The sequence below is a fragment of the Amaranthus tricolor genome, chromosome 9 (genome assembly GCF_026212465.1).
Source record: "Amaranthus tricolor cultivar Red isolate AtriRed21 chromosome 9, ASM2621246v1, whole genome shotgun sequence".
Classification (NCBI taxonomy): Eukaryota; Viridiplantae; Streptophyta; class Magnoliopsida; order Caryophyllales; family Amaranthaceae; genus Amaranthus; species Amaranthus tricolor.
The window spans coordinates 28,195,676-28,266,818 of record NC_080055.1 but is presented as its reverse complement, the minus strand read 5'-3'; the positions used below and the strand labels follow the sequence as shown (position 1 = coordinate 28,266,818).

The 71,143-nt window shown below is 31.6% G+C and overlaps 8 protein-coding genes, 1 long non-coding RNA gene and 1 other non-coding gene across 12 annotated transcripts; 4 read left to right on the top strand and 6 right to left on the bottom strand.

The window, feature by feature from the left end:
* Positions 1-1,028: 1,028 nt before the first annotated feature.
* LOC130824063 (cardiolipin synthase (CMP-forming), mitochondrial) lies at positions 1,029-5,605 on the top strand. The gene is made up of 8 exons (XM_057688943.1): positions 1,029-1,697; positions 3,251-3,317; positions 3,389-3,463; positions 3,570-3,621; positions 4,132-4,217; positions 4,294-4,368; positions 4,801-4,895; positions 4,986-5,605. Exons 1-8 carry the CDS (start codon positions 1,282-1,284, stop codon positions 5,077-5,079), a joined length of 960 nt encoding a protein of 319 aa, XP_057544926.1. The 5' UTR covers positions 1,029-1,281; the 3' UTR covers positions 5,080-5,605.
* Positions 5,606-6,293: 688 nt separating this feature from the next.
* On the bottom strand, positions 6,294-10,119 carry LOC130824062 (pentatricopeptide repeat-containing protein At1g61870, mitochondrial). The gene is made up of 2 exons (XM_057688942.1): positions 9,642-10,119; positions 6,294-7,800 (listed from the first exon to the last, which is right to left on the bottom strand). Exons 1-2 carry the CDS (start codon positions 10,006-10,008, stop codon positions 6,962-6,964), a joined length of 1,206 nt encoding a protein of 401 aa, XP_057544925.1. The 5' UTR covers positions 10,009-10,119; the 3' UTR covers positions 6,294-6,961.
* A 52-nt stretch (positions 10,120-10,171) lies between these two features.
* On the bottom strand, positions 10,172-10,243 carry TRNAW-CCA (transfer RNA tryptophan (anticodon CCA)). Its single transcript has one exon. It is a non-coding gene; the product is annotated as a tRNA-Trp (tRNA).
* A 1,838-nt stretch (positions 10,244-12,081) lies between these two features.
* On the bottom strand, positions 12,082-17,436 carry LOC130824157 (derlin-2.2). Its single transcript, XM_057689048.1, has 6 exons — positions 17,149-17,436; positions 14,325-14,424; positions 13,932-14,146; positions 13,770-13,853; positions 13,266-13,319; positions 12,082-12,615 (listed from the first exon to the last, which is right to left on the bottom strand). The coding sequence occupies exons 1-6, from the start codon at positions 17,245-17,247 to the stop codon at positions 12,433-12,435; spliced, it is 735 nt and encodes a 244-aa protein (XP_057545031.1). The 5' UTR covers positions 17,248-17,436; the 3' UTR covers positions 12,082-12,432.
* Positions 17,437-19,845: 2,409 nt separating this feature from the next.
* LOC130823928 (polyadenylate-binding protein RBP45-like) lies at positions 19,846-24,510 on the top strand. The gene is made up of 7 exons (XM_057688756.1): positions 19,846-20,196; positions 20,826-21,288; positions 23,323-23,378; positions 23,455-23,585; positions 23,686-23,782; positions 23,873-24,049; positions 24,249-24,510. The coding sequence occupies exons 1-7, from the start codon at positions 19,957-19,959 to the stop codon at positions 24,249-24,251; spliced, it is 1,167 nt and encodes a 388-aa protein (XP_057544739.1). The 5' UTR covers positions 19,846-19,956; the 3' UTR covers positions 24,252-24,510.
* Positions 24,511-30,795: 6,285 nt separating this feature from the next.
* Positions 30,796-31,769, bottom strand: LOC130824117 (uncharacterized). The gene is made up of 3 exons (XR_009046678.1): positions 31,441-31,769; positions 31,225-31,323; positions 30,796-31,124 (listed from the first exon to the last, which is right to left on the bottom strand). It is a non-coding gene; the product is annotated as an uncharacterized LOC130824117 (long non-coding RNA).
* Positions 31,770-33,800: 2,031 nt separating this feature from the next.
* Positions 33,801-34,432, top strand: LOC130823669 (uncharacterized). The gene has a single exon (XM_057688395.1). It carries the CDS (start codon positions 33,930-33,932, stop codon positions 34,326-34,328), a length of 399 nt encoding a protein of 132 aa, XP_057544378.1. The 5' UTR covers positions 33,801-33,929; the 3' UTR covers positions 34,329-34,432.
* Positions 34,072-52,133, top strand: LOC130823668 (heat shock 70 kDa protein 16). Of its 3 annotated transcripts, none has more exons than XM_057688394.1 (10): positions 34,072-34,146; positions 40,284-41,508; positions 43,767-43,982; positions 47,893-47,988; positions 48,179-48,331; positions 49,439-49,630; positions 50,284-50,430; positions 50,507-50,635; positions 50,735-50,865; positions 51,584-52,133. In XM_057688394.1, the coding sequence occupies exons 2-10, from the start codon at positions 40,339-40,341 to the stop codon at positions 51,684-51,686; spliced, it is 2,337 nt and encodes a 778-aa protein (XP_057544377.1). In that variant the 5' UTR covers positions 34,072-34,146; positions 40,284-40,338; the 3' UTR covers positions 51,687-52,133. The 3 variants fall into 3 exon arrangements, with proteins under 3 accessions (XP_057544377.1, XP_057544376.1, XP_057544375.1); XM_057688393.1 differs by lacking the exon at positions 34,072-34,146 and adding an exon at positions 39,527-39,866 and having other exon boundaries at positions 40,288-41,508; XM_057688392.1 differs by lacking the exon at positions 34,072-34,146 and adding an exon at positions 39,528-39,866.
* Positions 52,134-53,110: 977 nt separating this feature from the next.
* Positions 53,111-59,300, bottom strand: LOC130824255 (NEP1-interacting protein-like 1). The gene is made up of 5 exons (XM_057689184.1): positions 59,011-59,300; positions 58,069-58,220; positions 55,429-55,512; positions 54,625-54,801; positions 53,111-53,606 (listed from the first exon to the last, which is right to left on the bottom strand). Exons 1-5 carry the CDS (start codon positions 59,189-59,191, stop codon positions 53,466-53,468), a joined length of 735 nt encoding a protein of 244 aa, XP_057545167.1. The 5' UTR covers positions 59,192-59,300; the 3' UTR covers positions 53,111-53,465.
* Positions 59,301-62,327: 3,027 nt separating this feature from the next.
* On the bottom strand, positions 62,328-63,036 carry LOC130824251 (transcriptional activator TAF-1-like). Its single transcript, XM_057689178.1, has one exon. It carries the CDS (start codon positions 63,034-63,036, stop codon positions 62,419-62,421), a length of 618 nt encoding a protein of 205 aa, XP_057545161.1. The 3' UTR covers positions 62,328-62,418.
* Between the last annotated feature and the right edge of the window lie 8,107 nt (positions 63,037-71,143).

The following is a 71,143-nucleotide window of genomic DNA, read 5'->3' as shown; positions in this document are numbered from 1 at the left end:
GATATTTCAAGTTTATTGGCTAATTTATAACAAATTCTATTCTACAATATGGTATGATGTTTATTTATGTTATAACTTATAAGCATACATAGAAAGGACTAAAGCTAATAAAAGTAACAAATACTAAATCCTATGTCCCATATAATTGTCAGATCGTATAGTATATGTCAATTAAGAAAATGTTAAAGACATTAAAATTGTGTGGATATATTGAATAAATAAGGAGATAAAGTAAGAGAAAATATGTCGATAAGAGTTAAAGAAAGTGGTTGAGACATTAATCAAAATAACAATATGAAGTACATAATAAAAGAAACGGACCAAAATAAATAAGGAGATTCAGATTAGAGATGTATTTTAGCAGAAGACTTAGATCGTCAGGTCAGAAAAACCAAGGTATGGATGCCTATAAATTCGGTCTAAATGTACTAATTTGGTAGAGTACAAGATAATTGTCATCTTCAATCGTAACTAGTATTTTATTGATTTCCTATTTTCAAGAATTTTACGAGCTTGCATGGACTATAATTTGGAAACTAAAAAAATGACTTTAGAGTGTTAAATTAAATTAACTTAATTATATTGTTATAAAAGTAGATAAAAATAATTATAAAGTAATAAAGAATCGAACAATTTTGAATATGAGGTAAACAAAAAAAATTGTACTTCGCATTGTACTTCCTCCCTCTATTCTCTAATATTCTTCTCATATAGAACGTTTCATTCTTAAGAGTGAGAAATTCAATTAATATTTTTGAGACATATTTAAAAGATAAAATATATTCATATAAGATCTTGTTAGATTCATCTCAATATATACTTTTTTATTATAAATTTTTTATAATTTTTTTATTATACGTATTTAAATATATTAAAATTTAAAATTTAATTTAAAAACTATAAAAACAATAACAACAAATAAACAATGGAGTGAGTACCAACTATCATGATATTGACTATTAAGCTACTAGCATTGCAAGAAATAGAATTGAAAGGTCAACGACACGTGTCATATAGTGTGGGATCCACCTCATCAAAGTTACCATCCCCCTTCATGTTATTCCTCTTCCAATCTGAAAACCCCTTCTTAAACCTCTACAGTGTTTCTTACTTCCTCCATTAATCTGCACCAGAAGCTTCTCAATCTCAACCATTTCCTTCAAATCTTAGGGCTAACATTGTATCCACTCAACGATATTTTTTTTAATCACCTTCACAATCAAAGCAAACCCAATTTAATTTTCAATATTCATATTCAATTGATCTCTTAAACCATCATTAATGGCGATCTTAAGATCCCTGAAAAAGATCATCAAAAACCCTAATTTCAATTTCATTGCAATCACAAAAACTCAACCACTCTCGAGAAATCCTTTACTCTCTTCCGATGCAGCTCTTTCTTTTCCATCATTACATGGGCCTCTTTTCCTTTCTTCTCCTCCTTGGATGCTTTCTCTCTTTGCCACCCCGCTTCTTGTTCGTAGCGACGTCGTTTTCCCTCGTAGTTTGAGGCTCATTCAGCATCCCCAATTAGGGTTTCCGTTTAAATTAGGGTTTGTTAAGCAATTGGGTCATAAAAGTGAGAAACTTAATGCAGATGTTGATGAAACTAAAAATGCTGGACTTGTTGATAGTTTTGTTAATTTACCCAATTTGGTCTCTTTTTCCCGAATGATTTCAGGCCCTTTTCTCGGTTGGTAAGTCTCTTTGTTTTTCAGATTTCTTAATGTTAGTTTTATAGTTTTCAAAGTTGATTCTTGTTGTATATTGCATTAAAAATAATCAAAGCTAGCAAATAATATTACTGCTGATTGGTATGGTATGCTGGAAAACAATTATGTATTACCCCTTCCGGTTTTGATCACCTGAAAATCTTGATCAATGTACTTTCTTGAATCCTTTGATTTGCTAATATAGCAAAATCAATATTTTAATTTGTAGTGGGAATCCAAGAAAGGAAAAAAAAATAAAAAAAAGAGGCGAATGGAAGAAATATATGGTCTAAATGATGGCAGAGAACGAGTTCTTGGATGAGGGGGAGGAGAGTGAATGTGGAACCATAACTGAAATTAGAAATGTAGCAAAATGTGAAGGACGGCCCAAAAGAGTGTTGCAAAATCAAAGGCGTACAGCCTATAGGGAGTAATAGTATGTGAGAATCTTGATGACCAAACGGGTATAATGTAGAGGAAGTATTTCCTGTGTTAATTGACTATGAATTGTGAAATGAGAAAAGTGAACTCTTTTAAGGTTCTAAACTAGCCCTTTTCGGAGGATGGTCTTTATTCTTTTTCAAAAATTCGATGAGTTATCACATTTGGTGCAATGTAGTGTGAAGTAATCGATATAGATGACCTACTCACTGAAATATATGTTGTGTACGAAGTGTGGAAAGAGACTGGCTGCTTTGCATTTTCTAAAAGTTGTTGGTTGCGAAACATTTGAGTTGTACATGAATGTGTTGGGTGCCTTGAATCATCCTTTTAGATCTAGTTTTAACAAGACATGAGTTTTTTCGGCCAAAATGAAGTTTAGAAGCTGTTATTTTCTGCCAAAATGAAGTTTTGGGTAATGCGTTGGGTGCTTTATATTTTCTGCCAAAATGAAGTTTTGGGTTTTTTCGGCCTCATAAGTCATAACAAGACTTGGGGAAAATAGAGGGTTTTCAGTATTGATTCTACACTGAATTTTTGAGGCTATGTTTCCTTGATGCTGTTGATTCTTGCCATGATGACCCCCTAGTAGAATAATGAGATCAGCAGGTTTTCTGCGACGAATTTTGAGCTTATATTTAGAATCATTGTGCCTGTTGGCTTGTGTTGTGTTGCTTTGGTTTGGTTAGGTTTCAAGATGAGAAACCGAGAGGTGCAGAAAGTTGGAACATATATGTTATATATGATGGGCAGTTAACTTTTGCGCAAATGACTTGTTCACATTTAGAACCTGTAATTGTATATCGTTCTGCTAAGAAAAACAATAACAGAGGGAGAAAAATATCAAGAATGAAAGAGGCGAAGGGAAATAGGGAAGTGCGAAGGAGTATTATGATTAGTTGCAATCTTGATGATAACATATGAATGTGTTTCATCTATGACTTCTTTCTACATCATGTTGTATCTGAGTATCTGATGGAAAGCATCTATTTTTAACTGTTTATTTCCATTTTCCTTGACACGTAGACCAATAGATTTCATTTATATGGATAATTTCATGAGGGGCGAGTTATTAAGGTTTAAATTAATTTGTGCAGGATGATTATTAATGAATGGTATCTTCCCGCATTTGCGGGATTGGCCATTTCTGGCGCTACTGACTGGGTGAGATAATCTTTTTAACTTGTCATGTCAAGTACTTTCACGATCATTGTCTAAGTCTTTTGTTGATGTAGCTGGATGGATTTCTGGCCAGGAGGATGGGCATCAATTCCGTGGTTGGCTCGTACCTAGATCCTCTTGCAGATAAGGTAAAGGGGAAATTCACCCCGTTCAAGCTATAAAAACTGTGAAGTTACTAGTTTAAGATTCTTCGACGTAGTTATCTTTCCCTAATGATGGATTCTGCTATCCCAGGTTCTCGTTGGAAGTGTTGCTCTAGCAATGGTAAAGCAAAGTCTCTTGCACCGTAAGTAGCTTATTGAATTCACTTGAGGCTTTGTTCTTTATGTAGATAGTAGACATGCATCTGTTTTGCTTGTACAGTAGTTATATGTGTGATTTCCCATACTCATTTCAGCATCGTTCTGAAATATCAAGCTGTCTGTATAGAAAATTTAAGCTTCCTTCATACTTTTCAAACAAGAAGGTTTAATTGTGGAGAGGAAGAGAGTTTAGGTCAAGGTTTAGGTAATCAATTTTAAGTGCTAAAAACTAAAAAGCAGGATCAGCGTCACATGATTCATCTCTTGGCGAATCGCGAATCAGAAAAAGAGAATTATGGTCGGTCTTGGGCTATTCTTGGGCAAAATTGAGCGATTCATGAATTCAAAAGCGAATTAGCTAGCGAATTATGTTATACTGAGCAGGATACGACAAAATAAAAGGGCGGATGGTGAATAGTCAGTTTAATTTACGCTTGCACAAATTTGTTGTTTGTACATGTTTAGAGAAATAAATTTTTGATTTTGCTTTGAAGCTGGACTCGTCAGTCTAGTGGTGCTACGAGATGTGATGCTAGTTGGCGGTGCTGTATACAAAAGAGGCAGTAGCTTAAGGTGGCAGGTGAGTGTAGTTGGTTGCTCATCATAGATTAGTTGGCTTTTTTTTTGCTGCCTTTTGACGAAATAGCTTTCTACAGTGGAAGAGCTGGTATGATTTCTTCAACCTTGATGGAACTCTTCCAGAAAAGGTTGAGCCTTTATTCATCAGTAAGGTCAGTTATTTTACTTTATTGAATTCAGTCCCATTTCCTAGTTGTCTCAAATTACAATGTGTGTCGTCGTCGTCATCATCATTGAACCCAGTGTATCCCGTCCATAGAAAACTATGATCAGGGTCTGGGGAGGGAATGATGGCGGTGCCAACGACCCATACCAATAAAGAAGGATGCGGCCAAAAAGTCACCGGCTCGAGATTGACTCTTAGAATGATAGGTTGCCGCAACGTCAAGTTACAATGTGTGTCAAAATGTCAAATTTCTGTTACCTCAACGCAAACTGCGGGAGGAGGTGGTTAGGGTTTATGATTTTAATTTTTCATGATAGGTTCTTAGTTCGGCTTTAACATTGAAACTGTAGTTCAGCTTCACTTAAAAGTGGGTTCAATGCTTGACATATTGTATGCTCAATACGACTACTCTGGACAGGTAAATACAGTTTTCCAACTTTTGTTAGTTGCTGCTGCGTTGCTACAACCTGAACTTGGGACTCCTCAGACTCAGACGTACATCACATATCTTAGGTATATAGACAAACGAGTCATGTTGTTCGACAATTCAATTTCAATTGACATAAGCAACAAAGCAAAGCTGATTTTTGTGATTTGTTACAGTTGGTTGGTGGCTTCTACTACAGTGGGTTCTACAGCAGCATATGGAGTGCAGCACATGAGAAACAAACCCATTTCAATTGCAAGGGGTTGTTGAGCGGGAAATTTTGCTACTCCCACTCCACCCGAGTTTCTGAATTGTTCCCCTTGATGGCCAGTGCCCAATGCCGAGAAGGTTTAGCCGTCCAATTATCCTTCCATACATCACACGGTATTTGATACGAAAACTCTTATGAAATATGGAAGGTTAACGCTGCAGGCATTTGCAATACACCTCTTGCCTCCAAGTTGCAAGGATCTGACCTATTCGATTTGGTAACGAGTCCTTGCATTGTGCATTTTTGCGTTTTTGTAAAATTGTAACATTAGTTTAGGAAATAATAGGTACTGTATGCGCAATGTCGTTGGTTGGTTTCGCAATTTCTTCTTCATTGCAGAATCTTTATGGTAAGGTGATTCATCTGAAAGCGTTCAAGATAAAAAAATAAAAAAACAACATTTATAGATTATTAGTAAGAACACTGTCGCCTTGTTGGCATATATCAAGAGAAGAATTTCCTTATTGCCGTGATTAAGCGTCCCTTTGCTGTTGTCAATGGAATGAGGAAAATGCAACTTTTTCATGTTTCATGGATTCCGAGAGTGAAAGATTTGGAGAAATAAGAGTTTATCCGAGGTGGTGATAGATGAATGAGAGGCGTTTTGTAACTTTCTTGCAGTTTTGTAACTTCATTTTCATTGCGTTCCATTTAGTTGAGAGGCGTTTGTCAACGAGGACACAGTACAAACCAATGATTATTTGAATGTTAAAATTATGAAATTTTATATTATGTAAAATAGCAGTAAAAATTTACCACCAAATTACTTGTAAAAGTATTATTTTATACTCCGTAATTATTATTTATTTTGTTTTATAATTTTTAATATTATTATTCTCACAACGAAACTTATAAATAAGTACTGAGTTTGTCAAAACAAAAACTATTGGAAGTATAAATGACAACTTAGAAAGAAACTTAGGGAAGTGTAATGATCACTTAAAAGGTATATTTATAATACAACAGTCATTTTCATATTATGATCCGCTCCATTTCCTTTGGTACTTGGCACCATTTGCAGTCTTAAGAACACCAAAGCTAGTGAAATACACCACAGAATTCCCACCCAATGACACAAACCCCCGCCATAAGTGTCGGTTTCCAAGGAAACAACAAAATGAAATGAAACATAAATTTCAGGCAGAATTAGAAAACTTATTGAAATCCGAAGGGTATCGCAACGGAAACAACGAAAAGGTGTCGAAGTAGATGATTCAAATTTCAAAGGTAAGTTCTCATATCATTGCAGCCTTCAAAGCACAAATCAGGATGAAAATGTCGACCAGGATAAAACAAACACAATGGAGACAAACGATATCAATAAGCCAACACGGAGTTAAAAAGACTCAAGTAAACATCCGCTTTTAGTAAGCAACTCCTTACAATCATAACTTCGTCCAAAACTGTGGTCCAGCATATGTACGAACACTAAAATTTTCGCTTCAGAACTAATGACAATAGTTTTTACAAAGATGGCTATCCAATAAGACATCTCTAATCGTCTCGAAAATCACGAATGCAAAAGGGAATTATGGCTGGTTTTAGTCTATTTTTCAACCATTTTGCGCGAAACACAAATTCAAAAAGCGAACCAACTAGCGAATTATGTTTCACTGCAACTAGCAAGTTATTTTAATATCATGTTCCACATAGCTTGTAAAGATTGATATTCTAACACCCTACCCAGACAAATCATGAAACCAAATCTCAAAAATGGGTGATTACACCCAAAAAGATGACATTTTTCTTCTAAAAGTACCCTTAAACTCCTCTGTTCTCAATAAGACCTATAACCATGTGCATTTCAAAAAAATTCAAAACTTACCCTCTCCCACAATTGGATCTTTTATGCCCATCTCGCAGACGGGTTTATCATCCGTCTTACTGTGACAGCTTCTCTTCGGTTTCTTTCCAGAGATAAGCTTGGTTCGGAAATTTTTCCTTGATTTGAGCAACAAGATCCTTAGCTTCTTCGACTTTTGAAATACTCACCAAACCTTCAACAAGAGATTTCATCGTGTTAAAATTCGGAACCCAATTCTTCTCTATACTTTCCTTAGCAATCGGCAACGCTGTCTCGTAATCACCCGCTTTACACAAGAAATAGATAAGAGTGAAATAGCAACTTGAGCCTGGTTTATATCCTTGGGTAACCATAGTTTTATATAACTTCTTTGCATCCTCAAGCTTGCTTTCCTTACAAAACCCATGGATCAAATCGGTGTATGTGTTTGAATTCGGCTTCATTTTCCTCTCACGCATCCCATCCAACAAAGCCTTAGCTTCGGATGACCTTCCCAACTTGCAGAGACTCAGGATCCGGGTATTATATATACTAAGCCCTGGTTTCATGTCATGCTCTTTCATTAATTCTAGTACTTTTCCCACATCGTCAAACTTCTTCTCTTTATATAACCCAGCAATCATAGTAGAGAATGTTGTATTATTTGGCTTACATTGTTTCCTCCCCATCTCGGCAACAATTGAATAACTTGAGCTTGACTCACCCGCCTCACAGAAAGCCTTAATCACAGTATTGTAAGTATCAATATTAGGCTGAATGTTATACATCTTCGGAAAATCCATGAATATTCGCTTGACCTCATTGTATTTTTTCGCTAGCATGCACGAGAACAATAAAGCATTGAGTGATTTGGCAGTCCTACTTATACCCAATTGCTCCATATGCTGAAAAGTATCAATGGCATTTTGGAGCATACCTGTAAAAGGTATTGTTCTTCAGATTTCCGGAAAAATGCAAGCAACAAAAGACACAAACTAGACTTCAGCTCAAACTCATCTGTGTCTAGATATAACACTAGAAAAACGACAAGTGTCAAAAATCCATTTGTTAATTGTGCCCAGCAAATTTAAGGTCACACTGATCAAACTCTCCTCTATGGGTATAAGCTGCCGTCGTTCTACCCTCCCCAAACCCTGATCATAGTTTTCTATGAGCGGGATACACTGGGTATGATGATGATGATTAACGCGAAACAAATTACAAAGTACAAATCTACAACTGGATTCATAACCCTACACACCTTATATTAATCATGTTGCCTTGTCAAAATAGAAAATATTTCAACACTAAACAAGCTCTGAACATTAACATGGAGAGCCAGATTTGAAGTTCTCATCAGTTCCACAATCAAAAGTCATAATTCAATTAAATCACACATTTGAGTTCAAACTAGTCTTAACATTTCAATATCCACAAATTCTCAAGTGAGACGGTTCACGATATGGTCATATCTATTGGGTTGGTCCAATGTACACTTTTAGTCTTAAACTAATAATTTACAATCATAAAGTGATCAGTTACAATCTTAAAGTGATCACGTTTTACGGTCTTCAAGTTATCGTGTATAACCTCTAAGTGATTCATTACAATCTTAGATTGATCAATAAGAGAAATGAGTTGATTGTATGGGTACGTCTCATGGTAAAATAGTCTCATACAAGATTTGTGTTCAAATATCAATACTTCAATACCACACCCTAGTTGGAGCCACTTAATGAAATTGGGACAATGAAATATTATTGTTGGTGAAACACAAAATAAACCTAAAACAAATGATTTTTCTTCTTAAACACGCCATATTCTCACTAAGGTAAATCTCAGAGCTAAAGCCTACACCCAATGGAAACATTAAAACTACCAATTTGCTCATCCATTTCCATTTTATCATTTACTTTTGAAACAACCCCAAACTCCAATCTAAACCGAAACCATAGATCTCTGAGGTTATGATACAAATTTATCCAATCAACAGCAAAATTAGAAATTTAAAACTTATAGTTAATACTCCATAGTTATAACTTATAAGACACTTGAATTGCAAAAGCACTAAAAAAGCTAGTGGCTTTCTTTAAGGGCTTACATTGCTAACAATAATTCAATTCACTAAATCAATAACCTAATCATCTTATTAATACAAAACTTAATTCTAAGTAAAATCCACAATTATCCAATTATATAAATTCGATTCGAAACCAGATGAGAGAAATCTTCTTTCACATTCTAGAAACAAACCATTCACCAATGTCAAACTAAATCATTCCCAATATCTATATCTAAATCCTAAGTCAAACCAAAAATTATTTTCATAAACCCAAAGAACAATGCATTCTTTTCCAATTCTACTCATAACCCACATATGTTAACTTGCCAACAAAAATCATCTCAAACAACTAAAACTAAATTATTAAATCAAACCTACATTCAAATTCATCAATCCAATTAAAACCCACTAAGTTCTATCATTTACTTTTTGACAACTCTGGCAATAACCCAATTAATTCATTAATTTGCTAACTTGGTCATCTCATATACCAACGAGTTCTAAGGCAAAACCACATAGAAATCATTAATCCAACTCAACACTCAAATAGAAAATCTCTCTTTTTATACAAAATTTAAACACTAGTAATAACCCAATCACTAATTTGCTAACTTAATCATATCAAACATCGAAACTATCACCAAGTCAAACCCGCATTCAATTACATCAAACTAATTGAAAACCTAATTAATAGAAATGATAGAAAGTTGTCATACCTGCTTGGCCATAAAGCACAGTAGCATGAGATATAAAACGCTCATTACGCAAATCAGGACGATTCTTAAGCTCCTCAAGAAAACCGCGGATACCCTCAAAATAACTAGACTCAGAAAGCTTAGAAATAGCTAGGGAAAAACAAATGCGATCAAGATGAGATTCAGGGGTTAAAGAAGCAGCTCTACAAATTTCAAGGATTTTTTCTGGGTTTTTTTCAGATTTTAAGAGAGAAAGTGCGGCTTTAGTTTTCTCTTTGCTTGTTAGAATTGTTTTTGAATCTGGGTTTAGGATTGATGATGGTGAAGATGATGAGTAAGTTCGGATTGGATCAATTGTTCTTGCTCTAAATCTTGCTAAAAATGCCATTGATTTTGGGTATTTTAGAGAGAGAAAAATGACGATTGAAGAAGTTGTGGGGATTGAGGAAAGAGGAAAGAGGAAAAGAGTAATTAGGGTTTAGTTTGGGGGTTTATGAAATTGCATCAACAAGCCAGAAAAAAAAAAGTGAATCGTATGAGGTTTGGGATATTGAACCCAACGTGAATCGAACACGCAACCTTCTGATCTGGAGTCAGACGCGCTACCATTGCGCCATGGATCCATTGTAGATGAAGTTGAAAACATTTTAGTATATTAACAAACAGAATAAAATTGTCCAGAATATTAATAGTCGACCTTTTAGGGATTGTCATGTGAATGATAATCATCACAAATATGAAGGGAATGCGTAATTGGCATGAGTATATTGTAATAAAATGAGTGTAACCCGTTTCAAGCTTGTAAATTAGTACAAGGTCCGTCCTAATTAATTTGTGTTCATGGCCGTCGATAAATATATGCAAAGCGGTCTACAGCACAGGGCCCCTTATAAGAGGGGCCTTAAAAATCCATTTTTATACTTATCTGATTTATTATTTCAATTATCCGAACACATGTGTATTAATTTATACGAGAGTAATCAATTAATAAGATTTAAGAGTCAAATATTATTAGTGCAACCAATGGAGAAATTTTATCCTATATTAGTATTTTTTTTGTTTGTTTTTCTTTAAATTGCAAGGTTCTAATAAATTTAGCACAGGAGCCCCAAAATTTACAAGACGGCCCTATTTTGTGCTCAATCAGGTCTAATATTAATTATTTAGAGAGGTAACGCTCGTTCCTATATCTAAGTGTTACTCTCTTTGTTACTTGTGAACAAAGTTAGACATGAGCACGAACATGACTTGCAAATCGCCAGAATGGGTCACAGGCATGTTACAATCACCATTTAATATGTTTAAAACGACATATTATTTAGCTTGTAGGTATGACCCGTCAAGCTCTTCTTTTAATAACCAATTTAGGGCAATTTTGTTATAAAAATATTGTGTTATAATCTACGGCACGAGCATCCGATTCGTGTGCTTCCGTGCTTCCGCTGTGTCACATAATATTGTTTGAGGGCAACCGACATGACCCAGCACAACATGTTATTGAACATGTTATTGTTCATGACCCGCGAGTCAAGTGGCCATTTGGGCACAATTCATGGTGATCCAACATGAACTTCATGCATAAACAAACTCATATATATATAATAGAGTATTGATTAAGGGTGACAAAACCAAGGGCATGTACATACGATGCAACTACCCCTCTTTATTTGGCACAAATGTTACATGTACATACAAAATCATTTATTATAAATGTAGATAAACAAAGTATATATTCGTATTATAAAACTTAAATCTCTTGAATCATTTTCCCTAAATTTCTTATGCTACAAAAGTTAAGTTCATCTATTTCAACCCAAGCATTGGGAGAGAAAACGCATTTAGGAAATAAATATATTATTGCCAATACTTGATATCTAGCCAATGACTACATTATCTATTTTATTTGTACCCTTGCAAAAACTTTGGTATAATTAACCGAGTTTAATGGAGTTTCATAAATTTTTGTGAGAGACGGTCTCTTTTTTAGATCATCTCTAATTGGACGGATCTATTATATATTTTTTAAAATATTATAAGTAGACATTAAAAATAATATAAGTAGATGTTTAAGATATTAAAAAGTAGGCACTAAGAATACATTAAGTAAGGATTAAGGATGTTATAAGTAGGCATTAAGAATGCGGTAAGTAAACATTAATCTTTAATGGGCTGGACTTAAAATACGTCTCTCAAAGAGACAGTCTCTCAAGAAACTAGCTGATGGAGTTTAGGTCTGATTGTTTGAACCTACCTAAACTGTGCTCCATATTATTTGAATTCAAAAAAATCTTTTAATATTAAATTATGTAATATATGACACAAAAAATTAGCATTCAAATTGATTTTGTACACGAGTAGAAATGAATGTTTCACCGACTTTACTGATTTCAAGATAGTCTCACATAGTCACATATATATCACAATATCCGTGCTATTTATCAACATAAAACACAGTACCAAAGAAGCCACAAAATAATTTCACTAACTGATTTCAAGATAGCTGATTTTAAAGCAGAATCAGAAGTAAAAGAATAAAACTTTTTAAACAAATGCGCACACATTCACCCTGTACTTAGAAGATAATGTCAAAACTTTAATCCCGATAACGAACGTGAGAATGTCGCTAACTAGAAGTTTACATTTAAACTAAAACCTAACAAAATAACCGCGCAACAATAATCTTCACCCTATAGTTTGTTTGATCAGTAAAATCAAATCTTGCAACGGCAACAACCCCATTCTCGACTCATCCTGTGCGTAAATAATTACAAGCAAACACGAGGCTATTAATTTGGTATCGGGAAAATACAGGCTAATCTTGATGGAGATCATCCGCTGGTGGGGCAGCAAAAGGCACGTTTCCAGGCTGCACCATCACAACGGGTTCGTCTGCAAATAGCACCTTAATAAACGAGGGAGTTCTAAGAGGGTGACGACCTGTCATTCTGGGATATACATCTTCAAGGAAATAATACGCATGTCCGGAAACCATTCCCTACACACCAGACATCAGTTTTGGCAACAATAAGTTCATTATTAATGGCCAAGCATAACATGTTTCTAATTAGGAAATGTTGCAACTTTTCATCCGCACCCATTTAGGGTTGGGTTTTGGGGCTGGGGAGTCGGATGTACGCAACCTTACCCTTGTTATACACTTATTAGGGATATGAAAAAGTTGTTTCCAATTGACCCCTGGTAACAAATATCATACGCAACTTCATATAAATAAGAAGTGCACATGATTTAATATCTATAGTCCATCATAATTCGAAACCAAAGAACTATTAATAATGACATGGGGAGTAATTTTCTAACGTGGGTCCAAATTTTAAGCACCAAAGGACCGAGGTTCTTATTGACGATAACGTCCAGAAATCAAAGTAAAGACTTCATAAATATGAAGCAACAAAGGACAAAGGTTCTTCAAGTACATAGATATTTCATGCAACTGAGTCATGCTTGTCCGACTTTAATCATCTCATTTTCTTCCTAAAATACTTTTTTCTGATCAAAGTTTCATCACCATGGGAATGACATAGAACTTTTAATGAAGTTTTACACTATAAATCATTCTCATTACCACTATTTAGTATCACTAACCAAACAGGTCGTAAAGGACACAAAGGGTACAATTATATTTACCAGAAGGTCGACCCAAGGGCTAGCACCAACTAGGATAGAAAATCCTAAAAGTACCTGAAACCAGAGCAAAAACATGAGTAATTTGAGATAGCATATAACGTTAACAAAATATCAAAAGAAACACTTTCACTTGACGAGTTGACGTGCTATCCTAAAGTAACATCCTAAAAATGGAAGTATCTAAAAATATCGAGAAGGACAAACACATTTGCAAATTTCCATAAACGAGAGGAACGAGCACTGAACAGGGTAGTTGCACAATGCAACAGCAAACAACTATGCAAACATCTACACGAGCAATTTTTTGTGTTTTTAGTATCTTACTCCTTTTATTTATTTTTCTACTATGAATTTTTTTATTAAAAATAAAATAAATAAATAAATAAAAACTCTCTAGTGTAATTTAAGTGATAGAATTGTATATTTAGTGACCTTGTATTCAAGAACAGAAGCATTACAAGCTATTGTCTATTAAGGTAATTAGGTAACTAATGCGATTCTTACCCAAGGTAGATAAGCTGCAGTAAAGGTAAATAAGCCCAAGAAACTCATATGGATAAAAGGATTTTGCTTGCTCCACACATACACCTACACATTAATAAAATAAATGAGAAAATTATCGGAAAATTCAATTCAGAATTTGGTAGGTAAAGTGAAGAAACTAACCATCATGAATGTCAAGGAGTTGCTCAAGAAAATGATTTTTGCAAATGACTCGGACACATATGGTATCATTCCTCCGACTAGCACAATTCCGGTCAAAACGGATGCACCAAACAAAAGCATGTAAAAGAAATCTGCGGTCCTTCCCCGGAAGGAGTTCTCTTCAAGAAGTTTACAATATCGTGCAAGAAAGAACATGTGGAAGAGGAAGTCCAAATCTAACAAAAGAAACAAAGCACATTAAAATGAATACACCCAAAAAATAAATAAATAAATAAAAAAAAAAGAAGAAGAAAAAAAGAGGGGGGTCACAGAACTGAAACACCATTTATCTGACAAAGGAAGTCCAAGTTTTCAACCAAAAAATGGTCCTCAGGAAGAAATGAATAAACTTACCCATTTTACGGAAATACAAGAAATTGGTGACAAGCCGCCAGAATTGATATTGTTTCATTACAAGACGAGGATTCAAGTACAGATTATATGGAGAAATGATCTGCAAACGTACATAAACATATTAGTTCTATTTCAACTACGTGCATGATATATTATCCAATTAAAAGTCAGCTCTAAAAATTCTCGAGTTATTAGAAATTTGACGTTTAATGATTGACATACGTTCTCTAACTTTCTTTACATAAAAGTGTAACTATTGATGTGGTGCAACTTTCTGCACCACATTATTACAAAATTCTCTTTCCTTCACGTTTGTTTCTAAGTACTAAGATACAAAATGTTCAACAATGAAATACGACTAAAACTTTGGACGCAATTGCATTTTACTGCTAAACACAAGCATCATTGTCAATTTGCATTCGGCATATTTAGATAAAATAGGAATATCCCACCTTTAAAATTTAAAATAAGTAAGATAGAACTTCCAAAAGAAGTTCAATTTATCAGCTTAAATAAAGAGTAAGGTGAGGTTATGACAAAAGATCAACAATGCCACAACCATATCCTAATATGGATCCGAAACTCACCAAATGGTGGGCATTAAACTTCGATCCAATATAACTTGGACTTTGTCTGGGCTTGAAAACAGCACTAATAAATCCGTGTTCCGACTGACTCAAGCTTAGTAAGCTTTCGATACAAAAGGCAATAGTGGCAACAAAAGAAACACTTCCTTCCCCAACACCAAAAGCAAATTCATAGAACACAAGGGGCTAGGAGTATAGGAAGAAATGAACGTCACTAATAAGTTCAGAGTGTTACCCTTATTGAAAAGGCGAGAAGTCTACCAAGCCATGTCTGAGCACATTAAAGTTTTTGTTCATTGGGCATCATCACATACTATAACTTCTCTAATTGTGTTCGCTCTATAATATAGCTAAATTCACATTGTAATTTCATTATTCCACAAAATCCATACATCGAAATTTCCATATTGATTCCCTGAAAGTACTTTTTGCATTTTCATATCAAAAACTAGTCGTTAATTCATTATATACTACGGATTACCATATGTACGGCATAATTGAAACTGCCAAGGCATGGATTTTGCATGTATGACGGACTAAAGGCCATGGGCATAAGAAGACTGAAGGGGTGAACAACAGAATTTTTTAAACCATTGAGCAACTACTGGGGTTCAAAAAACAAGCACATAAGCATCTTTTCTCACAAAGAAAAAAACAATACTACAACACCAATATAGTACGATCAATGCAAACTATTGAAAAACTCCCACTACCATGGCAAATAGCAAAGGTGCCAAAGGAAGAGCTGGTGAACTAGGGCACTGCCAATCCATAATTTTCCGCATATACTCCAAGATAAAGCCAAACTATAAGTAACGTCCTTATCAAAAGGCAAAACATTCAAGATCCCATAAGCAGTTACAAAACTCCGATATAAAACCATACTTCAGTTTTAGGCCATTTGAAACAAACTAACAACCTCAATCACCCATTCAAAAGCTACACAAAAAAAACAAAACAAGGTCTCCCAACAGTTCTCTTCCGGTCACAAGCCTTCACATACTAGCAAATAGAACACCATAGCAGATAACACAAATCCCAATTCAATCTTCAAACAGCTCTGAGAGACATCTCTCAGGCCCAGCCCATTAAAGCTTAATGCCTACTCTTACTCTATATTTTTCTTTATAGGCCGGCCCAATTAGAGAATCGCAAATCCAAATCGGCTAATTGTTCTCGAATAGCACTTGCTCCAGTCAATATTTCTCTATTTCAAAATGTATCAAACCCTTGGGTAGTAAAAAAAAGCGGGATGCTGTATTTCCAAGATTGGATTTCATATTCGAATAAACCTCGTAATCGTAAAAAAGTAGGTTTTTTCGCTATAGGCCTAGCAAATGAAAATTTGGGGTAGGATCCTATAAGATCTCCCCCCTTCAAAACCGGACGTGAAAGTTTCCCCTCGTCCGGCTCAAGTAGTTGTAGCAAACAAATAAAGAAAGGAATTCTCGTTTTCAAATAAATCAGAAGAATTTGTGATCTTCAAAATCATAGTCCCACAACAATGGCCACAATCCAAAACATTCGAACGCCTATCGTAAACATCCCTTCCTGAATTTATAACATAAACCCACTTCAAATCATCGAAGAAAAAAAAAAAAAAAAAAAGCAACCCCCCAATCAATCTAGGAAAGTCCTAATTCATAACCAACACTCAAAACCAGTTTTCAGGCCATTAAAATGAAACAAATCAATCACCACTCGAAAAGCTACCCAAAAAAAAAAAAAGAAGTCTCACTAAAGTTTTCTTCCAGTCACAAGCCTTCACATACTCACCAACAAACAAACACCATGGCAGAAAAAAAAAAAAAAAAAAAAAAAAAAAAAAAAAAAACCAATTCAATCATCCAAATTATAGACTCAGAACAACAATCAGAATCCAAAATCATTCAAATGCATACTTCTAAAAGATCCCTTAGTCTCAAATTATAACATAAACCCACTTCAAAGCTTTGGAAAAAACAACCCAAATACCCAACTACCCTATTCAATCTAGATTGGTCGTAATTTATAAACAGCACACTACAAAACAAATTTTTTCCAACCCAAAGCCATCGATCACAACAAGCCCACATCAATATTTCAAAAACAGGCAAAACCCAGTTCATACAATCCAAAAACAAACCAAAAAATAAAGATCCAAGCCTTAATTTCATGAAAAATAGTACTAAAAATCAAAACTTTACAATAAAAATTGAGTTCTAAGAGAAGAATTAAAATAAACTGAAGCAATATACCTCAAGGGAGCATCCGATTGTGGTGACTACAGCCGCGGTAAGATAAGATCGAGTGATAATTGGCATCTGTTTGTACCATTCTTCCACCGCCTGAGCCATTTTTTTCTCAAGCTCTCAAATAAATTCCTTGATTCTGACTCTGTGTTTGTTGAGGGGTGAAGGAGAAAAGGGGAGAGATTCCAATATAATTTTTTAAAAGTAGTTTTTCGATTTTAGCTAGGGAGATGAATTCTTTCTTTTTTTTAGTTTAGGGAGATGAATTCTCTTTTTTTTTTTTTTTTTTTTTTGAGTTTAGGCTTTTAGGGAGATAAATTCTTTGATTAAATATGTTCGGTTTTAGGTTTTTAGTTTAGGTTTTGATTAAATATGAATTCTTTTTGTAATACCATCTCTAATTAGCGATGTTTTAAATATTCTAAAATCGGAGACCAGATCGGTTCCATCTGGTCCAGTCCCGCTCTAACCCAATTTCTTCTCAGTATAGTCCAGATTTAGACTGTACATTTTTTATACCCAAAGCAATTTAAAAATGGAAAATTTTAAAATAATTTAGCAAATTAATTATTATAAAATAAAAATATTTGAGTTAAAAAATTATTTTGTGTTAGAAATAAAAAATTTAAAGCGCTTTAAATAAGTATAAACATAAAAATCATAAATATTATTTCTCTTTAACATTACTTTTATATATATCCGGTCTAACTTGGATTTTTCCGAGTTTAGACCGGACCGGAAACTCAAAATGAAGAATAATTAAGACCCGGTGTCCGAACGGGTTGCATCCGGTTCGGTCCGGTTTAAGTCCGGTCTCAACCAGTTTCGGTTCGGTCTCATTTTGCACACCCCTATCTCTAATTGAATCGGTCTATTATATATATTTAAAATATTATAAGTAGGTACATTTTAAGATATTGAAAATAGATATTAAGGATACGGTAAGTAAGCATTAAAGATAATGTAAATAGACATTAAGAATGCGGTAAGTAGACATTAATCTTTAATGGACTGCGCTTGAGATACGTCTTAATGGGCTGAGCCCGAGATACATCTTTCAACATGACGGTCTCTCAAGAGACTAGTTGTAAACTCTAAATTAAATATAAAATAATTCATTATAAATTATTTATAAAATAATTTTATTACAGCATACAATAATAGAATAATAATATATAAGTAATAATGATTAATTCTCCTAAAAGTAATTTTTTAAGTTAACTTTCAAAAAGATTTTGTTTAGGTAGAAACATGATTAATTAATTTGTAGTTAACAGATAATATTTTAGTTCATGCCCTAAAGTGAGAAGAGTTGAAGAATTTGACTATTACTTAAACATTAGAAAAGTCACATAAATGAAAAATTAATTTATAAATTTCATGAGAAATTGTCAATAATAAAATAATATTTATTTGATCCGCTAAATAGGAAATCACCTATTATTTATTTTTCAAATAAAACCATCATATTAGATTTAATCGCTAAAAATAAATTCACCTATTATTCATAACAATTTTTATAATTTCTTAGTAAGCCAAATAATTAGTTATAAATAATTAGTTATAAATAATAGGAGTAGTAAGTTTATTTTCAGCAATTATACTAAATAGGTAAATTAATTTAAAAATAAACAACTGATGAATTTATTTTTAGTGGATCAAACAAAAAAAAATGATTTTTGACAAGTTTTCCTAAAATTTACACGAGTGTATTTTTAATGAGATTTTATTTTATTTTATTTGTATGCAAAAAGAAAAAAAAGTTGTGAACTAAGGTTCAAACATTGGATCCACTAGATGGATCTAAGTCTAAATTTATTATTTTTCAGATCCTAAGGTGCTGGGTGGAAAAAATAATTAGAATCAAACATTTAACATAATAAACTAATATATAGTATAAAATATTTAATAACTAAATAAACCTCATCATCACATATTTAAATATTTTGCTCATCAAAATTACAATTTAAGTCTTGAGAAATTCAAAACATGGTAAACCAATGAGGACATCAATTATGTAGCTCAACTGTGCAACCTATAATTATGCAAAAGGATTTTTTTTCTAAAAAAAAAATACAGTCTCCATCATTCTATCATTTTCTCATTTGTTTTATTGACGTTATTCACTAATCACTCATAGTTAGTGTTTTATTCTTAATTGCAGATTTATACATAGTCAAATGATTTGGTTTATCTCGATTTAAATTCTATTAATATTAATTTTTATAATCATTAATTATATTCAACTTAAAATATTGATAATTAAAATAGTGCAGTGTGTTAACCAAAGATGATAGTGAGATGGAGGAGAGTAATTTAACAGCTCGTCTTGTATGAAACCATTTCACCATAAGACGGACCTATATAATTAGCATATTTTTAATAATCACTTTACAACCGTGAATGATTACTTTAAAATACTAAATATATACGGATCAGTCGTTAAAAGTAGCTCCGCCGTAAAACCGTTTCATTTAATGACTCACAAAAACTTGGGTGAGACGTTCTCTCTGTAAAACCTTCTCTATACATGGGCTAAATAACTTAATTTATACAATTATTAACATATAAATAATCAAAAAAACGATCTCTTACAAGAAGGTCATAGTGATAATTTGCGACGAACACGGATTGACTTTACAATACTCCTATTATTATTACTCATTTTTTTTTTTACAGAGTATAAAAACTAATATCTCCCGCTTATGAATCATTACCTCACAATTCCAATATATTTTCTTCGTCATCTCCTTCCGTTTTTCCTTCTTTCTATTTTCTCTCTCCTAGGGTTTGTCAATTTCATCGTCAACGACAATGATGCAACCAGGACAACAACAACAAGGTGCTGGGGTTGCTCCACCTCCCATGGATCAACAACACTATCAACAACAACCTTGGACGACGCAACAACAGGTTTGGTCTCAACCACAGTATCAAAATCAACCACAAGTTCCTGCGACGAACGCTGATGAAGTTCGTACACTTTGGATCGGAGATTTGCAGTATTGGATGGATGAGAATTATATACATACTTGTTTTGCTCCTACTGGCGAGGTATATATTTATATACATCTTCGCTGTTTTGATCTAAAAATGTTGAATTGTGATTGTTTTTCGTTTACTTTTCGATTTAGGTTATAAAAAGTTATGCTCTTTTGATGTTGCGGTTTTCTGTTTATTGATTGTATGTTTTATCATGGATCTAGGAATATGATTATCATTGATGTTTTGTGTATCGTTAATCAAGTTTTTATAGTTGAGGAAGATGATGAAGATTTCAAAAAGAAGTTGAAAGCTTAACCTTTAATCCATATTATTCTTCAAATTGACTATTCATGTTGTCCAATTTGTTAACCGTTGATCCTATTTGTCAGACTTGTGTTTGAGAATATTTTCATATTGGTTAAATAAAATCTTCTTAGATTTATTCCGTGTAGTTTTAAATAATCAACTTTTATATTTTTTAGAAGCTATTAGATATTTTAGCAGATAAACATATGCCTTGTGGAATAGAGACCACTCTAAATACAAACATGAGATGGGGGACTTTTTCTTGTGCGAAAATTATTATGTTAAGTCAATCTGTACAAGTTTCTGCTTTCAGGACTCCTTTCAATGTGTGTAGAATGTGGAGTGTTTTGAGCTTAGCTTTTGTAGCGGTTAATGTTTGTGCAACCATGCAGCTTCTCAATGTTAAAATCATCCGTAATAAGCAGACCGGCCAGTCTGAGGGCTATGGATTTATAGAGTTCTCTTCTCGTGCATCTGCTGAAAGAATTTTGCAAACGTACAATAATACATTGATGCCAAATGTTGAGCAAAATTACAGATTAAATTGGGCGGCCTATGGTTCTGGTGAGAAAAGGGGAGAGGATGTTTCTGATTATACTATTTTTGTCGGAGATTTAGCTTCAGATGTTACTGATTACACCTTACAAGAGACTTTTAAAGTTCACTATCCGTCTGTGAAAGGTGCCAAAGTTGTGATAGATAAGCTTACTGGTAGGACAAAGGGTTATGGATTTGTTCGTTTTGGAGATGAAAGTGAACAACAACGTGCCATGTCAGAGATGAATGGTATGATGTGCTCAGGCCGTGCAATGCGTATTGGAGCAGCTGCTAACAAGAAAAGTGTTGATGGAACAGGTACGCACTTGAAGATGTGCTTAATATAACTTTAGAAGCTTGTGATTCATATTATGATTGTTCTACTTCTATCTATGCATGTTTGATTTATGGAACTTGTGTTGAATTTCAAATTCAAGGACTCTAGAGTGTAGGTTGGTAAGGTGGGAAGCAGGGCTTTTTATTTACGCAATGTTGGTCTACATTACAATTGTTGGCCCTTTCTACATTCAGTTGTACTCTTGAAGATGCACAGAAATTCAGTTCCAGTGGTTTCGTTTTAGAATCTGGGAACAGTCATTTAATTCTAAACTGAAAAACTTATAGAACTCCTATTGTCTCAAAGCAGGGTGTCAGGAGGCTCTATCATTTAGGGGCCTGGGACTGAATTCAGCCGAAATGGTTACCCTCTTAGTACGTTGCCTGGCGTAGGTCAGTAATGTCATAAATTTTCCGTTACAGCAGTTTCCATTGCTAAAAGTTATTCTTCCTTTCATTTTCATTTTTATCCTTTATTTCATCCGTCATTTTTGTTCAGTTCATTTATTTTACGATGCCGTTTACTGTATTTCTTCGCTTTAGCTTTTCCTTTTCTCTCGTTTGTCTTTTTCTTTTCCTACGCTGTTGAGTCCTTACACTCTATTCTTTACCTTACAGTCAATAAATAAATTTATCTTGTCAATGTTGTTTCCCTTAATATTAGAACTACATGAGTGTTTGAATTGAGTTGTAAAGCACATTACATTTACACTATCTTTAGATAATAATTTTGGAGAGAAGTGAAGGGAAGAGGAAGGGGGGAGGGAAATGAAGGGAAGGATATGGAAGAAAAGTTACTCTTGTTTATTTAGAAGTAAAAGGAAGGGAAAAAGATGAGTTTTTCCTCCAAAATTTTCAAATTTGAAGACATTGTGACCTTAATAAAAATTATTCATATAATCTCTAATATCCTTTACCTCCAAATCCCTTTGCTTTCTTTCCCTCTAGTTTCTTTCATCCAAACACTCACTTAATAGATTAATGAACGGGTTACACTGGTTCTTATGAAGATTTTCTGCTCTCTTTGAGGTTTTTTAGTATTTAGTTGAACTCGTTGTGTGCTCTTCATTTTTTGTTAATAGTGATTCACTTAGTTCTTGTAAATGTTTTGGTAGGTAACAAATGTTTGGTATTTACTGATTCATGCTCCTTACAAAGTTTTATTTTGCTAAGAGAAAAGCAGTTTAGTGGGGGCAAGAGTGGGAGAGGAGAGAAGGATGGTGATGCAGCAAACTACTGAATGAGGTAAAGGAGCAAAGTCAGAAAAATGTAAATATGGAAGTGGATCAGCTTAATGGGGTTGGAGAGAATATTAAAGAGTAGTTCAAGTACTGTTCAATTTATCTGAATTTTCTCAGTCTGTAATATTATAAAATTAGGTGAATGTTCTCATGCTTTCTTTGTTTCATGGTGTGTGATTCTTGAATTTTGGGCTTGTAAGTTCTCCGTGGTCAATGGTCATCATTGGTGCAGGTTATGGAGGCAGTAACTTTTTCCCTTGTGTAAGCCTGTTAATTATGTCATTATTGTGATATGATTGTTTGATAGTTATAACACGGCTGTTGTATGTGAAACCATGCTATTGCGCTTGTGATGTGAATTTAGGTCTTAGGATCTAACATTCTAGATTCTCAAGATTTTTTGTTGATGAGGAGCAGCATTTAAAAATTTTAATTTGCTAGTTTGCTGAAAGAAGGTTGTTGACTCTTGCGTTGTGCTAGATGGATGTGCTGGCGCCTGGCATATTGTGCCAGACTTTTTAGAATTTTCAAGTTATGTATCTGATTGTGTGATATTGTTTTCTATGTGAAGCTTCTGTATGTCAAACCTCTCTTTTTATGTTCACAAATGGTAGTACATATCTTCAAACTATGGCTGTGGCTGTTTTTATTTTTATCTCAAATTTTCAGTTGATAATATTTGGTACTTTTGAGTTGCATTGTCTTGTTAAGTTGGGAGAAGACAAATTCTATTGATTTTTGTTGTTTTTATCCTCATTTTTTTCTTCAAACGCAGCTTCATACCAGAATACTCAGGGAATTCAGAATGACAGTGATCCCAATAATACCACTGTGGGTACTTCTTTTGTGAATAAAATCCTCATTTTTATTTTATGATGTCTTTAACTTTGGCAATTTTTTGTTCCAGATTTTTGTTGGAAATTTAGATTCCAATGTGACAAATGAACATTTGAGACAAACATTCAGTTCGTATGGAGAATTGGTTCATGTAAAAATACCAGTGGGCAAACAATGCGGGTTTGTTCAATTCACTACCAGGTTTGCCTTGTTTCCTGATTCATCATTGTATTATATCGAACTTTTTTCAAGCGGGCTCATGTGGCTGCAACTATTAACTGTCTTATTGATGGTTCTACAGGAGTTGTGCTGAGGAGGCCTTGAAGGCATTGAATGGGGTACAAATAGGTGGGCGAAATGTTAGACTTTCTTGGGGTCTTAGTCCTAACAACAGACAAGTAAAGTGTTTTCATTTTTTCTTTAATTGATCAAGTATTTCATTGAGAATTCTTGCTGAAGGTTTTCTTGTGTGTTATCATCATATGCAGTCACAACCTGATCAGAACCAGTGGAATAATGCTGCTGCTTATTATGGATATCCTCAAGGATATGATTCCTATGGATATGTATCTGCTCCTCAGGACCCCAATATGTACTATGGTGGTTATCCTGGATATGGCGGGTACGGAATGCCTCAGCAGGCTCAGATGCCAGTGCAACAACAGGTTTGTCATCGTATTATCATTTCGTTTTCACAATAGTTACTTTTGAATTAGTCGCTTAAGTTAGAAATGTTTGTGCTCCTTCCCTTCAGATTTGAATATCTAATTTACATGTATTTGGTAATCGAGTGACTAATGTTATTTAGTTCACTGTCGTCGTAATTTATGTCAAATGAACTTATTAGTATTATTTGCTACACAGTAACTGATGCATCCTCCAACCCGGGTTTGAGAAATTGCTCGCCAAGAGAACGGCATCACTATACTTCAAGGTTTTAACCATCTGGAGTTACGATTGGACCAGGGATGGCTAAATGTAATATACTAGGTTATTTTCCTTGTTGAGATTCATTTGCTTTCTTTGATTTTGCTTTGAGCTGCGTGTATGTAGCTTGACTTTTGGAACGGTTTTGTTAAGTTAATTTCAAACACATCGAATCTATAACTGTCACGAGTTTTGATCACTTTGTGTGCAAGGTTTTGATCTGTTTATCTTGTATTTAACCTGTTATACCGCCTTAGATAGAGTGTTCCTTTAAAATTTGCTTTGCCCACATGGAAGTGTTTTATTGTATCTTAGTTGATACAACAAATTCATGAAGGCAGAAAGTTACTTCATATAGAAAAACAAAATAAAAAACAAAATGTTGTGATTGCATCTTGAATCGAGATACATGATTATAGACTTATAGTTGATGGTTATTGATTCATGTTTGGAGTTGAAGGACATCAAAGAAGTAACATGCTCATATAAAGTGCTCGAACAAGTAGATCACGTGCTCAAATGGGCACACTTTCCATGGTTGTTTCTAATAGCTTTTTAATTGTAGTTCCTCGAATGAGCAAATGTGAATATGATGCTCCTTCAGGCTTGTTTAGGCACAAGCCAAATGACTTTTTAACTCTATTATTTATCCTAATTAGGAAAATTTGAAGAGCCAAGTTGTACACATCAACTCTAAAAATCTCCTCTCTATTATTATTTCTTTTATGAGTTTCTTGTGATTACGAACTCAACATTATATGCTTCTCTGGTCTCTCTCATTTGTATAGCTGAAATTCTCTTGTGCATAACCAGTCGGACTATCACTGATATAACTCTTTCGTATTCTTTTCCCTTGTTAGTTGTTACCTACCCGTTCTAGTATAAGTGAGTGTGACATGAGGTCTAAGTGGGTATCCGAGTTCATCACATCATCCCAGCCTAAGCTCCCACTTATCCTCAAGGAGATCTAAGGGGTGGACCAAATAGTATATGGGCTCTATTTACTTTTTGATGTTTATTAAATTGAGGTTATTCGTCAACCATTAAATGATTATATAGAGACTAAAATTTTCAAAAACAAATTTAACGTGGATAGGTTTTGAATCCCTAATCAACAATATTATAGGATTCGAAGACATGTAACCAAGTGTAAAGAATTTGTTAATATATGAGACCAAATAAATTGTAGGATTTAGTAGCTAGGGCCTAGGTTATGTTATTTTCAAAAGCACTAATGTCGCAAATCATAGATGAATTGTGAAGACCTAAAATAACATATAACGGGGGAAGTATATTCAATTCATTCTCTTAAATTTGCTATTTTTGTATATGTAATTTATAACGGGGGAAGACCTAAAATAACATGAAAGGAAAAATATGTAAATTGCAAGTGGGATGAAAAAACATGGCGTTTTGCAAAATAATTTATCGAGTCGGGGGACTCTGTTGGCATTGCTCTCTATTATGGGTATGAGTTGCCGCCGTTCTTTCCTCTCTAAACCTTGTTCATAGTTTTTCTATGAGCGGACACACTAGGTAGGATGATGATGATGATTTATATATTTTTTAGATGGTGAATCATCTAATACTAATGTTTTGGTAAATTTATTGGTTGAAACAACTTACTATAATAAATAAGCTATTTTTAAACAAATTGTTTCTATCAGCGTGTTCAAAATTAATCTGATAGATCAGTTGATAAATCAGCTGGTCAAATCAATCATTTTAATCACGTATCAACTATCAAATGCTCAAAAGTTATTTATACACATTCATTACTACATAATGTTAATTAAAAATTTGCATTTTGGAGGATGTATTCAATAATGCTATAAAATAAGGTTTGACATCTCGGATCCAATGTGTCAACTTCAAAGTTTGTTAAAATTTGATAAATGTTATATTTTACTAAATAGTACCTTTTTTTTTAATACTACTTCTAATCTAGCTTTATAATTTTATTTACAATAGTCTGATAATTATTTTTATAAAAACAATTTGATTTTAATAAACAATATCATAAATGATTTGGTAGACTTTATATACGTGGCATGATGACTAGTGTCTCTTGAAGCTTGAGAGTCATAAATGACCACCAAATTATGGCAAATAAACCTCATAATAGTATATATTTGTATTTATATGCCGACCCAAATATATAATGTTGGTTTTTTTTCTTTATGAAAGAGAAGATTAAACAATTGGTGTATTGAATTTTTGTAAAGGTCTTTTTCTAAAAATTCAATTCAATAATTAGTGTTATTTAACAAAAGACACCAAAAGTTTTACTAAAAAAACAAAAAAAGGTGAAGAAATATAGGCCATTACTAGTGTAATAAGTTTATGGAAAGTCAACGCCCAACATAATGAACACAAAATCGTTAATGGTGTCAATTGTTTTGGCCTTTTGGGTGTGTTGATATGGTAGAGTGAGAAAATTAAGTGCTTGTCCATCATGTGTACTAGTCAATTGATATGCATGAATGGTAGTCTCTTAGCCTTTTAGTTTATGGCTTGTTTAGGGGCTGATTATCATATTTATAGACTCAGGGTGATATCTTAATTATGGACCTCAAACTACAAAAAATATTATTATGGCCTTCTAACTATTAACTATTAAAGTGTTGGTTTTTAATATTTTGGATGGGCCCGAGATATAGATTCCACTTGCCCTTTTATAGGCCAACCCTGCCTGTTTGGTATGATATTATTGACCTCAGGTAAGGCGGTAATGGACTTAAAAGTTTATTGGTATTTTTATTTTTTGGATTATGGGGTAGACTAAGAAAATGATGAGGTAGATGAATTCGACCTCAGAACTTTGTTTGAAAAAGAGAATGCATTGCTCAAACTGAAATAAAACCATGTAAAATTGATATGAATTTTTAGTAACTCGTTCCCTTTCTTTAAGGTAACCGATACAAAACGCTGAGTTGTTATTGCTAAAAACACAGTCGAAACAAATTACTTTCTATATTAAATCTCTGTCTAATATCTTTTTGGAGTTATTTTTGTGAGAAACTATATCTTAGTGAGATAATTCTAAATAAAAAGCATATATTTTCATTATATGTATAAGATGAACTATTTAATGCGAGTGATACCTTTTCATAAATTGTGTGTTTCTTTCTATTAACCTTCCTTTGTTTCTCAAATATTCGTTTTTTTCTCAAATACCAACATATGCAACTGTTCCTTGAAGATGCAAAGCATCAAATGAGGATGATTGATTTAATTTATAATTATTTGTCCATTTACTTTTAATTTTTTGTTTGTTTTTTCCTTCAAATTTCCCATATTTTTCTTGTTAATTGGATTAGTAAATTTTAGTTTTTGTTTTTTTTTCATTTAAATCTAATTTTACAATCTTGACGAAGTGGATGACAAAAAAAAAATGGTAATTAAATGAACTATAATAAGAAAAACAGACTAATTTCAAATTTTTCAAAGACTAATAATTCTGCGTAATAAAATTATTTAAATAAAATTATTTGGTTTTGGTGATTCTGCATAACAAAATTATTTGCAAGAACTTATTGAGTTTACTGTGTCAATTTTAAAGTTACTTTAATTTTTACTATTTTATTTTAAATTAATACAATAAGCTGTATGATAAATTAATTACTAACTAAACTTGCAATTCTACAACATTAATACATCTCTTTCTATTGAACTTAATAAAAAAATTGTCAACTAGCTAGGTTTTGGCCTAATAATTTTTAATTTGGTTGACTTAATTACTTCCATTTTTCAAGAATATTCGTGTCAGCTTAAAGTCTTTTAAATTCTGAATCATTAGCCTTATTTAATTCCTTAGATAATTTATTTATTCCTCGCACATTGCTTTATCTATACTTAACCCAAATAACCCATTACTCACTCATTACTAATATAATAGTCATCAATAAATAACCAAATTTAATCTATTAATAATAACTAGAAGTATATTGTATTTGTCTTCAAAAAAATAACATCTTTTTTATCACTAAAAGTATTTATTAAAAAATAAAATTATGTATTTCTGACTCTTTAAATTCCACGTTAAATAAAAGCCACTTATCAATTAAATGCATTAATGTAATAGTAGTTTTTTTTTTTTTTTCCTATTCCTATACCTATCCTCCTGAAACACTACACTTGCAAATTATTATTATTATTATTATTATTATTATTATTATTATATATATATATATATATATATATATATATATATATATATATATATATATATATATAAAATGAATTATGGAGTTAGTTCATAACATCACTGACATTCACAACTAAGCTAAGAGATAATCTTAATAATAAAATTATGTCCTATATGTTGTGACAAGTAGTAAAACGCCGCCCACACGTATTATTTCATCACCATGAAATAATACTTCATAATGTGTTGTATTTTCTTCTCCTATAATGATTTGAGAGTTTTTTTAAATGATCAATGCTTTTTCTGATTCTCTGCAATAAAATTATTTCACTTAAATAGGGGTGAATTTTTTAATTTAAATAGTGTTATTCAAAAGGGCATAAAAAATATATTGGGTTATTAATGTTTTATTAGCTTGTTTCTCAATTCTTATTGTTTGTTACATTGGTGATTGGACCAAAAAGTCAAGGGAGTATAATTTATATATAATGAATTTACTAAATGTAAATTAAGAATATATTTTGTATCGTTACTACTATATTTGGATTATAAGAAATAAAAAGAAAGAGGAGAAAATGTAAAACTACGCCCCTTCTGATTTGACAATAATATTCATTGGAGTTGTATAGATTAACCCAAAAACTAAAATGAGTCTTTTCCAATGCACTCTGTTCTCAATTATGTGTACTTTTTAGAACTTTCGATGAGGTCAACCATCATAAATTTAAGTATTACTGCGATGAACAAGCTTTCTTGAAAGCATATGGACATTCTTGATTGATATAAATAGTCTTATCTAAAGGGAAATGAAGAGAAGGGGAGAGATTGGAGGGATGAAAATTGAAGAGAGAACTTTTTCGCATCTTACTAAAATAAATTTTTGTAACTTTTGAAAGATTTATATGCCACCATAATTTTTCTCTTCTCCTTTTTTTTTTCTTCCTAAAATATTATCTAAACGTAGTATTAAAGTTAAATACAGATTAGTCTAGTGCACGAGTTAGACCAACCTAATCTTCCTTCAATTAAATATCAACATTTGAAAATTTTCTCAATAAATAAAAAAACATAGAATATATTTATTTCTAACTTGGGGAATTAGACAATGATCCATGCATGTTAATATAATACTAGACCTAGAATAACTAATATTCTATTTAGAAGAATTGGGTCTTTCTCAGTTAAAGCCAACAATATCTTTCTCAAACAAAATTTTAAAATCGAATATTATTTATTTTTCTTCTTCTCCCAGTCAACCTTATAATTCTAAAAAGAATATTAATCTATTAAATTTTAATGTTAAATTGAGTATTAAATTGGGTCATCTTCAAATTTTCTTAATTTATACATTGATTAATGTTAATTTTACCATAATTCTATGTATAGGACGTAATTAAATTCAAATATATTTTATTCCAATTGTCTACTTCTAATTGCGACAATATTCAACTATATGACTAATATGAGGTTCAAAGTTATTCAAAAAGCAAATCCCTATCACTCTACTTGACTTGATTCTAACTTTGCCTACTCTTCTTGTCTAGAATTAAGTCTATAGACTACTGATTTTGAATGAATATCATGTTTTTATATGTTTTCGTTCTTCATCGAGAAATTTCATACATGGATATATGATAGAAATCAGGGAATAAATATTTATGATGTTCTAATGATTATACTTGGAATTTGACCAAACAAATCAAAGCTTGTTGAGATTACTTGTCTTATATGAGACCGTCTTATTATGAGACGAATATTTAATTCATTTATCTAGTTGATCATTTTAAAATTATAACTTTAATAAATTAAATGTATATATGTCAGTCTAATATAGATAATCTCACCATAAAACCGTACTCCCTTTGTTTCTTTTTGTTTGTCTACTTTACTTTTCGCATGTTTTTCAAAGCAAATTTTGAGTCTTAATATCTCTAAGTACGCATCATAAAAAATTTTAAAAAATTATATATTAAAAAACTTTACATCAAGACGAATCTAACAAGATCCCATATGAATATATTTTATTTTCAATATATACTTCAAAAATTAAATTTGAAAAAATCTAAAGTGAACAAATAAAAAAAAATCAAAGAAATATTATTTAAGAATTTGTGTTTTACTAAATGTCATAAAACTATTTACATGTAAAGATCAATTTCTAAACGAGTCGATGAACAAAGTATTCACAAATTATATTCTTATGTTTATCATAAATAATATCATGTTAAATATTAGTGAAAACGATTTACTATAATATAGTTGCTAATTTGTTGATTATTTATGTTTTTATGTTAGAATTTTTGGCTGAAAAAAATAAATATAATTATAAAACTTGTATCATTTAAATTAACGGCTTTAATACATTGTATAATTCCCGACCTGATCTGTTGCAGGTCGGGTCAACCTGCTAATGACCCATTTAACCTGCTTTTTTTTCAGGTCATTGAACCCATATATTTCAGGTCATTTGACCCATTTGACCCATTTGACCCAAAAATTACAATATTACAAAATTACAATATAAAAACTAATTTATGGCTAACACTGTAAAACATTACAAGCTTCATCCATTAATGGAACGAACACAGTATAACATACTTTCATCCATTAATGGAGTTGAAAATCGAACACAGTACAAGCTTGAATTGAAGATCAGGAAGATTGAACTGCAAAATCAGAAAAATTGAACACAATCCAAATCAGAAAAAATCGATCAAAAAAAAATCAGAAAAATGGGAAACAAAGAAATAAATCAATAATTCTTACCTGAGTGCCGCCACAGATAAGAGGAAGGAGAAGGCACACTCTGAAGTCGCACAGAGAAGCAGCAAGCAGGAGTAAAAATGAAGCATGATTAAACACAATCTTGCAGAACATAAAGAAAAATGGAGTAAACATAACACAAACTGAAAAATCGAAAAAATCAAAAAAATCGATAAAAATGAAACAGAAAAATGAAATAAAAAACAAGATGCAAATTACCAGTTTAGTAAAAATGAAACCCCAACAAATTCGAAAAAATCGAACCCTAAATAACACAAACACGAACCAAATTATTATGAAGAATTAAAGAGAGAAGGGAGAAGAGCAGCCTCCACAGCAGAAAAGGGAGAAGAGCAGGCTGGGGTCGTGGCTGCAGCAGACGCGAGCAGAGGCAGACTAGATGTTGGTCGTTGCTGTTTGGGGAAGGTGACGCAGCCCCCTGCTGCTGCTTGGGAGGGCGGCTGCTGGTCGGGGAAAATGGGAAGGAGGCGCACGGGAAGAGAGAGGAAGAAGGAGAGAAAGGAGAGGGAGAAGAGGAGGAAGGAGAAGACGGCTTGGTCTTTGAGCGTTTAGGGTTTCGTGGGTCTTTTATACCTTTTTTTTTTAAATTATTATTATTATTATTATGCTTATTTTATTTATTTTTAAATGGGTTAAATATGGGTCGACCTGACCTGATTGACCCATTTAATAAATGGGTTAAACAGGTTTTTTTCGGGTTCAAATATTCAACCTGAACCTAACCCATTAAATAAACAGATCAGGTCGGGTTGACCCATTTAATTAATTGGGTCAAAAATCTAAACCCAAACCCGCTAATTTCTGGTCGATTTCAGATCAGGTTAGGAGGTCGGGTCAGCTTTTGCCAGCCCTAATAATTTGATAGACCGATACTACATTAAATGTTGAAGCATCTAGCAATAACTAATATGTATCCTATCTACCACCATATACACCAACTTGTTCTGTTTTCCATATTTTAGGCAGAAGATCTGTATATAAATATATTGGTGCCCCATGCTTATTTATTAATAGCTAGCATTGTGTAAAAAATCTTCCATTAAATTTTTGAAAAAATTGATGTTAATAATTTAACATTTTACTTATTTGTTGTAATAATTTCAACTTTAAATTATTTTTTAATAATTAATCTTTATTTTTAGTTTGCTGTCAGCATACTAAAAGGGTATTATAATAGTAAATTAATGGCAAAAATTAAATTATTATAAAATAAGAGATCATATTGATAGAAAACTAAAAGCAAAGGTTAAATTATTAAAAAATAATCTAAACGTGAAACTATTTACAGCGGATGGATAAAAGGTTGGATTATTCAAAATTTTTTAAAAAAATGCTAAACATATAATCTTTTTATGCGTGTGCCCATTGCCTATTATTTTCTTCATTATTTATAATCAGCATTTTGTTATTTTAGAAAATAATTCCGAGTATAAAATCAATTTTTGGACCCAAACCATCATTTTGTTTCATAGTCATACTCTATATAAACCATTTAAAACTTAGTGGGGTAGTGAACAGATTCAAACTCTTGATTAGAAGATAGAAATTTATATCATGATCGTTTTTAGCTAAATCAAAAAATTTTAATGATAATTGAAACTTTAATTTTTTAAATTATTTAAGGAATTAAATTTCTTATAAAATACCAAAAGCAGGAGAAATGCAACCATAACCCATGTGATAATAACAGATACAAGCATGATACAGCCTCTAGCTTTCATACTAGTGAAGTAATTATTTTATTTTTCAATAAATTGTAACCAAATACCAGAAATTATGTACTTCTACATAATTCATCATAATATTACTCCTCAAGTCGCTGGGTTTAATTTATTTAGTATAAATATATTTCTCTATTTAGACAATGCAACTTTGATTTCTCATCCTATATTTCTGTATAATTTCTTTTCTCTGTGTTCTCTCTCACACATTATTTTGCCCCTAAACATAAATAGAATCCAATACCCATCATGCACTTGCACATGGTATGCCTTTGTCATCCATATTTTTTTTATTACGTGTATGCAGACAATTAGTTGTTTGTTATTGATTATTAGCTATTTAATTAATTAAATTGATTTATTTAACTGAGTGACTAACTTTGACTTTTTTAATAGCTTTCAAATTAGAAAATGTGTATACCAATTATTAAGAATATATGTAGTTACTAGTTAAAATTCGTTGTTATTAATTATTAGCAGTAAATTAAAGAAAAAATGGTAAAGAAAGAGAAAAGCTAGATAATACATCCTATATAATGGTTTGGAAAATAAGAACAGTTTTTGAGCTTCATCAAACATATCTTTTAACTGTTTGATCAACTGATAAGTAAAAAGTTAAAAGTCAATCAAAAACTTAGCTGAAAATATTGTTTACCAAAGGAATTCATTATATCACTAAATATATATATATATATATATATATATATATATATATATATATATATATATATATATATATATATATATATTTTTTTTTTTTCTTTTTCTTAAAAAATAAACAAAAAACGACTTTGACTACTTCACTCCCTCCTACTTATATAAATACACCCCAATTCATCTGCCCACTTAACAAATCTCCCCTCCTTTTAATTCCTTCTTTCCCATCAATTTACTATCTACGATTTTTTTTGGAATTTCCATTATTTCCCAATAAAATCCACCATTTTTAAAAACAACTAATTATTAATGGCAAATTTATTCAAGAGAAAAAATAATAATATGAGCTATGCTTACACAAAGATAGAGAAAGAAGACCCAGAAGAAAGAAACCACAGGGAAGCACAATTTTTAATCTACAAGACATTAAAACAAGCTGATCAAGTAATTATAAGGAGATCATCATCATCATCTAAATCTTCTTGCTGGTTAAGATTAAGAATAAGCAAATTGAAAGTTAAAATTGGTAAGAGACTTTTCAAGTTAAAGAAGACTATGTTGTCTAACATGGCTAAGACTAAAATGTGTGTTTATAAACAACTTTTAGGTCATCTTAAGACAATTAAGAGCTTGTTCCGAGTTGGTAATGGCGGCGGTGGCTCGACCTCCGCCGTCATTGACAACCTTCCTCAGCTTTTGATCAATTGATCAAATGTACTTTTATATATATTTACTTTTTTTCGAAATGTGTTCGATTATAATATATTGTGTGGAAAAGTATTACTATAATAGTAAGTAGAATGAAACGGGGGTAGTATAATGTTTTGTTGGTCTAATCTTTTTGTTACCAAGTTTTCTATATATAAAAGTTTTGTTTCTATTTGCCTTTTCTCTTCATTGGCTGAGAAAAGTTATATGGAATGGAAAATCAAAATATATTGCAAGAGAAATGATAAATTTCACCATTTTCTTTGTTATTATTGTTAGGCTATGAGAATTCTTCATATAATTGTATTATGGGTTTGTTGTGTGGATATATTTACTGGGTTTATTTATGGGTAATAAACATTGACTTGCATAAACATTTAATAAGATTTACTATTTTAAAAAATCATATGGTATTAGGAGGCTTACCCACCTAATATTATATATATGCAAGTCCACACAATCCATTATTTTAGTAATATTAGATTTTTCTCATATGTAAAGTATTTCCAAGTTCAATTATTGTAACCCAAAATGGTTTGATTCTTTTTTGTGGGCCCCAATAATTCAAGGTATGACTTATGGTAACCCAAAAAATAATTAAAAATTGGAATAAATTTGTTAGTTTTTAATAGTGCAAGGGTACCATACCATGTCAGTATTATAATAATAACAATAATTGTAAAAAAGAAATTTGAGAAAATAAATTAAGTTAATTACTGCTATGAATTGGTGATGTATTGTGCACGAATTAACAATAGATTGAGATTGAGTCGGTTAAGTTAAATGAATGATGAAACTATACATTAATTACTCCAATGATTATGCTAATTAATTCCATGTCTAGTGGGATTATTTAATGGTAGGTGATTAATTAACTAAATAAACTTGTATCTAAGATTCCGATATATTCTCAGTTGCATAGTAAGTAAGTAGCACTTTTTTAAATACTCTATTCTTATTTATATTATCATTATTGTAGTTTTTATTGCATTCAAAGTTTAAAAATACTTGAGCGTTTAATTTTGTTACTTAGACTTTGTTTTATTTAGATTAAGTGAACTTATTTAAATTTATTACTACTTTGTCTAAGTTAATGTAAATTTATTTGATTTAAGCCTGATATATTGACTGAAATTTAGATTTGATTGTCATAAAATAAATGAATATTAATTAATACTATTTCCATTAATTGTTGTTTTGTCTTTCATGAGCTTTGAAGTCCAACATGGGGCCACATATGGATGGATATGTCTAGTCTTCTAATATGTCATGGCAAGATACATATACATATGATCCAAAGACATACTCCCTCCTATTCAAGCTATTAGTCTCATTTAGCTTTTTACACTTGGCGAAACAACATTTTAATATTTAATATCTTTAACTATTTTTAATTAAAAATTATAAAAAGTTGATATTAATAATCCTTGTATTGAGATGAATCAAACAAGATCCTACATGACTATATTTTACCTTATAAATTAAAAGTAAAATACAAATTAAGAATAATAAATAAATAGTGCCAAAAAAAAATAGGACTACTAGGTTGAATAGAAAGGAGTATAATTCTACTCATCCACCTAAAGAATCAGCCTCATTTTTTTTTTGTCTTTTTCAATAAATTTATTTCATTTTTGTTTTAATTATAATATACATTTTTTTTATTTCTCATCTACATTGAAAAAAAAAGATTTTTTAATAACTTTAATCAAAAAATAAGCTTTGGCCAAACTTTATTCCCAAAATAAGCGTTTTTGGCCCCAAAGCTAGGCTCGGTACGTAATCGCTGTTACTAACAGCGAGTATAAAGAAATGGTCAAAAAATTTAGTCAAGGGTAAAGTCGATGTTACTAACAACGACATATGGGTTGACTGGTCAACTATAAAGTCGCTGTTAGTAACGGCGACCTTATGCGTGCCTAAATACTAAACCAAAGGTGAAATGAGAAAGGAGGAAGAAGACTGCAGTATTTAGGCACGATCGTTGTTATTAACAACGACTTTATAGTTGACCAGTCAACCCATATGTCGCTGTTAGTAACAGCGACTTTACCCTTGACTAAATTTTTTGACTATTTCTTTATACTCACTGTTAGTAACGAAGATTATGTACCAAGCCTAGCTTTGAGGCTAAAAACGCTTATTTTGGGAAAAAAATTTGACCAAAGCTTATTTTTTGACTAAAGTTATTAAAAGGTTTTAGTTTTTTTCAAATTTTCTTTATATGATCGGTAATAATGTATGTGTTGAGGTACTCCTACAACTTTCATTTTGACTTTTAAGATCAAATATTTAAAAAACTAAGAGTCATATACATCTACTAATCATATAGACCTATCAAAATCTTATGCAATAACCAGTACTATTATACTTAGCTTAATCACTTTATCAAGTAGATTAATTAATGTCCATTTAATTATTAATATATGTGTTATAACTTATGAATGAAAGTTTAGCTATTGTTTTAAAAGGAATTATAATTTTGTTGTGATAATGTAGTAGGAGAGTTGGAGATAATATAATGTAATTATGTTGCTAATTATCATTGATTGTTTTTTTTTATTATGAGTAGAAGTAAGAAAAGCTATGGAAAAGGATGATCAAGAAGAAATTAGAAGATCATTATTACAAAGAGCAAAAAGTGTAATATCCATTATGCATTATAAATTTTATCAAATGTGATAATTTCATAAGTGAAAAGATTCAAAAATCAAAATAAGTAATTTAATGGATAATATTAATATCTACAAGAGGCAATAACACAGCCAATAACCACGAAATCATCGCTAGGCCCAACCACCAAACACCACCAACCGTAACTCTAACAATTTTTGTTTCTTTAATTTTTTCAGGTACAAATTTAAAAGGAGACACAAATTAATTATTCTCAAATTTCTAGATATTATATTAAAACAAATGAAAATTGTTTAGGGAACTTGGAGAAGGATTGATTGAAATTTTTTGTTTCATAAAGAAATATTTCAGATGGTATGAAAGTTTCTCTTTTAAAGTAAAAATTTAATTTATCATTATGAAGAATGAGAAAGTGAGATTCATCCACTTATCAGACACTTACTCTATATATATATATATATATATATATATATATATATGATATTATTACTTCTTTAATACTTCTAACTTTAAAAATTTTTTTGGTCTTTTTATCCATAACATTGCACCCCTTACTAAATTAAATTTTCAATCTTTAGACGACATCCCTTATGATCTATTCTCAGGTTCGGTCCAATAAATTAATTCTTTAACATGATATCAGAAGCCAATGTGACGTATGTCACATGTTCAAATATCATCCACCCCTCAATCAATTGAAATATTTTACATCATATTTCTAACCCAAAGGTTGTATTATTATTTGGATAGAATATACCCATTTTAGATTGAAAAATGATGGATATCCATAATTCTATATCCTACCTCATTACCATGTTTTTTAGAGTAAATGAATTCTATATCCATAATTGCACAATAATATAACATGCACATTAATCATTATCATTATTATAGCATACAATCAATATAAACTCTTGGAATCTAAAGCTAGCTAGATAATTATGCTATCTTAATCACTGAGATTCATATGATTGATTGCACAAATAAATAACTTAATAATAATAATAATAATTAAACCCAAAAAATACCCTTTGTTTTATTTATTTTTTAATTTTTTTTTTTACATAATCGCTCAATTGATCTATTATGAGTATCTCCATATGAACAAAGAAAAGGTAGACATTAATTCATAATTTGTGGCACGTTACCTAATATTTTACTATCTGAATTTTTTTAAAAAAAAATTCATAAAGTATTAGCGAGCAACAGCTAGCTTAATGCCAGCCTTACAAGTTACAACTTTGAATGATCTGATCCAACATCACAAAATGATTCCCAATAAGAATAGTGTTAGGACTTAGGAAGGCCTAACGATACGTAAGTGGTAGTCTCAAAGTATCAAAAATGATTAAATATTATGACTTAAAAATGTACTAATAAATTTTGTGTATTTACGACTTGTAAGTATTAAGTTAAAATGTTTCAAGCATAAAACTAATGCAAATAACAATATACAAAGATGTAAGGTGTAATTTATTATTAATTTAGGCTATTGTATTTTATTATGAGTTTAAAGAATTAAAGAACTTAAAAAAAAACTTAAAGAAATTATGTCAATAGAGTATTAAGTTAGAAAACTACTTTCTTTAATTGAGAGGATTTCAAACCCCTTGGATTAGGTTGATCATGATGAGGAATATGAATCAAATGTGAAGTTTTCAAAAAGTGAACTTACAGTTTTTTCCTTTAATATTATTAATTAGTATAATGATATTATTTACAATCTTTAGGATTGTACATAAAAATTAACAGATTCTATTTATTATTAATAATTCTACATAATAATATTTTTGTAGTAATTTTAAATTTCCAAGAATGAATAAATGATAAATAATAAAATATAATTATGAATCTTATGTTTTTAAAGAAAAAAATAAAATAAAAAATACAATATTTTTTCTTATTAAAAAAATACAAAATTATTTCTTATATACAATCCTATGTTTGTATATACATTTTCTTATTATTAATTCAATAGTAGTTATTCATAAAAAGAAATTTTAAAATAAGAGAGAAATGAAAGGCTATTTTAATTTTATTTCATTATCCCCAATATTTGAAGTGACTTGCAATGAGAGGTAAAAGTTATTCTGATAAAAACCATAAATTAAATCAATCTAAATCGAATAAGAAGTATGATTTGGACATATTTAATTTTAGTTTGAATTTGAATTATTTGGTTTTGATTAAGTTTGAGCCTACTACAACTCGATAACCGAAAAACTTGTGCAACTTAGCATGCAAAAAATACTTTTATTGACGATGATAACTTAAGTGTTCTTGCAATAAAAAAAAAAAGCCTTTATTCAATAATACAAGTTTCATATTGTCTTCACTATTTTTGTAACAATGATTAAAAACCTTTTTGGTTTACTATTTTAGCTTTTTAAAATTGTTTTGTAGTTTAATTTGTTATTTCGTTGAAATTTAATTTAGATTGCACTGAAAAGTCTAAACCAAATACATTTAGCTTAATTTGAATTGAATTATAACAAATTTTTGTTTGAATAATCAAAAAGCAAATTAAATTAAATTAAATTTAATTGCATAATTAAACAAATCTACAAACTGAACATTCACCCCTACTTGCGCGTGGAAGACCGATGAGATTCGGATATTGAAAGGCCAATGTTGAGCTTTTACAAACTTTCCGCTTTAAACGAGATTATTTGGATTCTCAAGCACGTCTACGGACTACTTAGTACTTCTCTTAATTTCAGATTTTTAAATTTAAATTAAAAATGGTTTAAAATTTAGCAAATTACTTCCACATTCCCAAAAATCCCATTCAAATCGAATAAATTGACGAAGAAAATTGGAAGTCTTTGTCAATTCTCCCCTTTTTGTCCCAATCTTCTCCATTTGCTAGGGCTCTTATCTTTGCTAATCGAATTTCCATTATTGGTAAGTCATCTTCTTTTTCCGTCGATTTCGATTATTATAGTTGTTAGAATTATAATGATTTTTGATGCTACTATAATCTAGCTTCATTTGTTCGTTGATGAATTTTTTGTGGTTTTTTCTTATCATTTTTTGAATTCGTGTGTTGTAATCTTTTCTGTCATTTGCTATTGAGTTGATTATGATAATTGTTTAATTTGTTTAAGTTTTGCTCGATAATGTGATGGAGAGAAGGTAATTGAGGATTTTATGAGTTTGTATTCAAGTTTTATAGCTTGACTTCTGTTCAGCATTAATATATTTGATAATATGCGTAATTGATTGTTTAGCTTAATATTTGATTTAGGAATTTTGATGGTTATTGGTGTAAATTGTTTAGAAATATAGGAGGATGCTTTTTGATTTTGTTCCTTTGTTTAGGCAGAAAACTTTGTTGAGTTACCAGACGACAGATACCAATATAATTCAAGGTAAAATGAGTGTTGTTGGGTTTGATATTGGAAATGAGAATTGTGTTGTTGCTGCTGTGATACAAAGGGGGATTGATGTGTTGTTAAATGAGGAATCGAAAAGGGAGACACCAGGTGTGGTATCATTTGGGGAGAAGCAGAGGTTATTTGGTTCTGCAGCTGTTGCTTCTGCGACTATGAATCCTACATCTACTATCTATCAGGTGAAAAGACTGTTAGGTCGGAGATTCGATCATCCTAAGGTTCAAGATGATTTAAGGTTGTTCCCCTTTGGGACTTCTGAGGGTCCTGATGGTGGTATTTTGATTCATGTACAATATTTAGGGGAGCAACATAATTTTACTCCTGTGCAACTGTTGGCAATGCTTTTTTCACATTTGAAGCAGACAGCCGAGAAAAGTTTGGAAGCACCTTTTAAAGATTGTGTGATTGGAATACCCTCTTACTTTACTAATTTGCAGCGGTGCCTTTATCTGGATGCTGCTGCTATTGCAGGTCTTAAGCCTATAAGGTTGCTGCATGATTGCACAGCTACTGCCCTCGGTTATGGGATTTACAAGACAGACTTCTCTGACAAGGGCCCATCCTATGCTGCCTTTGTTGATATTGGACATTCTGATACTCAAGTTGCAGTTGTTGCGTTTGCACCTGGACACATGAAAGTACTTTCTCATGCCTCTGACAGTAACTTAGGGGGTCGAGACTTTGATGAGGTGCTCTTTCGTCACTTTGCAGGGCTATTTAAGCAGAACTATAACATTGATATTTATTCTAGTCGCCGAGCTTGCATTCGGCTCCGGTTAGCTTGTGAGAAATTGAAGAAGGTCTTGAGTGCAAACCTTGAAGCACCGCTTAACATTGAGTGCTTGATGGATGAGAAAGACGTGAAAGGCTTTATTACAAGGGATGAATTTGAAAAGCTCTCGTCAGATCTTTTGAAGGGGATAGCTGAACCATGTCAAAAAGCTCTGATAGATTCTGGTGTCGCAGTTGAGAAGATTCAGTCTGTTGAGCTTGTTGGTTCAGGATCGCGAATACCAGCCATTACCAGAGTTCTGTCATCAGTTTTTGGAAAAGAACCTAGTCGCAAGCTAAATGCCAGTGAATGTGTTGCTCGTGGTTGTGCACTGCAATGTGCTATGTTTAGTCCAAACTTTCGCGTGAAAGATTACCAGGTTTGCAACTTTTCTGACTTATATTCTTTCACTTTATCTCTCATTGCTCATACTTTTATTACAATAATTCAACGCATGGTCAAAGATTCCTTTTCTTGTATAGAAAGTTGCCTTAGGTGATTTTTTGCTTTCAACATATTGTGTAAGGTATTATGATATTTCTTCCTTTAAAGCTTAACAATAATTTGATGTGTGTACAATGTGAGATTAAATGTCTCGAAGATACTGTCATCTTTTCATCTTGTGGCTGACCATCATTATGTGGAATTCTAGAATAGGAGTCACTTTGTAAGCCTCCCTCCGATTATTGGTAGTACAAAATTCATCTCCCTGCTTCAGATGCAATATTGTTGCAGTTGCTGCTGCTGTGGACATATTCTACAATAGTTTAGTCCTACAATTACTTTTAGCAAGAAATACTAAAGGGGATGGAGTTGATTAGCAGCTCAGGCTCAATTTTTATTGAATATCTTGTTACCATATGTTTCATCCATAGTCAATAGATTCGAGTGGCTTCCTCAGCCTTTTTCGTTTTCTTCATTTTTTTCTATGTGTGTTTTTGGGAGTTATGTTGAGTTGTTTTTTCGCTTATTCCTTCTCATGTCGTTGCTGTAACATATTTATTATTATTACACATATCACTCATCTGTATTTCTGACCTGGAAGCCCCGTGGAATGTGGAACCTTAGAAGCCTATTTTTGAATGGTTATTTTTCAAATTTTGCTCTTACGGAAACGGAGGTTACTACTTCACTTAGTGGTAAAACAATTGGCGTAGAATATGAGTAAAACCTCTCCCATTACATTATGCAACCCCCTTTATGTAACCTGTTTGAGAATTGTCGCGACTTTAAATCCTGTTGTATAACGGTGTTTGAATTTTCACAGTCAAAACATCGCGTTGATCATCACGTAACGTGTAATGCCGCTATTTCACCTTCACTACAATATTTCACTGCTACAACGTTACTTGATCAAAGCACATTAACTTTTATTAAAATCACTAAATTTATAGTTACTTGTAATTTTAGTTCTTAAACAAAAGTATCAACTACTAAGTTAATTAATATACACTAATAGTATATCATATACTGCTATTATAATAGCTATGGGAATATCATTGCATAATAGATGTAGTTCAACAGCAATAATACAATTGTAAGTTCAAAACTTCCCTTATGCAATTTTTTAATACATACCGCATCGGCCGCAGTTCCTGTTCTTACTCTTTTATAGCTGTTTTTTGCGACAATGCGACTGCTTTTTGCAAATGCGTCTGTGATTGCCTTTTTTTTTGCATGATGAGTAGCCCAACTTTTAAAATATTCTAATTTCTGAGCTATAGTTTTCATACAATTGATTTCTATTGACATTCATGGTCTACTCTTCCTCTAAAGTAAGAAAATCATTTAGAAAACAGTTCAAATGACACTCTTATGGGGTTCAAAACTATGGGTGTATTGCCAAGGAAGTTAAGTGGGCTGTTGGCTGGACTTTTTGGAATGAATAAGAATGGAGTTCCATTTATATTAGGATGGAGTTTTTGAGATTGAAACTTAATACCTAATGGTTTCTAACTCCTTGGATCTAATATCTTCAACACATTTGTTTCCGATTACCCCAACGCTATTAAATGACTCTTATTTAGGGTGGGTTTAGAAGAGTCGGATGTACGCATCCTTACCTTGTTAATGATAAAACTAACTATCATAATGCAAAATAATGTCATGTCATATTGTATTGGCCATATCGTAAAACTTCTCAAATTTATTGAATTTTATACCCATCGTAAAGGGGTTATTAATCACGTTTTTGGCCATTTCAAGAGATATTTCATGGTTGAGGCCAATATTTGGCTATACGACAACCACATTATCCCTATTAATGCATCATCGTGTCCGTTAACCCAAATGTAACCATTTTCGCAGTTTTGCACCATGAGTACCTACAAAGCAACTATCCTTAATTTGTTAGCTTCTCTCCCAGAGACCCAAATTCTACTCTTATTGAGTTGTGATAGTTATTATTCTAAAATCAGAAAATATGTTATCTAGTGTTTTATTTTCATTGCGAAGTCTCAATCTTCTTCATAATGTTGTCAACATTGATTAGTTTTCGATAGTGCTTAATATATTTTAATTTATGTATGTGTTGGGCTAAAGGCTCGATGCCCAAGCATTGTTTTGTTTATATGGTTTGGGTATGTTTTTGCTTTTTGATGACACTTACTCTTTTCATGATTTTCCTTTCAATTTTAGGTGGAGGATTCTCAACCATTCTCCATAGGTTTTTGTTTACTTGAGGATGGCCCCATACATGCACTTCCAAATGGTGTATTATTTCCTAAAGGTCACTCAATTCCTAGCGAAAAGGTGCTTACAATGTGTAAAAGCAGTGAATTTCAAATGGAAGCCTTCTATGTTGATGAACATGAATTACCTCCAGGTGTATCTCCAAAAATCAGCATTTTTAAGGTATATTATGGGCTACTAATATTTTTTTCCTTTAATATAATGGACTATATTAATATTATTTATTTTGATCATGTCCTTTTTATTAAAGTGAACCTGCACATGATGTTCATTATCAAGGGACAATTGAAAACAAACTTTTTGTTATCATAATAAGGCTATGTTGCATACAATGACTCTTACAAACCAGGTCTTGGGGAGAGTTATTTAATGACATTTAGGTAATGAAATGTGGACATGTGGTGATCCTGCAAATTTTTTTTATTAGATATAATAAAACTCAATTGGCAATTTATGTTGGATTTGAAGTACTTTCTTCGTTCTTATTTAGTCTTCCTATTTTCCACAAATGGAAATTTTACAAATTTCTCATTATGAATCTTTTTTATTTTAAGATATCTTTTTAGACAAAAGTTACCTCATTTGTTTAACACATTAAACTAAACAACATCAGATTTACTTTTTAAACCCTCAAAATTTACTTCATCTTTCATATTATTGGTACCCCTTAATAGATATATCCTTCCATTGTTAGCGTCCGTATTGGTAAGTACACTATGACAAATGAAGTGAAAGACTAGATTTTCCAAGTTGGTGTGAAATTAATAAAAAAAGTTTAGTTCCTTGAGCTCAAAATGTAGATATAATTGGTATAATCTAACAATGAACTTAATTGGCGTAGAGCACTATTGGTTGTGCACAATCGTGCTTCATGCGATGAGTCCCATGAACATGTTATTGATGATATCATTATACTACATTTTAATATTTGTAATATATGAATTTTATCATGATGTATGTTACTTAATAAATAAGCCTAAATTGGTTGTTACTTTATGCCCTTTAATTCTTCATGATGTTGGTATTAAGACCATTGCCAATGGTGAAAAAAACACCCATGGCATGATTAAAATCTACAAAAAGGGGGAAGATTATGGTTGCCAATGGTGTGTTATTTTCACCGATGCCATGAGTAAATGGAAGAATACTCATTTCATGGGTAAATTTTCACCTCGACCCACGTGAAAAAAAAGTCCTCTACGAATTATATAATTTATTTTTTGATTTATATATCAAATAAATAAAAATTTATACCAAGATTCTTTTTTTTTCTCCTCTATAAACAGACCTATTTTGCATACATTTATTGCAAAAAGGATCAATTACCAACAGTTTCAAAGTTTTTTTTTTACAAACAACAACCTTCAAATTATCAAACACAACATCGATACAGCCATATCACCGGATGACCTGCTAAGTGACCGTTGACCAAGGTAAATAACCTGTGACTTTCAATTAAACTCATTAATCTAACCTAATTACCCAATTACCCCCAATTAAACCCTTCTTCCCCAACCTCTCTCTACCCTTCCCAATCACCACCATGCCCCCCACCCCAACACCATCACCACCATTTCTCAGCTGTCAAGGTATTATCTCTTCAAGACTATTTTCCAAAACTCTTTTTTTAGTTCACACATTTTCAGATCTATTCTATTCAATTGGAGATTGGAATGAACCCTAAGATTTCTAATCTTCCAGTTTAATGCAGACATTAGAGCAGTCATACAGACATACAATCATCTCAATTATATTCTTCTTCACTAATTACAACAGTTGTTCGAACAATTGAATTAAAAATGAATGCATTATTTTCATTTCTTATTTTGTTGTTGAATAGCACTTATTCTAAGTTATTGTTCAATAAGACTAAGATGAACCATTGATTCTTCCTCAATATTACATCATGTACTAAGTGACGGCTAGTTTTATTGAACTTGAATCCTGATGCACTAAGATAGACCTTTTTTACCTGTTCTTTTTTCTTGGATTCAACTTAGGTTTGGAATTAATGGTAATGATTTTAGGTTGTTGATGGTAATCCTTTAATGAAGCAAGTTTCATATTCTCTCCTCAATTACCCATTTCTAATTCTAAACCCTCTACCCCTAAATTGTTCCCTTCAAAGGTTAAAGGATTAAGGGAAGAAATTTCTTAATTATTGAAATTCTTAAATCCCTTAAAATTCTTTTCTTGCATCTGATTAGTTAACATCTGAGAGGAAATTATTGTTCAAAGAGAATAAATTGATGGATAAATGTCTTCTTTAAAGTTCAAGCTTAAAGAATTGAAGACCCAAAAGGATGATACTGAACAAGAGTGAAAGAGATTGGTGAAAGAGTTGGGTTTAGACATCCATTGTTTGATATTTGATGACCTAATTTTACTTGATGTTTTCAAAATTTATTTTGATTTGAAGTTGATTGGGTTACGGTGAATTCAGAGGAAACAATCAAGTTACCTTAGCTGTGTTATGGTAGACCTTTAATGGGGTTTTAATGGTAATGGTGGTGGTGGTGATGGGGGTGGGGGTGGGGGAATGGTGGTGATGGGGGTGGGGGTGGGGGAATGGTGCTGATTGGAAAAGGGTAGAAAGTGGTTGGAGAAGAAGGGTTTAAATGGGGATAATTGGATAATTAGGTTAGATTAATATATTTAATTGAATGTCAAAGGTCATTTCCTTGGTCAACGGTCATTTAGCAGGTCATCCGGTGAAGTGGCTGTATCGCTGTCGTGTTTGGTAACTTGAAGGTTGTTGTTTGTAAAAAAAAAATTTGTTGCTGTTTATTTGAAAATGACTAAATTTCAATGCTATAGTTGGTAATTGATCCTTACAAAAAAATCATTCTTTTTCCTTGAAAGAAAGTGAATAGTAATGAGTTTTTTGATCATGAGTGGGGTAGGGTAGATTTTTTAAACATTAGATGGTCAAAAAAAATCACGAGATGAGAATTTTGGTGGGTATTTTATCCACCATTGGTGACGCTCTAAGGCTTTGGTATTGATTTGTCTTCAAGCAAGATTTCTTCTCTATAATTATAACTTGTATAATCGCATTTAAAATCTGTGCAATATATTTCCCTCAATTGGTTAAATTATTGTGATTGTTGGCGTAAACCTCTTTCTCACTTGGATTTTGCATCATTGTTATTTACATAATCTTGAAACTTTCTCTTTTTAAACTCAATGTTATATTTTTTAGAATATTCTTTTCTCTTAGACAATTAAATTTGAATACTAGAATAAAATTAGGTGCATTTAGGTAAGAGTGAAGATGCTAGAGTGAAGATGTTTCTCACTGGTTGATATAAGATGTTTCTCATAAATTAGGTGCATTTAGGTAAGAGTGAAGATGCTAGAGTAAAATTTATTAGTTAAATGCAAAGTATTTGATGCTTTTGAATCGTAAGTATACTTGATAATGAATATCCTATTTCTTTCTTCTTTGTCTTTTATTTCTTTGAGCTGGGGGGCTGCACTGGAGGGCATGATGAAAAGTTGAGGATATTTAAAGGGAGTCGATTATGGCTGTCAACCTTATTGCTTTAACTAGGAATTTTGTGCTGGCATTGGTTTGGGATGAGAACGAGTCTGTACAGTCCTAATTTATGCAAACTTGCACATGTTATTGTTTTTGTTGTAAAGTGCGTAAGGTTCATTGAGGCGCAGTGCCAGCCCAACCAATCTACTCATATGTCCTGATTTTCTTTATGCACTACTCGATCCTCGTGCCTTAAAACCAAGGTTGTTCTTGGAGGGTATGATCTCTGGCTGCCATGCAAGAGTTACTAGTTGTTTGGCAGTGTTAAAATTGGTTGTACTATGCAACTATCTGTTATTTGTTCTGTTTAATACACATTTTCAATTTGACAAGCATTTGGGGTGGTTTGGAGATTCATGCTTTAGCATATAATATATCTAAAGTAAACTAAAAACAACAGTAAAGTTTATTTAGCCTTTGGGATTGGAAAATTGCCAAACTTCTGAACAGTCATTTTCCTACTACTATTGCCTATATCTTCATAGATCTTTTGTGGTTTAATAATGACATTCTCAATGCTTTCTTGTGCAGATTGGTCCTTTTCCGGTGGCTGATACTGAAAGTGCTAATGTGAAGGTGAAAGCTGTTCTCACTCTAGATGGGACAGTCACTTTACAATCTGCCTTTGTGAGTTTTTTTAAAAACTTTTCTGAATCCAGAATGTACTACAATACCCTTCTATGCACAGGGTGTTATATGGATAAGAAGAAAGGTTGGAGAGCTAGGATCAACTCAATCTTCTTCCATCCGTGATACTCCCTTGCTCTGAGGGCTCTCTACTCATTTATCATGGGGACTTATTATATCAGTGTAACAGCTTGTAGGGGGCTCTGTAGACGAACCAGTTATGAGAAGCAACCCAGACATATCCTCGGGATCGATGGAAGCAGAATTTGAGAATCAATCTCCCGATGCAGAAATCAGTGCTGTAGATAAGCATTTTGCATCCAAGCCATTTTCAGCATCCTATGTGAGTTGATGCCGTTTTTGAACTACGATATTTAATTGGAAATGATTTGTTATGATTGACTTTGATGCAAAATTTGTTTATTTGTCTCCATCCCATAATTGAGTTCCTTGGCATTGGTGTTTGGCCCATGTAACACTATCTCTTCGTTTAGTAGCAAGTCAAAGTGCTGGTATAGTGTAATACTGTAATTATACTTTCTAATGTGATTTTGGAAGGAAATCACATGTCAATTTCTATGGTAGCGCATATCTATATTCAAACACGCTTTTTTAAAAATAAATTCATTACCGTTGATGTTGAATTGTTGATTGCCATTGGAAAAGATGGTGTTAGGTGATAATTGAAACTTCGACACATTTTTTGCCTAAGTTAAACTACCATGGGGTTTTCCTTGCAAATTTGTGAAAAACTTATTACCTTACCACCTGTTATTAGTGGCTACCAAATGAGGCATATGGTCATGTTATTAGGCTTGAGTGAACTGTCTATCCAATCTTAGGCCTTGAAATTCTCTCAAGATCAATACAGTGGAATCATATAATATTTTTTGTTGAATTTATTTTTAGGTCTCTGAATTAATTTGAACTGGATTTTCAAAGCTCTTGTCCCCTGGGGTAGTAACATGTACTTTAGAACTTGTTTAATTGACTGTATTATCTTAGACTGCATGTTCTACTAAGACTGTCACAATGGATGATGTAAAAGAGATTTTAGTTTGTTTTGTTTCCTTGTTTTAGAATTTTATATCAATGTATACTGCTTGTTTTCAATGCTCTCAGAAGTGATGGCATATCTTTGTTCCTTCTTTTATTTTTGTCACATTGTAAATAAGGTGAAAATTCTACAGTGGTACCTTTTTATGACTGCAGTACCATGTATATTTTGATTGCACCTTCACTAGTGTTATTTGATTAGTTTGGATTGGATTGTATACATCTTGATAATTGTGGTAGAATCCACTGGAAGTGATTGATGTTTGTTGTAGTGGTTTTTTTCAGCCTGATCATATTTACACCAGGGTCTAGGATGCTAGGTCTTCTCCTGAGAAGGAGCTATACTGTAGCTAAACTATAATGCTGATACAACAGTTCTTTTTATTTTTTCTAGAATCACAATAGGAAGGATAAAACCATGGCTCGGTTGGCATTACCAATTGATGAGTGTGTATTAGGTCGCACAACTGATACAGAATTTCTAAAAGCTACAGAAGCTGCACTAGCCGATCAGGACTACAAGGTTGAGCAAGCCAAAGAGAAGAAAAACACCCTTGAGTCTTATGTGTATGAAACTCGCAATAAGGTAGAGCTTCGAATTTCCATGTTTCTTTTGTTATTGACTTGCTGCATTCTGGTTGAAGCATCATTAATTTCCTATTATACATAATTTATACTTTGCAACGGTTTTATTTTTGCGAGTGTAATTTAGCATTTCAGCTTTCTGTGCTTGCTTTATCTACTGCATTTTCTTTGGGGTAAGTATGAACTTTTGGTAGCTAAATGAACACATGGATAAACATAGACGTTGCTTTTGTATTTCCTTTTGAGATAAGAAATATGTTTGTATGTGTACAGCATGATTTTATAGTAGTACTTTTTAAAAATGTTGTATATTTCTATAATTGTGGGGGTCTTTTGGCATAGTATTTGTAAGCAGTGTTAAGGGATAGGCTAGTGGTTAGGCTTAGTCTAAACGCTAGTTGGAAAAAAGCATGAAGGGGGTTTAGTAAGGTAGTGGAGTATGTAATATTCTTATTTTTTATCGGTGCAAGGCGCACACCTTTCATGGGCAAGACGCACTTTTACTTTTTAATTTGAAAGATAACTCAAAGAAAAGCTTGCCTAGGTAGGAACCCGCTTAATGTCATTGAGATGATGAAATTTTTTTTGTTTTTATTTTATTTATTTTTTTTTTCTGTTATATTAGAACAATAACTAAGCTGTGTACTTCCATAGATTTTGAGTACATACAAGGATTATACTTCAGAGCCAGAAAAGGCAGCCATCTGTGAGAAGCTACAGCAGACCGAGGACTGGCTTTACGAGGATGGAGTTGATGAATCTGCACATGTTTATGCTGACAGGCTGCACGATCTTAAAAAGGTTGTTTGTAGTTCAATTCTGATCTGACACAATAATTACCACTTGTAATGTGCTGAACCCTTTCTTTTTTTGGTAGTTGGTGGATCCAATCAAATACCGCTATAAGGAAAACGAGAGCTGGCAACATGCAGTGAATACTGCGGTTGACACGATAAAAGAATGTCAGATAGCTGCACGATCACTTACAGACAATGAAAAAGAAACTGTATGGTTCTACGGGAATTTGTTAAATATCAACTATATTAGTAATAAATAAACAATTGAGCTATTGCTTTCTTCTGAAATTTATTTTATGTTGTGTTAGGTTCTAGCTGAATGCACTAATTTGGAACAGTGGCTGAGAGGCGCAACTCAAGAGCACGATTTGCAGCCCAAATATGATGATCCAGTGATATGCTCAAGAGACATTGAAGAAAGTGCAAAAAAATTACGAGAGTAATGTCTTTGTTGTTTTGCTTTCTTCTACTATCTTTTTAGTAAGGCTTTTAGTATAATAGGGCATCTCTGTAGGATAAATGAGTGCTTTAAGAGCAATTGACTTGAATGAGCTTTGATCTTGGTTCATATCTTGATAAAACATGACATCTGCTGCCCATTTTTACAGAGGAGCACATGTTCCGTAATCCTTAATGTGCCCATGGTTGCAGCGTTTCTCAATATGCTTCATCTTAAATTCTTAATCAAGATAACCTAATCAATAATAAGATTGTAATATTTAAAGCTGCTTGTCATGGCGCTTTTAAGTTTGCGGCTAAAGAGGCATGCTGCATGTTCTCTGATGACTTGTGGGCTGAACTAGTTTTTCAAATTTGGTGAGGGATAGGCATGATCAGTAGACGAAGTCATCCATGGTTGCACACCTTGAAACTTGCGTTTCATATGCTGGGCATAGAGACTAAATTTTTCTAATCATCTTTATTGCTTGTAAACTACCAACTTATTTGGGGTTTCCCTGCTTGAAGTGATGTCTTCTTTTGAATTTGTTAACGATGTTTTCAATCGGCTTAATGTCAGCTGTCAAGTGTCAATGGTTACAGAAACCGAACTTTGAAACTCACCGCCTCCTTTGAGGTGTCATGTAGTGTATTTTTCTTTTTGAGTGGGTAGTATTCGTGTTCTTTAAGCTGATTAGTTATTTCTGAATCAATGACAGGTTTTGCAGGCACAAATTAAATGCAAAAGGTTATCATGGTGGATCAGACGATAACGCATACTCAGATCACAAGAGCAAAGGAGATGACATGCAAGTAGATTAACGTCCCATTCCACTTAACATTATGGCCGTACTCAAATGATTACGGTCAGCATGAATCTCTTTTTTCAGGTCTTTGGCGAAGTATTATTAACCTGTGTGGCTTTTACACAGTAGATCCAATCAGAAGTCCATGATTTACGATTGTACAAACAGTTAACTCAATCCAACATTCCTAGCCACCGCTACAACAAGGCAAAGAAAGCGCTAAACGTAGCCTATTTTAGCCACGCGATGTCACAAACATGTATACTTGCGTGTGCCTTGATGAGTTATGATGAGTTAGAAACATTCATATAGTATCTTCGGATATCTGTCTTTTTCTATAGCATAGCTATTGTTACCAATGCAATTTTAGTGTGCCGTTTCTTGATACATACATTAGATACATTTTGTCTTCGACCGCCATTTTGTTCGTTGATGTAATCTTATTTTATAAGTAATTAATCTTTGAGTATATTGTGTCGGGAGATTGACTGTGGTGTTGACTGTTGACATCTTTCGTATTAATTTTGTGCATTGTTTTGATATTGAAGTGCGAATAATAATCATCCGTTACCCTGTAGCCTTTTGGGGTTAAATTGGCCGCTTTCCTCTGGCACTACCTCTTAAGGGAGTATGGGTATACATTGTTCGTCACATTTCTTCACTCAGATCCTACTTTCGAGCGGGATATTGGATTGATGATGATGTTAGCCTGCCATGCCCCTCTGTATCTTCCCTCTTTACCTCTTTCATCTTCCTCTACCATTCCGTCAGTTCTGTTGTAATTGTAAAATTTGTTTTGTGGTTTGGGGATTGGCTTGATTCACAATGTTGAGTAAATTCTTATGTATACTCTTGTATCTTAACGGGATTTCTTCATTTTTATTAAAAACACCGACAGAATAGTGTATTTATTGAATCAAATTAATTTAAATAAGTTTAAAATTAAAAATAAGAGAATTGATTTTATCTCGATTGGAGTAAATTTAAAAAATTAACAGTAAAATTAAATATTAAAAAATTTATTGTTTTTGAACCAAAAAGCCTTATATTGCCGTCAATACAAGAATATGCCACTATTTACATTTTGTTGGAAGAAAATTGACATTGTGCAAAAGCTAATGCACACATAAATTGCTCTCTAGTAAACTGAAATAAAAGAAATGAGGCTAGAAGTGGTCATTTTATGATTGTAGATTTATAATTAATCGTTTTAAGGATTAGTGATATACATTGAATCAACCAAATAAAAATTATCTCGTTTTAAAATCGTTTTATTCAAAAATTTGTGAAACATTAATTAATTTAACAATTTAGTAACGTACTTAAAATTAATTTTAGTTGTTTAATATTTAAAATGTCAATTTAAATGTAAAATACCCATTTTAAATATTAAAATACACACTTTAGTTAATTAAATCTTTTCGAACCAGTGTCACGGTGAAATAATTCACATAAAACAATTGTTCTACGTCTCACTTTGTCTTTTTTGCCACTTTGATACCATGGGGCCATAAACTGGAATGTTTGGCAATTTAATTTTGACATCAAAAGATTATAACAATTAGCAAAGTATTCTACAATTTCAATTTTAACTACTCTAGGAAGAGACCGTCTTTTAAAAAGACGACTTAAAAACAATAAGCACAGATTTCTAATTGGGTTGTTTAGCTTGTATATTTAATGCGTCTCTCAGAGAGACTGTCTCTCACAACAATTTGTGCTTCAATTTTTACATTCTAGCCATTCCTAATAGTTTAGTTTAGTTTTGTAGTAGTAGTACATTACTTCTGCTGCCCTAGAGATCACCCGGAGAATCAACGATCTTTCTACAAACTGGACATGATGTACTTCGCGCAAGCCATTCATCAATGCACAACATATGAAATAAGTGTTGACACCCGGGCAGCTGTCTTGCCTTTTCGCCCTCAACAAGATCCTAACAAAAACCGGAATATTTATATTTAGATTACGGGTTATGAAAGGTGATAAAAAAATGCGATGTCAGAGAAGAGACAATGGAGAAGTAAGGTGCAAATTAGGCGAAAATAAACTTTTCATTTTAAGTGATTGATTGATACAAGTTACAAGTTAATACATATTCTTATAATTGAAATAACATTTTCCAATTTTAAATGAAGACGTGGTTTATCTTCTATTTAGCCTAATACCTCTAGTAAGTCAAAAAGAAGGAGCTAGCTAGTTAAATAGTAGTATATATTATCGGTGGATTATTTTTCATTTATAATGAGTGGGGTTCAAAAAAGTCAAAAGTTAAAGTTAACTTATTATATTGGTTAAAACTTTGGCACTATAAAATATTTTCAGTATTCAAACATTTAAACAACTTATACTTTTTCCAGATTTTAATAGTTATTACAATTTTTGTAGCAACTATTACTCATCGACTAATCTTATTTGATGTACATTTCTCTATGTATAATGTAAAACATAGTCAAGTGAAATCTTGTTTGATTCGCCTCAAGGCATATTTTCATAATATAACTTTTTAGTATTTTTTTATCATATAAATTAAAGATATTAAAAATTAAAATTGTGCATTAAATAACGTAAAAAAACAGAAATGTACAACTATTAAAAACCAAAGGAAGTAGTAATTTTCAAAAAAAAGTCGAATTGAACTTAATTACACGGCGGAAAGAGTTTTGAACCAGCAAATCAACTCATAATTATATTTAAAACAATTTATTTGTAATAAGTACTCCTAAATCACAAAGGTAATCGGTTGGTTTAGCTTTGTTTCTGCATAATTACAAGTTTGAATAATTAGGTTAATAACCTATGAATATCACCAAAATAAATGATTTTGTTTAAATTGCTAATTTGTGAACCTAAATAAATGAGAAATTCCCGCAAGTAAGATTCAATTATATCAAATTTTGAAGAATTTATTAGTTTTTAATTACGATTATAATGGAATATAGTGAAATAATTACCTGTAAACAAATGGTGCAACAAACTTGAGTATGCGAAATTGGAAGATGAGATTTTGATGATGAATTAGGTCGAAATTTGAAGACTGGGAGCTTTCTGATGAGCTCAAGGGAAACCCCACGAATTTCAACCACGTTGTACAAGTCTGATCCATCTTCAATGCCTTCATTCATACTTGTCTGAATTTTAATTAATTTTTCTTAGTAATGTTATATTCTACACAATTTAAAATTAATTGACTAAGCTAAGGGATGAGGGAAGGTTAGCCGATGAAAATTGAATTTAAAGTGGTATATACTATATATTTGCTCTCCAGCTAAAATAAGATTCATTTTTCCAAATCATATAATTAAACGTTGATGAATAATATTATTTATAGCCTATAAATGATATATGCTACACATTTTTAAATTAGTTGACTAGTAAAGGTATTTCAAGTAAAGACTAGTACGCTATAAAAATATCATACACTAACAACCCGTTTGATTAGTGGTACTAAATAATGGTTAAAATTTCATTAAAAGTTCTATGTCATTCCCATAGTGTTGAAACTTTGAGAAAAAAAAGGTTTTTTTTTTACAAATTTCTATTACCACGTAATACCACATTCCCGAATGGTAATTCTTCGGAATGAAATTTACGAAGAAAATGAGATGATTGAAGTTGGACAAACATGACCATCAATGTAGCCAAGAGATTTTTCAAACAAAATAACATTAGTTTTTATCCTATTACCACTGTTTATTACCATCTATCAAAAGAGCTCTAAGTCTATATAAGAAATTTGTTCTCGAATATTTACTTACTTGCCATTGGTAAGCCTTGAGAACTGCAGGGCTGACCCATTCTCTAAAGGCTTTCCCATCGAAAATGCTTCCAAAAAGAGCAACCTGATTATCATCACAAACATGAAACATTTAATTGCAAAATTTAATCAATTACTCTAAAAAGAGCTGCACTAAGAAAGTAATTTGAGATTCGGGTTTAGTTTAACTTTGAGCAATTACTATCTTTTTTAAACAAGATTTTAAAATTGAATCTTACTTAACTCTTCTTTTCTTTAAGCATATCGTGTTATAATTTTAAAAATGAGCTAATATAACATGTTGGCTAATTTTGGTGAGATTTTCGGTTTCCTTGTCTAAGAAAAAACTTTGTACTATGGTCCGTTCCTTTAAGTATTTCTTATTTGATCATTTTATATAAATTTTTTTTATTAAATTCGACAAATTATTTTAAGAGACGTAAAGAGTATTAATTAATTTTTCATCCTCCAAACTATAGCTACTTTAGGGGACTAATGGGATTCAAGAAAAATATCATTAGATTAGTCTTTTCTCCAATTATAGATATCAATTTTTAATTTTCAAAATTGGGATAATTCATACTAATTTTTTAATATCTAGAAAATACTTCATGATTAATATTAGCATCTAATTATCTAAGAAATAGGAAGCATTTAATTATTTGCTCTATGAGTTCATTAGTTAGATAAATTGGTAGTACTTTCCAAGTTTCATACTTTCTCTGTTTAAAAATATCCTAATTTATTCCTAAATATCTTTAATTATGTATAATAAAAAATTATAAAAATTTAATATTAATAATCTTTATAATGAGACGAATCAAACAAGATTCAATTTTCACTATGTTTTGACTTATATATTAAAAACTAATTATAAATTAAAGGTGATGAATGAATAGTGCATTATCTTGTAATGAAGCAAGTAATATGGAATGAAGAAAGTATTATTTTTTATATTTAACTAAAGAACTCTCACAATTTTTAAAACAAATAATATAAAATAAATAAATCTGTACCGTATAAATGTAAAATCTACCACCCTCATAAATAACTTGTTCACTTTATAATTCGTTTGCGATTTTGGCTTGTTCATGCATTAAGAGAAATACGAGTTAGGGATTATCTTTTTAAGAGAAATACGAGTTAGGGATTATCTTTTTAAGAGAAATAACCAAAAGGGTAAAGAAAAAAATATGCTACTTCATAGGTAATAATAATTGGATTATTGATAGTTTTTATCACTTTATAGGACAAGCAAATGGGAAAAAAATTATTTCTATAAATAGGAAGTGTAAAAACACTGATTTTTATCTATTAGTGTTAAGAATTAAAAAAGAGTTTATTAAAAGTTAAAAATGAAAAAAAAAAAAAAAAAACACTTGATTGCCAAATCTAACATTTGGATATGCCTTTGTTCAAAACTTCAAATCCTTGTACAGAAAGCAATAAATGCAAGATACTTTTACACTATTCATTGATTAATAATCTCAAAAATATAATGAATAGGTATATTATATATATATAGCTAGTCTCTTGAGAGATCATTTTTTTGAGAGATGTATCTCAAATTCAGTCCAATAAAAATTAATTTCTATTTATCGTATTCTTAATACCTACTTATTATATCCTTAATGTCTACTTTTAATATCTTAAATGCGTACTTACAATATTTTAAAAAACATATAATAAAACAGTCTAATTAAAAATAATCTCTTAAAAAGATCGTCTTTAGAAAAATTTGTATTATATATATATTCATTAATGGTACACCAAATGATAGAGAAATATGGAAGAATCAAATCCAAATCTAACTTAAACAAATTATATTTGCTTTTTAATTAAAAAGAAACCTGACCAACTAAATACCGATCCTTCGAATACATTTCAATTATGAATAATAAAGAAGTAATGGTTGCCATGACCAGCAAGTTGCATCTAAAAAGACTGATATAAATGATATAATCAGTTTATATTGTTCTACAAAATCAATGCACCAAACGTACAACTATTTAAGGTCAACTAACCTACTTCATATTGGAGCAAGTTGTCTACATCAAATGGTCCAGGAGAACTATGAGAATTTAATTCTCTAATTAACATTTTGCAAAATTTTTATTTATAAAAATATTTATTTCAACTAAACTAAAAGTTTAAGTAATTAATTGTTAAAACATTAAAATAGCATATATTTTTATTATGTTTCTTCGCATTATAGCTATTGTATTTAGAATCACGAACGGATATATCGAATATGATCATATAATCAATTATTTAAGCGCATGATTAAGACACTAAAAAAATTAAAAAAAAATAGTCCATAATCCAACCTTTGTATATTTTTTGCTGACAGCACCTTTGTTACATTTTAACCCGCTATTATAGTTACGTACCAAAAAAAAGGAGTAAGGTTAGACCAACGAAGAAGCATTAGCGGGAAGAAGAAATGAGTGTAACGTTTAAAAGATACCTACAATAGCCGGTTAAAATGTGAACACGGAGTGTTGTTAGCAATAAATATACAAAGGTTGGATTATATTTATCAATAGTATAAATAATAAATGAGATTATTGAGGACAATTTTTGCTAAAAATATTTTATTATACTCTATGATGTATATAATTAGTTATATAATTATGTTTACCTTGGATAAAAAATGACCATTAAAGAGTGAATCAAGCAATTCAAGAGCAAGAATGGCACCAGACATGACCCCAATTGCAGCACCTCTACATAAGCCTGATTCAGTTGTATGCCCTTTTATGGCTCCTGCTATGCTTCCTATTATCACCCCTCCTGCCAAATTATTATTCACATTAACAAATAATTAGGAAGATGTTAATTATATGATCATTAATTAATCATAACAAATTGCATGATTAACAAGTATTTACCATATAAATAATTGAAAATTTATTCATATACAAATCAAGTTCATAAAGAATTAAAGTTGACAATGACATTATGTAATTTAACCTCAATATGATTGGTTTTTTAATTATAAAATAGGTGAAAGTAAAAGATATCTTTTTAATTAATATATCCACGTCAAAATATCTAAAGGATCAGGACTTAGATTTTAATATAAATATATTAATATATTAACCTTAAAGAAATATAAATATATAATCACTTATCACTATACTTTCTCCGTTCTTTAGAATTTGTAGCATAACATCATTAAAGGGTAAAAAAATATTGAATATTGAAATTAAAAATATGATCGTTTCTAAAATCTTTATTGTCTATTTTAGAAATATGCTCAACCTTTTTATTCATATTAGTGACTTTTTAATTATAATTAAATTTTTGGGATGGAGAGAATACGAAATCAAAAGTGAAGCTTGCAAAGATAGATGAGGACAAAGTAATTAAAGAGAAAGTATTATATATAGACTTAATACACACTATTTTATTGTGCACCAACCTTAAAAGGTATTAAAATAATAATTAAGTATATTAACAAGTACAATCCAGTACAAACATTAAGAAATATTTACTATTATTAAGTTGGTACACACTAAAATAGTATGTGTTAAAGGTGTATAAGAACTTTACCATAGTAAAGGATGTTAAACAAGCTTACCAAATGCAAAAGTGATGGTACCAATTGCTAAAGCAACTTTCTTCAACAATTTCAAAGCTAATTGAAATCCAAATCCAAATACAAAATCTCTAATTTGCATGCTTTCAAATAAATGAACAACCTTTCTACAAACAAAATTCAAATGAGAAGAACAAATAAAACTTCTCCAATGAAAATTCATATTTAGTTTTATGTGAATACACTTAAAAATAGTAATTAGCTAATATAATTGTAAATATTTTGGAAAAAATAAGAGTTATGAATAGAAGCAGCCTTGAAAGGTATGTATTTGAGAGAGTTAGTAATATGGGAAAGGGGACTAATAGCATTTATATGAAGTTTGGAACTAGAAATAGCATTTAAGAAGGTATGGGCTACTTGCTCTTCCCACTAGCCAATTAGCCATATAGGCATATATGCATGCATTGGAGAGTAATCCCATCTCCCACTTAATTTTCCACTTTTTTACGGATTGTTTCTTTAACAGACGTATCTTAAGCCCAATTCATTAAACATTAGTGTCTATTTATATTATCCTTAATGCTTATTTACCGTATTCTTAATGCTTATTTTTAATATCTTAAACGTCTACTTATATAATTCTTAATGTCTACTTACAATATTTTAAAAATATATAATAGACCGGTCCATTTAGAGATGATCTCTCAAAGAGACCGTATCTTACAAGAATTTGTGAATCTATTTATATTAATAAATTTGTCTCATTTTTAACATGTAGATATAAATTCACTATTTTTTATTCTTTATATCCTCTATATTATTTTTTAAGTATCTATTATACTCAATTTTTATAATTTTTTAGTTTCTGTGTCAAAAGTAAATGGGATAAAATGACTCAAACAAGTAGCAATTAATGTAGTGGTGTAACCTAACATTTTTACCAACTTTGGAACAATATAATAATAGTAGATAGTTGGATAAATTTTGCAGATGGAAAATGATGCTTATGATAAATTTTCTTGGTGATATATTGGATTTTTATGGACCTAAGATATTTATGTAGGTAAATGTTTTGTATGGGAATTTACCGTTGGTTGTTTTTTGCGGAGTTTGGACCTACATATCTATACAACTCACAGAGTGTTTACCAAACGTATGCTAATTATTTCTAGTGATTGATTTAAATACTTAATTTTATCAATTGGTTTATCAGCTAATTTTGAACATATGTTTAGAAGCAGCTTATTAAAAATTAGTTGATTTATAATAACAAGTTGTTTTAACCAATAAATTTTTCAAACATTATTATCCAAACATTATTATTTGAGTAATATAATATTGTTAGTATATAGTATTTTTTAGAAAGTTGATATTTAAATTGTTAGTCAAGTCAATTTCAAAATAAATTCTTTTTTAGATTGAGTTATTTTCTAATACAATCGCTTTTAATTTGGCTAAATTTAGACTAATATAGAAGCTAAGGCCTAAGAGTATAATATTAATTTATTATTGAAAATTTCCAATGAATATTTATAATTTATTAACTTAAATTATTTTTATTATCATAATAAAGGATCAATATACAACTTCTAAAACTTCAATACCAAACATTTACCGTACAGCTAGTCCCTTGAGAGACCATCTCGTTGAGAGACGTATCTCAAATCCGGCCAACCCATTAAAGATTAATACCTACTTACAGTATTTTTAATGTCTACTTACATTATCCTTAATGCTTAATTATCATATTCTTAATGTCTACTTATAATATTTTAAAAAATATATAATGGGTCGGCCCATCTAGATATGGTTTCTCAAAGAAACCGTCTCTCATAAGAATTTGTGTATACCGTAAGCCATGAGTACTATTGAATATGGACATTAAATCAGTTTTTATATATGAGTTATTTCAAATCGAATCTAGTCATACTTGATTGAAGTTACGCATTAGAAGCAATTTATGAAAAATAAAAATAAATAGAAATAAATGTTGCTCAGATAACGGGTGCTACTAGTATTTGTGAATAATTTGTATGGGTTTCCTAAGGGTATTGAAGAGATCTCTTCGAAAGTAACCAATCAAGGAAGCACCTCCAAGTCCTACTTTCGATACCCATAAGCCCATTAATGAACAAATATCCTCCCTTTCAATGCCTAGTTTTGAAGCCCATAAATTATTTTCTTTTACCCTGGCTACGATGATGATAATAATAATAATAATAATAATAATATATTCATCTTTTTATTTTTCATTACTGATTAAAAAATTGTCACCAACTACTAAATTAAATCATTTTTTACAAAAACTACTTATAATAATGAAAATGATATATACAGTCTTAAAATATATTTTTTGTAAATATCATTGCCCTAAAATGTATTAAAAAGTACTTACAAAGTATATTTCTTTGTGAAATTCTACGTACTAATGAAATTCATTCAATATTCGGTAAACTTTTTTATGTGGAAAGCACTTAACTTTTAGTCTTTAGATTTTTTTTCTTAAGTTTTTTTTTTTAAATAATAGAGAAATGAAATTTTAGGAAAAATAAGCTTCTCGCAAACACTTATGCGCTGAAGAAAAGGAGCTTAGTAAGAATTATATCCATAACATTTTAAATAATATTTACTCTCTAAACATTAGTTTTAAGTCATGTATATTGGTTAATGCTTTAACACCCAAAAATTATTGTAACCAAATAAAAGACTAGATATACATGTATTTAAAGGAGTTAAGAAGTTTTCTAAATGTTCATCACTCATAAATGAAAAACTAAAGACAAAAAAATAATTCATAATTTTAACTGTTATATTTAATTTGATGATATTTTCTCTAAAAGTCTCCCTTGTCCGAGACCATTTTAAGAATCTTGTATCTATGAATTAAACACAAGTTCAAATTGTGTTTTTTTGAAGTTACTCTTTTGGTCAATATTGTTTTATTAAGTTTTAGTTGACAGATAAGATAAAAAAAAAAGTGAATATATAAAGTAGTTGAACAGAGAAAATTAATTTGTTAATAAAATTAAAATAAAAAATATAACTCATTAATAAAAATATAAAAATACTATAATTTAAAAAAACAGACTTAGATGTTAATAAGTGTGTGAAATTAAAAGTTAAGAAGTCTAAAATTTCTAGCATGGTATCACAAATTAGCTTGAAATGATGATATAATATCATAATCTAAAAGGAACAAGCATGACATATTGAGAACTATCAATTGATAGTCATACCATTTAAAGAAACAAAATTCAATTAAAATTATGCAATTTAACTTTACAACCATAGATATGCTATAAATAGATCATGAAAATTGAAATTATTAAAATTACATTATTGTGTTGTGGGTCCATCACATCAAACAACAAGAATTTTCTTCACGCACAATGAAAAGAGGCCAAAAATGGGTAGCCTCATGAACAAACACAACATTTTCATTATTCTTTAGTGTAGAACATCCATAGAACAAGTAATACTATTAGGGCTATTATCATGACTTTGATTAGTAGCCTTTGTACAAACCCCATTATCATCCAATCCCATATCACATTTCATTGATATTAACAACTCGTTTCGTAAACAAATAGATTCGTCTCGAAGTCTAGAATTCTCCTGAAGTAACTCGTAATTAGTCTCCATAACAAGGTTAAGTTTTTCAGCTAATTGGTGATTTGCACTAAGAAGTTGCAAAACTTGTGATTGAAGATTCTCAAGTTGTTTACGTTTGCGAAGCCTAGATCTTCTCGCTGATTCTCTATTTGATATCATCCTCTTTAGTCTTCTTATCTCTTGTTCTTCATCTTGTTCCTTGTTTGGTTCATCATTTGAAGATATAATTATAGGGTTTATCCTATTATTAAAGTTGCATGAAGATGTATGATCAAGTGTAGTGTTTAAAGATGTTAGATCATGGAGTGGTAGATATGAGTGGAGATTTGGTAGGAATTTATTGTTTGAGTTTGATGATGAAATGCTAAATTGGGATTCATAAGTGTTGTTTGGTTGGTTTTTAAGAGTGGAGGGTAAGATTTGAAATCCTTTATCTTTGTCGTTCTGATACATATTTTTGTTTAGATGTTTTGTTTTTCAGATGCTTTTTTAGTAAAATGAAAAATAATGAAGAGAGAAATTAAAGACGTAGGATAAAACAATGAGATAATTTAAAAGACATAAGAAAGAAACAATATATAGACAATAGAATTACGGTCTAACATTGAGATGTTGATCATTAAACTTGCCAAAGGAAATTACAACACCAATAGCATTTTACATTTTATCTCATTAAGTGGGCATCCATCTTGATGGATTTTGGGAATCAAAATTAAGTATGCAACCTTATACTTGTTAGTGATAATAAAAATATTTTTTCCATTAAAACTAAATAGGCAACATCGTTTGTACCTTCACATATAGAATAAACTAACTTCAAAATAGATAAGAAGGTGCACATAAATTAATGAATTATTTTAATATAAATCATTATATTCTTGAACAAAATATATATACCTATATATATATATATATAGGAGGAGGAATCCAATGATAAGGGTGTTGAAAATAAGAAAGATAAGAATCATTCTACACTTTTGATTTCAATGAAATAAAAAAATCTAAGGTCACGATTAAGCCAAACACACTTAATTGTAGAAGTGACTATGTTACATGGAATAGTAACTATAGCATAAGTTTGAAGAATGTTCTTTAATTTATAACATAGTATTATTTTTTGTATATATAGTGACTAAACAAAAATCTTTCTTATCCTTCTTATTTGATTATATATATATATATATATATATATATATATATATATATATATATATATATATATATATATATATATATATATATATATGGGCAAGATTAGGTGAAAACAACTAAAGTGGTAAAAACTGAAAACTAGACTAACATATACATATTATGGTAACAGGTGTACATACTATCTTATAAGATGTACATATTTTTATGAAGAAAAAAAATTTCATAATATTTATAGAAATTTCATCCGAAAATGTACACTTTTTAAAGATCTATATACACCTTTTAGAAAATATTCAATTATTTACAAAATTGTCATCGAAATATGTACATCATTTAAGCTTTATGTACACCTGTTTTCATTTTTCACCACTTTAATTAGGCTTCATGTGATCCAAAACATATATATATATATATATATATATATATATATATATATATATATATATATATATATATATATATATATATATATATATATATATATATATATATATATATATATATATATATATATATATATATATATATATATATAAAGTTGAAGAAAATGTGAAGAGAGCAAAACATTGATCAATTAGAGAGAATAATAATTAGTTTCTTGAGTGACAAGAACATCAACTTTCACGGATATCTCTACACGGCATTGATGCATTAAGAGACATTAACGTTAAGCATTCGAACTTGTAATTAGTGCATAGTTGTATATGGAAATTGCTTAATTTCTTTGCCCCTAATTGCTTTATAGTCTGACAATTTGTAGACATTTCTTTGAGGAAAATTAGAACATTGGACAACAAGAGAACAAAATTTTGATTAATTTATATATCTAGTTCAGTTGGTAAAGTTTTATACTAATGAGCCGTGACAATACGTCACATAATCACCCTGTGGTTTTACTTATGTGGACACACACACAAGGCATTAGTAGGCTCAGGCCCACAAACCCACAGGTAATGAGAATTGACTTGCATGCACATTTGATGATATTCTTAAACTAATATAGTTGAAGCTCTAAAATATATTATATATTCTAACAATCACAATTATAAACGAGTGATCAAATTTCACTTAAGGATATGTTAGGAATATGCAAAGAATATTATTGGATTATTATTAGGAAGATATTATTCTAAGAGATAATTGAGATATTTACTCCATGATTATAGAGTTGACTAGAATAATTTAATACCTAAAATAATCCTATGACATTGTATTAATATCTTTTCCTTGGAATGAAGATGAACAAGCCCTTTTACTACTTTTCTTGATTTATCATGGTATCAGACGCTCGGGGAAACTAAAAAAAAAAAAAAAAAAAATAAATAAATAAAATTACTTGATCAATTCTTATGGCAGACAATCAAAACCCACCACCGCTGCCTTCTCATGATATTACCTCCCCGTTCTATCTTGGTCCTCATGATAGACCAGGTGATTTCATTACTCCAACCCGATTAAAGGGAGATAATTATGATGAGTGGGCATCGGATATTCAAACCGCTCTTGAAGCTAGAAGAAAATTTGGTTTCTTAAATGGAACAATTACTTCGCCTGTTTCGCATTGCACACAGGAAGATTGGAGTACTGCTGAGTGGGCATCGGATGTTCTTGTTGTATGAATTGTACTTATGATGAGTGGGCATCGGATGTTCTTGTTGTATGAATTGTACTGCTGGACAGGAGCATGAGAAAAGGCGTGATAATAACAGGCTTCATCAATTTCTCATGGGTTTGCATTCTGATTATCATGCTCAAACACGTGCAAATATTCTTTCACAAGATCCTTTACCGTCCCTTGATAGAGCGTATCAGTTGGTTGTTCAGGATGAACGGGTTCGACTCGCCAAAGGACTTTCGATTGACAAGCCTCCTGATGCAGTAGGCTTTGCCGTTCGTACCTCCACAACCACAGCCACACAAGAAGCTTCGAATGATCAGAAAGACAGATCAGACAAATCTTTCCTTTTCTGCACACATTGCAAGAAAAGAGGTCATGTGATTTCAGGGTGTTTCGAGCTTATTGGGTATCCTGATTGGTGGCCTGGTTCGTCCAAGGTGCAGGGAGGAGGAGCGGGTCGTGGAAAACCACAATATCACGGCCGAAACAAACCACCTGCACGTGCTAATATGGCTGCAGCAGCCAGCCGTGGGTCAAGCAACAGCAGCTCAACACTGGCAGCAACTTCTTCGCCTCCTTCCTCTATCTTTTCGGCAGAACAATGGAAGGCACTTGCGACTTTTATCGGTAACACCAAAATTCCCGATGATAGATTGAATGGTAAGTTTAATCACACTTTGTGGATCATTGATACCGGGGCCTCTAGACATGTTACTTGCATTGATTCCTGGCTATTGGATGCACATACTGTATCTTGTCCAGTAGGCCTACCCAATGGGAAGTCGTTGACTGCAACCAAGCAGGGTTCAATTAAATTAGCACCAAAATTAATTCTTCACAATGTTCTCTTTGTTCCGGAATTAAATTGTAATTTAATTTCTGTATCGCAGTTAATTGATGATATGCAATGTACTGTACAATTTACTTCCTCTTCGTGTACTATACAGGACCCACTGAGGGAGTTGATTGGGACGAGTGTTAGGCGGGATGGACTTTTCTACTTCCACGGTGTGGATCCGGTACAACATGTCTCTGTCAATGTGGTTTCTTCAACTTTGGAACTATGGCACAAAAGAATGGGGCATCCTTCGGAAAGAGTAGTAAAACTTCTCCCTCCCGTTAGCAATTGTAAGGGTATTTTGAATAAAGCATGTGAGATTTGTTTTCGTGCTAAACACCCTAGAAATAAATTTAATCTGAGTGAGAAAAGGGCATCCAGAATTTTTGAGAAAATACATTGTGATTTATGGGGGTCATACCGACATCCTTCCTCTTGTGGTGCCCGTTATTTTTTGACTATTGTGGATGATTATTCTCGTGCTGTATGGATTTATTTACTACTTGATAAAACAGAAGTTTTTCATATTTTCCTGTCATTTGTTGCTATGGTTGATAGACAATTCTCTCAAACTATTAAAGTAGTTCAAAGTGACAACGGCACTGAGTTTAATTGCTTGCTTGACTATTTTAATGCTACTGGTATTTTGTTCCAAAAATCATGTGTGGGGACACCTCAACAAAATGGTCGAGTTGAGCGAAAACACAAACACATCCTTAATGTAGGGAGGGCTTTGAGATTTCAAGCCAATTTACCTATATATTTTTGGGGAGAGAGTGTCTTAGCCGCGGCTCATCTAATAAATCGAACACCTTCTCCAATACTTCAAAATAAGACTCCCTATGAAATTTTGTTTAACAACACACCTTCCTATGACACAATTCGGGTCTTTGGTTGTCTATGTTTTGCTCAAAATAAAGATTGCAAAGGTGACAAATTTGCAAGCAAAAGCCGCAAGTGTGTTTTTGTGGGTTACCCCTTTGGTCAAAAAGGATGGAGGTTGTTTGATTTAGATTTGAAGAAATTCTTTGTGTCCCGTGATGTCAAATTTTTTGAAGACATTTTTCCTTTTGATGACCCAATATCAACAAATATAGAACCCACAAATATTGTTCCTATGTATGATAATGTGGACTGTGAATTTACGGAGTGTTTTGATGCAAATTGTGGTGTTTACGAGACTCCGAATGCACTTGACACTACTCAACATCGAGCTGCCCAGACCAGCGAACAGCCAGCAGGCACTGGCCAACCCGCAGCTGCTACCAGCTCCGCTTCTGGTCAGCCAGCTACTTTTCAATCACCCACTGGGCAGCTGTACCCTCAACCGCCACGACATGTCACTCAACCGCTGCCACAAATAATCCAACAGCAATCCAATCCACAAAATAGCACCAGAAATCCTCAAAATCAGCAGTTTATTGAGCCTCCAAACTCGGAATTGGGTCGTGGTCTGAGAACAAAAATTCCATCAGTAAAACTTCGAGACTTTGTTCTTGAACCTGTCACTCATACAGTTGTAGCTAAAAGTCCATCTGCTTCCGCGTCTAACATCTCTTCTCCAACGCATCCCTCAGGTACTCCTTATCCTATAGCACACTATATAAATTGTAACAGTTTTTCTATGCGATACAAAAATTTTATTGCAGCTGTAATTTCTGGCAAAGAACCAAGATCCTTTAAGGAAGCCATGAAGGATGAAGGATGGAGAAAATCAATGAAACATGAAATACAGGCTCTTGAAAAAAATGGCACCTGGACAATGGAAAATCTTCCACCTGGTAAGCGGGCCCTAGGTTGCCAATGGGTCTACAGAATCAAGTACAGATCCGACGGAAGTGTTGAACGTCTAAAGTCTAGATTGGTTGTGTTTGGTAACCATCAACAGGAAGGCATTGACTACACTGAAACTTTTGCTCCTGTGGCTAAAATGGTTACTGTTCGGGTATTTCTTGCTATTGCAGCCTCTAAAAACTGGGAATTACATCAAATGGATGTTCACAACGCCTTCCTTCATGGTGATCTCCATGAGGAAGTTTACATGAAACTTCCTCCCGGTTTTGAATCTTCTCACCCAACCAAGGTATGCCGTCTTCGAAAATCTTTGTATGGATTAAAGCAAGCGCCTAGATGTTGGTTTGCTAAACTCGTTTCTGCTTTGAAAGATTATGGTTTTCTTCAATCATACTCTGATTATTCTCTGTTCACTTACACTAAAGGATCTGTGCAAATTAATGTCCTGGTTTATGTTGATGATATCATTATTTCTGGAAATAATTCTGCCTCTTTGCAAGTTTTTAAAGCCTATCTCAGTGATTGTTTTCATATGAAGGACCTTGGTCCTTTGAAATATTTTTTGGGTATTGAAGTTGCTCGAAGTAAGACTGGATTATTTCTTTGTCAAAGAAAGTATGCCCTTGATATAATTTCTGAAGCTGGTTTATTAGGCTCTAAACCCGTTGGGGTTCCCATTGAGCAAAATCATCGTCTGGGTTTGGCCACTGGGGAACGACTTTCTGATCCAGCAAAATACCGACGTCTCGTTGGAAGATTGATCTACTTGGCCGTTACTAGGCCTGATTTGGCCTACTCAGTTCATGTCTTATCCCAGTTCATGCAGGAACCTAGGTCTGAGCACTGGGATGCAGCGATTCGTGTTGTTCGATACTTGAAGGGAACACCGGGGCAGGGTATCTTATTGAGATCTGATAGTGAATTAAGCTTGCAAGGGTGGTGTGATTCGGATTGGGCGGCATGTCCGATCACTCGCCGGTCTCTGACCGGATGGCTCGTTTTTCTAGGTCATTCGCCTATATCATGGAAGACTAAAAAGCAGAACACAGTTTCTCGCAGTTCGACAGAGGCAGAATATCGTTCTATGGCAGCCATTACTTGTGAATTAAAGTGGTTGAAAGGCCTGCTTTTGAGCCTAGGGGTTAATCATCCTAAAGCTATCACATTATTTTGTGATAGTCAATCTGCTTTACACATTGCCAAGAATCCTATTTTTCATGAGCGCACAAAACATATTGAAGTTGACTGTCATTTTGTACGTGATGCAATTATTGAGGGCCTCATTGATCCAGCTTATGTTTCCACACATTCTCAACTTGCTGATATCTTCACTAAGGCACTTGGTAAACCTCAGTTTGATTACTTACTAAGCAAGTTGGGCATGTATTCTCCACCTGCTCCAACTTGAGGGGGGGTGTTAGGAATATGCAAAGAATATTATTGGATTATTATTAGGAAGATATTATTCTAAGAGATAATTGAGATATTTACTCCATGATTATAGAGTTGACTAGAATAATTTAATACCTAAAATAATCCTATGACATTGTATTAATATCTTTTCCTTGGAATGAAGATGAACAAGCCCTTTTACTACTTTTCTTGATTTATCAGGATATAATTAGATTTACGACATTTACAACAATTTGTTGAAAATAAATAGAAGTAATTCTTTAAAAAGACTAAAAGAGTATGCCTTTTTAAAAGAGAATTCATTTGGTCTTCTTATAAACTATTGTGTAATTCATTTTCATTTATATATTAGATTTGATGACTAGCTTAAACATATTGATAAGCTATTATATTATGATGTTATTACATTACTATATGAAATCGCCTTATTCAAGAATTAGTAAAACCAAAAAATCAATAGTAATAATATTTTATTTTCCAATCCTAGAATCATTTAAAACTTAGGTAATGTAACCTCGTTTTGTCTAATTATAATTACATACATTATTTTAGTTTCATAGCTTTTGCTAATGCAACCCTATGTATATAGTACATAATTTTCGATGAAAAAAATAAATTATATGAATTTAATAAAAACCATTATTTAATGTTCATGAGTATTAATAATTAGGAAATTAGGAAAGATAATTAATAGAAATAATAAAAAATCAAATCAAAGGTATAAAAGTTTTAAGCCAACGTCTATTAAAAGGAATATATGATTAGAATGAAATAGAAAATTGTACATAATTAATGGAAGATGTTTTGTAATGGTAAGAAGTTTGAAATGCATCAATTATAGAGACATTTAAGGAAAACATAGCATAACAAATATAGGCATTGTTTTTGGGGTAATCTTTATTTTGCCGTAGAAGAACGTCATTTTGGCAATATTAGGTTATTTTTTATTTTTATTTTATTTAAGTTTTATTTTTTGAAATAGCAATATGAGGTTATTATCCACAAATTCTTAGATATAACGGTCTTATAGTGAAACCATTTCTATTGAGTTGACCTATATACATTAAGTCTATTAAAATGATTACTTGTAATTTTAAAATGACCAATCGGATAAATAAACTAATAATATAAATACGTTTCATGGTGAGATCGTCTCACATAAAACGAACTTATTATTTGAGGTCTTTTCTCACTTTTGAGCTTATGCACTAAGTTATTGTTCATCTTTTTCTCTAATTTTAGTTAAGGAGGATTGTATTAGCATTAATGATAATAATGATGTGTTGTCGTTGCCAATTAGTGTTGAATTATTTTGCATTATGATTACGTAAGAAAGTATAATTACATATTAATTAGAAAAAATTAACTAAAATAATTTAATTTTTACTGATTTTCCTATAATAATTTTAACTTTTAATTATTAAATATAAATAGCCTCAATTATAAGAGGTGCTTGCTAAAAATGCACCAAGGTAACGTATTATCTTACAACAAGTTATTTTGCATAAAATAAAACGCAAATACAAAATTAAATTATAAAAAATTGAAAAATTAAAAAAAATTAAAAAGAGATATCAAGTTTATTTTCTGATTTTAACTTAAATTTGTTTTTTATTTTTTTAAGCAATTAACCTGAAAAAACGATCTCTATTGGGGCAATAACATTCTTGGGTAAGTGATCTAAAATTGAAATTATTTATAATTAATCAAAAATTAAGATTATTATAGGAAAATCAATAAAAAAA

Coding starts and splice junctions, on each gene's coding strand:
- LOC130824157 (XM_057689048.1), bottom strand. CDS start 17,247: ATGGCTCAGGCGGTGGAAGAATGGTACAAACAGATGCCAATTATCACT. Junction 14,147..14,324: donor CTTGTATTTCCGTAAAATGG/GTAAGTTTATTC, acceptor TTCTTTTGTTAG/ATTTGGACTTCCTCTTCCAC. Junction 13,320..13,769: donor CTGCAGCTTATCTACCTTGG/GTAAGAATCGCA, acceptor CTCTGGTTTCAG/GTACTTTTAGGATTTTCTAT.
- LOC130823668 (XM_057688394.1), top strand. CDS start 40,339: ATGAGTGTTGTTGGGTTTGATATTGGAAATGAGAATTGTGTTGTTGCT. Junction 43,983..47,892: donor CAAAAATCAGCATTTTTAAG/GTATATTATGGG, acceptor TTTCTTGTGCAG/ATTGGTCCTTTTCCGGTGGC. Junction 49,631..50,283: donor TGTATGAAACTCGCAATAAG/GTAGAGCTTCGA, acceptor GTACTTCCATAG/ATTTTGAGTACATACAAGGA.
- LOC130824255 (XM_057689184.1), bottom strand. CDS start 59,191: ATGAATTTTCATTGGAGAAGTTTTATTTGTTCTTCTCATTTGAATTTT. Junction 58,221..59,010: donor TACCATCACTTTTGCATTTG/GTAAGCTTGTTT, acceptor ATAATTTGGCAG/GAGGGGTGATAATAGGAAGC. Junction 55,513..58,068: donor ATGGTCATTTTTTATCCAAG/GTAAACATAATT, acceptor GATGATAATCAG/GTTGCTCTTTTTGGAAGCAT.
- LOC130824062 (XM_057688942.1), bottom strand. CDS start 10,008: ATGGCATTTTTAGCAAGATTTAGAGCAAGAACAATTGATCCAATCCGA. Junction 7,801..9,641: donor TGTGCTTTATGGCCAAGCAG/GTATGACAACTT, acceptor TACCTTTTACAG/GTATGCTCCAAAATGCCATT.
- LOC130823669 (XM_057688395.1), top strand. CDS start 33,930: ATGGCAAATTTATTCAAGAGAAAAAATAATAATATGAGCTATGCTTAC.
- LOC130823928 (XM_057688756.1), top strand. CDS start 19,957: ATGATGCAACCAGGACAACAACAACAAGGTGCTGGGGTTGCTCCACCT. Junction 23,586..23,685: donor TTTGTTCAATTCACTACCAG/GTTTGCCTTGTT, acceptor ATGGTTCTACAG/GAGTTGTGCTGAGGAGGCCT. Junction 23,783..23,872: donor TTAGTCCTAACAACAGACAA/GTAAAGTGTTTT, acceptor CATCATATGCAG/TCACAACCTGATCAGAACCA.
- LOC130824251 (XM_057689178.1), bottom strand. CDS start 63,036: ATGTATCAGAACGACAAAGATAAAGGATTTCAAATCTTACCCTCCACT.
- LOC130824063 (XM_057688943.1), top strand. CDS start 1,282: ATGGCGATCTTAAGATCCCTGAAAAAGATCATCAAAAACCCTAATTTC. Junction 4,218..4,293: donor GCAGTAGCTTAAGGTGGCAG/GTGAGTGTAGTT, acceptor AGCTTTCTACAG/TGGAAGAGCTGGTATGATTT. Junction 4,369..4,800: donor AGCCTTTATTCATCAGTAAG/GTCAGTTATTTT, acceptor TACTCTGGACAG/GTAAATACAGTTTTCCAACT.